This window comes from Polypterus senegalus, chromosome 4 (genome assembly GCF_016835505.1).
Source record: "Polypterus senegalus isolate Bchr_013 chromosome 4, ASM1683550v1, whole genome shotgun sequence".
NCBI classification, from domain to species: Eukaryota; Metazoa; Chordata; class Cladistia; order Polypteriformes; family Polypteridae; genus Polypterus; species Polypterus senegalus.
In genome coordinates this window covers 238,045,868-238,117,956 of record NC_053157.1, presented here as the reverse complement: position 1 = coordinate 238,117,956, position 72,089 = coordinate 238,045,868, and the positions used below count along the sequence as shown (strand labels likewise).

General features: G+C 42.4%; 3 protein-coding genes across 5 annotated transcripts in view; all 3 read left to right on the top strand.

Annotated features, from left to right (window-relative positions):
- Positions 1–7,884, top strand: part of LOC120528928 (zinc finger protein 850-like) — a 52,444-nt gene extending 44,560 nt beyond the window's left edge. Inside the window, 1 exon segment of the mRNA XM_039753005.1 lies at positions 4,703–7,884. Coding sequence (XP_039608939.1) covers positions 4,703–5,940 — 1,238 coding nt within the window. The 3' untranslated portion in view covers positions 5,941–7,884.
- A 5,901-nt stretch (positions 7,885–13,785) lies between these two features.
- On the top strand, positions 13,786–35,282 carry LOC120528240 (zona pellucida sperm-binding protein 4-like). Of its 3 annotated transcripts, none has more exons than XM_039752361.1 (12): positions 13,786–13,942; positions 14,031–14,152; positions 14,244–14,316; positions 14,388–14,546; positions 14,621–14,808; positions 33,694–33,791; positions 33,866–33,993; positions 34,127–34,316; positions 34,392–34,539; positions 34,672–34,747; positions 34,942–35,064; positions 35,145–35,282. In XM_039752361.1, exons 1-12 carry the CDS (start codon positions 13,792–13,794, stop codon positions 35,264–35,266), a joined length of 1,578 nt encoding a protein of 525 aa, XP_039608295.1. In that variant the 5' UTR covers positions 13,786–13,791; the 3' UTR covers positions 35,267–35,282. The 3 variants fall into 3 exon arrangements, with proteins under 3 accessions (XP_039608295.1, XP_039608294.1, XP_039608293.1); XM_039752360.1 differs by lacking the exons at positions 13,786–13,942; positions 14,031–14,152; positions 14,244–14,316; positions 14,388–14,546; positions 14,621–14,808 and adding exons at positions 32,399–32,592; positions 32,675–32,796; positions 32,887–32,950; positions 33,023–33,181; positions 33,254–33,441; XM_039752359.1 differs by lacking the exons at positions 13,786–13,942; positions 14,031–14,152; positions 14,244–14,316; positions 14,388–14,546; positions 14,621–14,808 and adding exons at positions 32,399–32,592; positions 32,675–32,796; positions 32,878–32,950; positions 33,023–33,181; positions 33,254–33,441.
- An 18,553-nt stretch (positions 35,283–53,835) lies between these two features.
- On the top strand, positions 53,836–56,758 carry LOC120528239 (zona pellucida sperm-binding protein 4-like). The gene is made up of 12 exons (XM_039752358.1): positions 53,836–54,026; positions 54,109–54,230; positions 54,312–54,384; positions 54,457–54,615; positions 54,687–54,874; positions 55,130–55,227; positions 55,302–55,429; positions 55,563–55,752; positions 55,828–55,975; positions 56,127–56,202; positions 56,410–56,532; positions 56,615–56,758. Exons 1-12 carry the CDS (start codon positions 53,846–53,848, stop codon positions 56,734–56,736), a joined length of 1,608 nt encoding a protein of 535 aa, XP_039608292.1. The 5' UTR covers positions 53,836–53,845; the 3' UTR covers positions 56,737–56,758.
- The last annotated feature ends 15,331 nt before the right edge of the window (positions 56,759–72,089 follow it).

The window sequence follows — 72,089 nt, the reverse complement described above, 5'->3', positions numbered from 1 at the left end:
CGCCTTTCTTTTTACAAGCTCTTATTGGGGATTAATCACCGTACCATTTTATCCATCTGTCCTTCCCTCTTTATCTTTTGTTATCTCCTCCTTTACTCCACCAGCAGGTGTCGCCTTCTTTCTCTGGATGCCGATCTGCAAAGTAAGGCACAGCGTGGCTTCTTCTATACTTGACCCGGGAGTTCCTCCAATACCAACAAATTACAACCGGGAAGCACTTCCAGGCCAGACGGAAGCTCCCTAAAGGAGTGAAATCCTTTTCCGGCAGCCCCCGAGGAACCCCACTGGGCTGCGTTTCTCAAATACACTCTGTGAACAAACGTATTGGGGATGCCTGAGCCTTACACCACACCGCGACTTTCATGGACATTGCCTTCAAATCCATAGACTTGAATATGGAGTTGGAAATCTGCAGCTATAAAAGCTTCCACTCTTCTTGGAAGACTTTTCCACAAGATCTTGGAGTGTTTCTGTGGGAAACTGCGCCCATTCATTCATTCTGTAGAGCATTTATGAGGTCAGGCACTGATGTTGATTGATAAGGCCTGCCTCGCAATCTCCATCCCAGTTCATCCTGAAGGTGTTTGATGGGCTCTGCGCCAGCCGGTCAAGTTCTTCCACATCAAACTCGTCCCACCAGGTCGTTCTGGGCCTTGCTTTGTGCACTGGAACAGACTAGATACTTTATTAATCCCAACTCCAGCAGCAGCATACTGATAAAAGACAATAATAAATTAAAGAGTGATAACAATGCAGGTATAACAGACAATAACTTTGTATAATGTTAACGTTCACCCCTGGGGTGGAATTGAAGAGTTGCATAGTGTGGGGTCTCCTCAGTCTGTCAGTGGAGCAGGATGGTGACAGCAGTCTGTTGCTGAAGCTGCTCCTCTGTCTGGAGATGATCCTGTTCAGTGGATGCAGTGGACTCTCCATGATTGACAGGAGTCTGCTCAGCGCCCGTCGCTCTGCCACAGATGTCAAACTGGCCAGCTCCATGCCCACAATAGAGCCTGCCTTCCTCACCAGTTTGTCCAGGCGTGAGACGTCCTCCTTCTTTATGCTGCCTCCCCAGCACACCACCGCGTAGAAGAGGGCGCTCGCCACAACCGTCTGATAGAACATCTGCAGCATCTCATTGCAGATGTTGAAGGACTCCAGCCTTCTAAGAAAAGGGCCTTCCCCAAACTCCATAAAGTTGGCAGCATAGCGTCATCCAAAATGTCCCAGTATGCTGAAGGATTGAGATTTTCCTTCAATAGAAGTAAGGGGCCACGGCACCCAAACCCTGACAAGCAGCCCTCCTACCCTCATCCCTCCTCCACCAAACTTCACAGTTGGCACAATGCAGTCAGGCAGTCACCTGCCAAACCCAGACTCCCCCATCTGACTGCCAAGCAGAGAAGCATCACTCCGTAGAAGACGTTTCCACCACTCTACAGTCCAGTGGCCGTGTGCTTCACACCACCCCATCTGACGCTTGGCATTGGGCTTGGTGATGTAAGGCTTGCATGCAGCTGTTTGACCCTGGCAACTGAATTCCATTGAACTCCCACCGCACATTTAATGCCAGTGCAAGTTTGGTGACCTTTATGCAGTCATTGACCCCCCCCCCTACGCTCTGTGACTTTACCTTGTTTTCCACTTTCATGGCTGAGTTGCGGTTGTTCCTGAACGCTTCCACTTTCCAATAATACCACTTAGGGCTGACCGTGGAATATTCAGCAGAGACGAGATTTCATGAACCATCTTATTGTAATCAGTGCCAAGATCTTCAGAACTCATGTCTGTAAATGGGGACTGTATGGCTAGCTGCTTTCATTTTATACCCCTGTGGCAATGAAACAGCCAAATTCAGTTATTAAGATTTCCCAATACGTTTGTCCATATAGTGTACGTGTTCCATTTAGCCCTGCATGTGTCCCGACTGGAGGCATCCCAAGAGAATCCCATCACCTGACGTATATTGGTGGGGACTAGATGTCCTTTACAGGTCATTTCACCCAATCCATCCATTGTTTCCTCACCCCAACTGGGAAAAGAAGCATGCAGGAGCCATTCTGACTAGGAAGCTCACCCAAGCCGCCTGTCCCCTCTGTGACGGCCTCTGTACTGATTAAAGACCTGCCATTGATCCCATCTCGAGATGCCAGTCCATGACTTTTGTTAGAAACATTTGCATTTCCTGAAGGAGAGACACAGATGTGTGTGTGTGTGTGTGTGTGTGTGTTGTGGCCACCAGGGGACACCCAAGCTCCCCAAACTCGACACAAACAGACACCATGTACAAGTCCAGAGAACAGTGTAACTGCAGAGAGTGCAGTACCTATGAGGTCACTCAGATAACACCCCAACATCACAAAACTCCCTCAACGTCATTCACGTAACACCCTTCACATTAGACTGTGGTTAACATTAGGGCCCCGTTACACTCCGGTTAAGATTAGGGTTGTGGGAGAGTCATCTGTGCATTGTCCATTGAGTCTAGATGTGAAAGGCACTGTATAATAGATAGACAGATACACACAAAAGGCATCATATGATAGATAGTGTGATATATGGCCGGCCAATACCCCCAGGCCGCCAGGTGGAGCCCTCCCTGTAGCATGGAGGTGCCTCGAATGCCAGCAGGGAATTATGGACAATGCAGTTTTTATCCACAGCCCTGCTGGATACCACGGGGGCCACTAGAAGGCACTGCAGGGATGAACAACAATTGTTTTCCCTACAACCCGGAAGTGCGTCCTGGTCAAATGGACAAAGGAAATGATCTGCTTCCGGGTTGAAGAAGAGGAGTTTTTATCTGACCTGGAAGTGTGACAAAGTCACATGGACTGAGGGACAGAAACAATTCCGGGTCAAGGACTATTAAAGACGGTTGAGCTGAGTCGGGTGGCAGGGTGACGGCGCGTCTGGGAGAGTGGAGGATTGATTATTGTTAGTGATTATTGATTTGTTACTGTATATGAATATAGTTGAGTGGAGGGTGCTTGGTGCATTTTTTAGTCCAAATAAAAATAATTATTGGACTTTTACCTGGTGTCTGGTTTGAGGGTTCAAGGGGATGACAGTGCCCCTTATCTGTCACAATGGATAGAAGGATGGAAATGAAAGGCACTATATAACAGACAGACAGAAAAATGTGAAAGGCACTATTATAGATAGAAGTGAAGGGCACTATATAATCGATAGATAAGTGAAAGGCACTATATAACAGATAGATATGTGAAAGGCACTACATATCTATTATAAAGTGTTTTTATTTATCCATCTATCTATCTATCTATAATATATTGCCTTTCATGTATCTATCTATCATATAGTGCCTTTCACTTATCCATCTATCTATCCATAGATAGATACATGATAGGCACTCTATAACTGGAATTGTCAGTGTAATTGATGGCACACATAGAGATCATTGCCCCAAATGTGAATCACAAGTAGTATCACAGTATGGTGGTCACTGATGCAAAGCTGTAAACGCAGTAGCCAGCACATCACCCTGAAGATAAGCGGCACTGGATAGGCGATTGACAGGCAAGTAACGCTGAGCTCTGCATTCCAGGGGTTCCCAGGAGTATCTGTGTTACACTTGACAAGCCTGGGAAGGTTCAGGAAGGCAGGCAGAGACTCCATGGCATTGGATAAATGGGGAAGCGGGGGTGAGGGGGGATGATGGAGAGAGTGACACCACACAAGGCACTGGGAGATGACTGGGAGCACTGGAAGAGCGAATGCAACTTTAGGAACAGTGCAAGGATAGTCATAGCAAGTTTTAGTAACTGTGACTTTACAAGGTATAACAGTGGGAAAAGGGATTGTTCTGAAAGTATTGCAGTGGGTCATTCATTGTTAAATAATAATCATTATTGATTATTGATTTGTCTTGGATCCCATTTTTGTAAAAATTGATCTATTTGTATGGAATGTTGTGTGATTTCAATAAAAATCAATAGAATTAAGAAAATAAGTAAATAATAATCATTTGGTGTGTGTGTGCCAGCCTTTCATTCCCAGTGCTTGTTACACTATTACTGTTGATGTTGTTGTCAAATGCCAAACATTACATGAAACTTAGCAAAATATCCTACCTAACTGTCTTTTTCCCCCTCTTCCAATTCTTTCTACTTTGATGATGAGAATGAGGATGATGATGATTATTACTATTATCATCTTTGGTGCTGAAAACTACAAAGCCTCATTTCCAGTTTACACCCTGTGACGTCACTCAGTCTCAGAGGTGAACTCCTTCCTCTCGCAGGGAGTGGGGTGTAGGAAGCTTCCTGACTTCTTCTCGTGTCCCTTTCTGAGGTCATATAAACTCTTACACTAGTCGGACTTTTAGAGGAATTCTCTGAAACTCCATCAATGCTAGCACTGGTAACATTTTTAACATGAGGCTCTAAATGCAGATTTGAATGTAAAGCAACACCCATGTTTGCTGACCTCTGAGGGAAGAGAGATGGGGAAGCCAATATTTTTCAGAATATTTCCTGGTGTATTTAGTCATTTTACCCAATAGAAACTACATTTTTGCATTGCACTTTTGGGTTGTGCCCCTGATTAGGTTTCCACTGTTCCTAGGTTCCATTACTGGATAGTGGTGTCCACACTCCCAAGACTTTTAGGGACACGGGTCATCAGTGCTCACATATCTTTATATTGATATATTAATAGATATTTGTTTGTGTTATTTCAGATTTACCCGAGAGTGACAGCCTCTCCATATCTTCGTTTGTTCAGATGTCCTCTCAATGCAGAGAGCAACACACTGAGAAAATCCAGAAATCAACAAGTGGATCCGAAAATTTGACAGGAGCCTCTGTCCAGTGCAATTCTGGAAACCAAACACAGACAGAAGCTATCAACGCTGATCAACAAGAAGTTTATGAACAGGTCCAAATTCACACGGGAGGAAAATGGCATTGTTTGAAATGTGACAAGCAGTTCTCAAACGGAAGGAATCTTAATATCCACATGAGTGTTCACACTGGAGAGAAACCCCACTGCTGCTCAGAGTGTGGTAAACGATTCTCTCAAACGTGTACTCTTCGGGTCCACCAAAGAATCCACACCGGAGAAAAGCCTTATGCTTGTTCTCAATGTGGCAAGAAGTTTTCTACCAGTAGCAGTTTTTGGAGTCACACAAAACTTCACACTACAGAAAACCCCTATTGCTGCTCTGAATGCGGTAAAAGCTTCTCCAGTGACAGCAATCTTTACAAACATGTACAACTTCACACTGGAGAGAAACCTTATGGTTGTACTGAATGTGGGCGACAGTTCTCACAAGCAAGTCATCTCCAGAGTCACATCAGAATTCACACTGGAGAGAAGCCACACTGTTGCCTGGAATGTGGCAAACGATTCTCGCATGTCAGTACTCTTTATAAACATAGGCAAATTCACACTGGCGAGAAACCTCATTGCTGTTCTGAATGTGGGAAAAGATTTTTCCAGAGAGGCCACCTACGAGAACACATCAGAGTTCATACTGGAGAGAAACCTTATCGGTGTTCAGAATGTGGTAAACAATTCTCAAGCAGCACTAGGCTCTGTAGTCATAAAATAATTCATACTGGTGAAAAGCCTCATCACTGTCCTGAATGTGGCAAGCATTTCTCAAAACTCAATAATCTTAATATTCACATGAGAGTTCACACTGGAGAGAAACCCCATTGTTGCTTAGAATGTGGCAAACGATTCTCATACCTCGGAAGTCTCCATCAACATCGAGGAATTCATACTGGAGAGAAGCCTTTTTGTTGTTCTGAATGTGGTAAGCGATTCAAAACCAGCACTGGTCTTCGTAGCCATAAGAAAAGTCACACTAATGAAAAAACACATCACTGTTCTGAATGTGGCAAACACTTCTCTGACATGAACAGTCTTGATATTCACAGGAGACTCCACACTAAATCCCATTGCCTGTTCTAAGTGTGGCAAACACTTTTCCTACTGGAAAGAGTGAAGGAAAGCCTTAGTGCTGTTTTGGATGACGTAGAGGATTCAAATCTTAATGAGTTCACAACTCTCTAAAAGTTCAGAGTGGGGAAAAGACTTATGGTACTGAATGTGGCAAATGCTTTTTAGACATCAAGCAACTTTAGATTCACATCTGAATTCACGGTTCAGAGAAACACAGAGTAATCTGAAAGATTTCAGACAGGAGGGAAACCTTGTTGTTGTCATTGATGTGGCAAACTGTAGCCATAAAACCATTCCTACAGGTGGCAAACCTCATTGCTATGGTGAATGTGGCAAGGCGTTCCTAGACAACAGTGACATTCATAACCATAAAATTATTTATACTGGTGATAAACTGCAAAGTCTTCTTAATGTGGTCAGCAATTCTCTTGTATCAGCCATTGTCAGAAACACATAAGAGCAGGAACGGAAGGAGCAACTATCTAAAATGTAGAGATATGCCACACATGGGACAAAACAATGAGCATTTTGGGATCCATGGGGCTATTGAAAAGGAACTTCCAGGCCCACCTTGGTATCCTCTCAATCTCCATTACCCCATACAAATTACAAAAGGAAACTTGACTAGGAACGATGCAGGTGCTACATGGAGCATCAACAGGAATGACATTCTCAAAAAAACAGGGCTGTAGTGTTGAAGCTAACGAGTGAAGTTCATGTCTGCATGCTTGTATGTGCTCCAAACCTCTCTGGAGAAAATAACCTCCACAAGAAACCATACTGTTGTTGTGAATGTGGCAAACGATTCTCATAAATATGCAGTTTTTCAGAGTTCCAGAAGAATATATCAGACTCGAGAAACACTTTGACGTATGTCATCCAAACAGGAGCTGGTCTTGGCATTAACGCTATGACATAACATACTAAATAGCGGAAAACAATATCTAGCAGCAGTACTGTAATAGGATGACAGCACCTTCTAAAGGAATAAAGCTGAAAGGTTTCAGTGAAATAAATTAAAGATACAGACGTACAATAAGATCGAGTTCACAGAGTGGTGCAAACTAACTAGAAGTACCGATAACAAGCTTGAAAGAACTCTTTGGTGGGGTTACAGCTGAATATGTTTGTTTAGTAGCTGAATATCTACAGGAAAGAGTGAACCAGTTCTGAGATGTTAATCTGGTAACTAAAGGGTGTTCTAGGTGAGTCGAGTCTGCAGTGGTCTTACTTACTGTATTCATAATCCTGGTGTGAAAGAAATCAACACATCAATTAAAGAAAGAAACATTTCCTCTACTAGGATGAGTTTAATAAAAAAAAAAGAAAAACTATTGGTGTGCAGGAATCAGGCAGGAGGAAACGTCGCCATTGCACCTTTAAGTTAGTCCTCAGCAAATGCTGAAGAGGGAGCATCCATTACAGTAGTCTCTTTCAGAATGACCAAAATAAATAGATAGTTTGGTTCCATATTCTGAGTGAAAGAAGCGCAATTTGATGTGTCAAGGCTTGATTATTTACCAATGTAGGATGTACTTCAAGATGGAGAAGGTGTATCTACTGTACAAATGAACAGTATTGATACACAAAGTAAGGTTTGGGGCTGCCTCCTGTATACTTGAAAGTCGGCTGCCAATGCAAAAGGTTGAGAAAAATGGTCTTTAGAGACATAAAGTCCACAACTGAACTGAAGTAATAGTACAGGTAAGTTGTTTTAAAGTCAATCAGTAGAGGAACCGGAAGCGATGTGCTGGGAGCTAGATGGAATTTCCCACATTTGTGTCTGCGGGGAGATGAGAGAAAGGATCAGTGCACTCTGCCACCCACTGGTCCAACTGGGAATGAGCTTCTTTTGAACGCTTTAGCTGCCTTCCACGCACATGTGTGTGACAATACATAGATAGATAGATAGATAGATAGATATGAAAAGCACTATATAATAGATAGATGGATAAAAATACGGACAGAAGTCTATCTATCTAATCCTGCCATCTACACTAAATTATCTATTTATTATATGGCGCTATTCATATCTATCTATCTCTAATCCTACCAAGTATGCTAAATGATCTATCTGTTATATAGTGCTTTTCATATCTATCTATCTAATCCTGCCAACTACGCTAAATTATCTATTATATAGTGCTTTTTATATCTATCTATCATATAGTGCCTTCTGCGGTGGGTTGGCACCCTGCCCAGGATTGGTTCCTGCCTTGTGCCCTGTGTTGGCTGGGATTGGCTCCAGCAGACCCCCGTGACCCTGTATTCGGATTCAGCGGGTTAGAAACTGGATGGATGGATATAGTGCCTTTCATATCTATCTATCCATTTTATAAACGGTTGTATTTACATAACAGCTCTGATTGGTTTGTTGACTTTCACCCAAGTAACTTACTGAAATAAAAGTCTGTTCTACCACACTCTTGTTCTTCTCATACCTCTTAGGTTCAACTCTTACCCTTGAAATATCTGTGTATGTGACAACCATCCAGGCTTGTTGTTTACAGGACATCAGCTGATCTCTAAATCATCTCTTATTATATTTTGTGTTTCTCCTGGTACATCCCTCTCTTGTACTTACTTGATCATTTCTGTAGCATACCTACATAACATTTCTAAACAAATGCTTACATAAATGACTCCAAGAAATGAAAGGCACCCTTTTGAATGAGAGTATAGCATCAAGTCAGTGACACTTGTGGGCTATTGATCTGCTCAGTTAAGTAGCAGAGGGGCTTGTTCATCAGTGTCAGCTGCTTTGGTGCACTAGAGGGGGGCAACAATAAGACGACCCCCAAAACAGGAGTGAATGGTTTAACAGGTGGAGGGAGGTCACTGACATTTTTCCCTCCTCATCTGTTTTGTCACTCATTTCACTTTGTCTACGGTCAGTGTCACTACTGGTAGCATGAGGCCATATCTGGACCCTACAGAGTTTGGTGGTACAGGTAGTCCAACGTCTCCAGGATGGCAGGCACATCAATACATGGTATTACCAGAAGGTATGCTGTGTCTCCCAGCACAGTCTTAAGGGCATGGAGGAGATTCCAGGAGACAGACAGGCAGTTCCTCTAGGAGAGCTGGACAGTGCCCCCTGTAGAAGGTCCTTAACCCATCAGAAGGACCCACCAGTATCTGCTCCTTTGGCCAAGGAGGAACAGGATGGGCACTGCCAGAGCCTACAAAACGACCAGTCAGGCAGGCCACTGGTGTGAATGTCTCTGAGCAAACAATCAGAAACAGACTTCATGAGGGTGGCCTGAGGGCCCGTGATGCTCGGTTGGCATTTGCCATAGAATACCAGAATTGGCAGGTCCACCACTGGCAGGCACCCTGTGCTTTTCACAGATGAGAGCAGGTTCACCCTGAGCACATGTGACGGACGTGAAAGGGTCTGGAGAAGCCGTGGAGAATATTGCGACATCGTTGAGCATGACCGGTGTGGTGGGGTTCAGTGATGGTCATATCCATGGGGGGGACGCACAGACCTCCACAGGCGAGACAACAGCACCTTGACTGCCATTAGGTATCGGGATGAAATCCTTAGACCCATTCCTGTAAATGGGGGGTGTGTCCTTATGCAAATACTGCAAGGTATGCGGTTCACCAGGAATAATACAGTAAAAGGGGCGTGTCCTTATGCAAATAGTAACGTCTAAGTTAGGATAGCACAGCGCTTTACGATTGATTACCGTCGTTATTTAACAGTTTTACAATGTCAAATTAACAGATTTTTTTTCAGTATAATTGTAAAGCAACAGTCAACGGTATTTGGCATATTTTGAAGGAAGAAAAATATACATTTTAGAGAACTTGGCTGTAAAAAAATAATGAAATGCATTGCTTTTAAGATACACAGGTAGTTTTCAATAGAACATTAGGTAACTTTCCTTTTTTTCAGGAAAGGCATTTTACTTTCACCATTTGCAGTATTTTTACCGTTAAATTTACTGACATTTTTAGAAATGCTTTGGTTTGCTTATTTTGAAAAGGACTTGCTTACCCAGGCGTCAGTGAAGACAGATGGCTGTGCAGATGCTCCCCTTTTAGAAGGGGCATCCGAGCGAGCTTTGTCGATGGCTTTGACATTTACATAACGGCCACCCGATTACTGCTGTGAGTTTTCCCGCTCGGATTGTAATGCACAACTGGCACAGTTCTTGGTTCCGCTGTTACAAGATAAGAAGAAGCCAACGATAGTAAAGGCCTTGTCCACCATTAGCAAAGTTAGTTTGTAAAGACACCGGCAACCAGGGTAACGGCGCTAATACTGCGGGGATGTGCTCTGATCTTCTGTTTCCGGCTAAGTTTCTTAGTGCTGCATTCTGAACGTTTACTAAAACTCATTGATGTCGTTCTTCGGTAGACCACACACACAGTTTCATTGCAAAAAAAGTGTGTTAGGGAGGAATATTGTATTTTACATCATTTCATCATTGAATTTCAATGAAAAAAAGCAAATGTAGATAATAAGAACATTTATTTTCAAAAAATCATAAAGATATTAGCATAGACAATGGATGTGTTTTATTATAAAGACCGTCAGCCAGGTCCCATACTTATATAATGGATCTCTCTCAAACCTGAACTTTTACAAAGCACCTCATTAGGTACGTCAGCATTTCTCAATCTTTAAGTATTTGCGACCCAAGTTTTCATAACAGTTTTAATCGCGCACCCCTAAAATTTTTTTTGAAATGTAGATGCATATTGTATTATACCTACCTAACTTTTGTCGACATTTATCTAACTGTATATTTATTGTTCTAGTATCAGAATGTAGTTTAAGTTCATTTGTTTTGGTTTCAACAGATGTTTTTTTTCATATTTTTGATTCTTGTTTTCTTTTTTCACATCTTCGCGCCCCCCTTTTTGTTACTTTGCACCCCCCTAGGATGGCCTGCCCCACAGGTTGAGAACCACTGAGGTAAGTGGTCATGTCTCTGGTCTCCTTTCCTTCCACAACGTGAATCTGATTGTAAGCTTAGGGGGTTAAAAATTTATTCCAAGATCGACCCAAAATTTGAGATAAATAAAGACAACATAACATTAAGATATTGCTACTATGGAAAAAAATAACTTGGAAGAGCAAGTCAGAGGCAAAAGGTATGACAAACATAGAGAAAAGCAAAAACAATAAACATATAAAAGGAAGAGCAAGCAGAGAATCAGAAAAAGTGAGTTTATATAAAAAGAAAACATTTACAAAAGATGTCATGATATGAATACTTTAGAGTAAGAATATGTGATAATGAAAAGATAGTTGAAGCAATTAGAAAAAGAAAAAACAATATAGATAGATAGATAGATAGATAGATAGATAGATAGATAGATAGATAGTGATGCTAAAGATTGATAGATAGATAGATAGATAGATAGATAGATAGATAGATAGATAGATAGATAGATAGATATAATTTAATTTTAGAAGAGTAGGCAGGATGTGAAAGGCACTATATAATAGAGTTTAACTTTTTTATAGTAGGCAGGATTAGATAGATAGATAGATAGATAGATAGATAGATAGATAGATAGATAGATAGATAGATATGAAAGGCACTATATTATAGATAGATAGATAGATAGATAGATAGATAGATAGATAGATAGATAGATAGATATTTGTCCCCTGGGGGAATTTTGGCCTTTGAAATAAAGTATATTATTATTATATTTTTATTATGAACACGCTAATAAGGCACAAAATAAAATCATTTTTAAAAGTGATAATACATCTATATAAAACCATATTTGTGTCAACAACATACATACATTGCAGAATCTTGGGTACAACAAAAGAGGTCTAAATTAGCACCACTTCAAATTATAGTATTTGAGTATTTGAGCGGCAGGTAAAACCAAAACAGACAGGAATATAAAGAGGGTTTAGAAGAAACTAAAAAAAAAAAAAAAATAGTTCCAGAGCTGCGGACATTTTATACAGAGGAATGTAACAAGGTTACAAGGAAAGGAGGGCAAAGGAAAAATGCCGAGGGGAACATCGGGAAGATGGAGAAGTTCAGACAAAAAGGCAGGGATGTCCTTTGAACAAATTCATATCCAGACAAAAGATCGAACGAAAAATGTAATCAAGTGCTCAACATTCAAACACCGTAAGGTATTAGGTGACAAAATTAGCTAAGCGAGCAAGCCACTACTTACATAACGGGTCATTCCCAAACTAATTTTTGAACAAACCCCCTAGTTAGAAATACTCGTCACGTTTCTTCTCTTCTTTTCTTCCTTGATGTTTAATGATTTTCTCTCATTAAAGAAACGTCGACCAGCACAGAGGTCACTTCTACACGGTCTTTGTGTGGACGTATCAGTCCGATGCCGTGACGTGCTGATTGCTCAATTAAGCTGCGCGAGCAGAAAGAGTACCGCCGATTTCCCGCGCTTCATTCTCGCGCCTTCTCACTAACGAGTCACCTGCGCGCGCCGCCGCCGTCGATGATTAAGGGCTCATTTATACTTCACGCTCAGAACGCGTACGCCGTCCGCATCATGGCTGCCACGCGTTCCCAGCGTTCATTTCACGCGTCCTCTGAGCAGGTCCTCAGAAATTAACGCGACGCGTGCGCGAGTTGCAGTACCAGCAAAAAGTCGGGGGGCGCAGTGTGCTAAAAGTCGGAACGTGACGTCAGAGTCTCTGTTTACTATCTACATGTGACAGCAAGCCTCTATGGAGATCCTTCGGGGATCGATGTGCGCGCTTTGCTGTGTGATGAATGGTTCAAAGTGTTGAAGCAAAATGCCGACATACAGATGCATTCATGGTGCTTTTATATTCAAGCGTCGCATATTCCCGATCGTAATGACACGATACATTTTAAAAGTCTCACATACCATCTTTTGTGTCGTCTTTTTAAATTTTTTTATTTTTGCAACTTAACAACAGCAACACAATGTATAGCGTTATATTTGAACCACTGAGAAAAAAATAAAGGACACGGTGAAAACGTGTATTTTGTGATTAAAGTGGAAATTTCGGCTTTAATCTCGAATTGTCCACTTTAACCTCGTAGTTTACTTTATCATTAAAGCAGACCGTCGTAAACGTCATCCCAGTTTTTAATCGCTACGAGCTTCTTTGACCTGACAGCTGCGGCAAGCAGCAAAAGATCACCACACAGAACAAATTAAATGTCTGATATTCCAACTCTCTGCACATTTAGAATCTTTAGATTCATACTTGATATCACTTTCATGATGAAATGCATTAAAGTGTGTATGTTACATTTTACATATAATTTCATTTAAATAATGAATACTGTTAATAAATACACACATGTGGGTGACACGGTGGCAGAGCAATAGCACTGCTGTCTCGCAGGGAGTTACGTTGCTGGTATTTCCTGCTTGTATTCCACACTGTGCTCCGGTTTCCTTCCAAAGATAAGCAGATTTGGGGATTTGGTGCCGCTAAAATGACGCTAGTGTATGTGTGTGTGCTTGTATTCACCTTGCGATGAACGGAGACCTCGTCCAGGGATTGTTTCTCAGTCGTGCCCAATGCTTGTTGGAATGGACACATCCCTGGATTGATGGATTTAATCAAAAAACATCCTTTTCACAGATATTGCGGTAAGGTGTTATCGGAATTTAATAGGTGTTTTAGGCAACTCACAACACAGAGAAGCCAAACATGTCCTCACCGTGATAATATCTCACACTGCCACCTGGTGGACTCCTCCAGATTTACGTAAAGTACGCGCGCAAGTATAAACACTTCAACGCTTGCGTAGCAGGAGCGTCTGCTGCAGCATGCGTCGCGTCGCGTGAAGTATAAATGAGCCCTAACCCGCGCGCGCGTTCTCTCTTTCATGTCGTATTCCTGTTTGCCGCATTCACAGCATGGCGCGTTTGGGTTGCTGGTGTCTTTTCTGGTTGGCAGTGTTGGACGCTCATTTTGTCTCTGCAGCTTTTGGGGATGTGACTAAGAAATGCGACGAGGACAAGGCGATGGCGCTGTCGTTTGAAGGTTCTCCAGCAGTTTTTCTCCAGAGTGAGTGCGACGTCTTCTCGACCACTGGACATAGTCTGCGCCTGCTTCTTCAAGTAAATGTCGCCCTACTTTTTTTCTAATTTTTCAGAGACGAGAGGCGGACTGACAAAGGTGACCAAAGATCTCCCGGGAGTCGTCCTTCGTGTAATGTCTGGCCGCACCACACTGACGGTCCCCTTTTCTTCATCATACGCTCACGTGTCTGAGCAGGTGAGTAGCGCCGACACTTTTTTGCAGTTTGCATTTTAAAATCGAGCTGTGCATTTTCTAGTTTAGGTTTTGTGAATCTCGTTTTCCTCAGGGCTCCCACCATGTCGTGACCATTGCTGTTGGATCTCGATCAAATGTGAAAACCTTCACATGCCCTAAGCCAGGTATGTTACTCTTCTGGGTTGGCACCCCGAGTGTCTCTCCCATCTTCTAAATGAACTTTCGACCATCGCAGCTCGCCGATCTGGGAGTGTTGCTGAGAGATGTGCAGTTACAGCTAGCGAGAAGCTCCCTTGTGGAGGGTCTTCATCCATCACTCAAGCTGACTGTGAAGCCAACAACTGTTGCTACGATTCCAGCAGCAGCACCAGTCCATGCTACTATGCCAATGATGGTGAGTTGTTGTGGGGTGTGAGTGAGGAAAGCGGGCTGCTGCTGGATATTCATGCTTGTGTTTGCTTTGTCCAGTGACTGTGCAGTGCACCCTGGATGGCCAGTTTGTGGTGGTGGTGTCTGAAAATGTGACCCTTCCTGCCCTGGATCTTGGGTCCATCCAGTTGGTGGACAGCAGTTCCCCCAGCTGCAGCCCTGTGACCAGCCTCTCCAGCTTTGTCATGTACCAGTTTCCAGTCAGTACCTGTGGCAGCACAGTTCAGGTGAGACTCCATTGGTGGATTTAGTAATGTTGGCTAAAAGTGGCTAAGATGTTTTGAGCTGTCCTATCTAGTTAAAGATTTAATGAAGGTTGACTTCTGGTTTAGAATTGTATCTTGCCCTCTTTCTTCTTTGGAAATTTTTTAAAGGCAAGGTGACTTTCCTAAACCACTAGCACAATTTAGGAACTAGAAGTGATTAATGTCCCATTTTCAGGTGTCTGGTGGCAATGTGACTTACCAGAACACCATGTCTGCTGCCATCACTGTGAGGACTGGTCCAGAAGGCTCCATCACCAGGGACAGTGTCTACAAGTAAGGCTTCTGAACCTCCTTCCTCTAACCCTAAATGTGCTCTACCTGCTATGATGTGGTGTTTCTCTCCTCAGGTTATTCTTCCAGTGCACCTACTCGGGAAGCCAGGATGTGCAAGTGGAGGCTGAGGTGTATACTGTGGCGCCACCTCTTCCAGTAGTACAGCAAGGGCCATTTGACCTGGAATTGGTCATTGCAACAGGTACTACAGTGGGTGGGGTAAATGTTGGCTTGATCTAATGAGAATCACTTGAAGATAATGACAACTTTTATAAATACTCGATCCTTTTTGAGATGAGGATAATGTTGTTGTAAGAGTGCAAGTTAACGTCCCCCTTCTCCCCTCCTTTCCATGGGCAGATTCCTCCTATGGCTCCTACTATGTGGATGCTGACTACCCAGTAACCAAAACTCTGAGGGATCCTGTGGCTGTGGAAGTGCACATCTTGAACAGGACTGACCCTAACCTTGTGCTGACTCTTGGGGACTGCTGGGTCACTCCAGGACCTTCTGCTTCCAGCCAGCCCCAGTGGAGCCTGCTGGTGAATGGGTAGGTGCATCTCTCTCTGTGAGGGTGGGGAGAGATTGATCTGTGCTAACTCGAAGTCTGCTTGTCACAGGTGCCCATACACAGGGGACAACTACTTGACCAGCTTGGTGACTGTGGACAGCACATCTGGAGTGGCCTACCCAAGTCATTACAAGAGATTTGTGTTTGAGATGTTTGCTTTTGTGGATCCTGTAGCTCAACAAGCCTTGGCTGAAAAGGTGGGTTTACTTGCCAAGTGTTTCATTTTGTTTCTCTGCTGCCTTTGAGGCTCTTGCCGTCACACGTGATATTCTTAGACTTCAGTTTGGTGTGGTAGAATCCATAGTCCTGACAAAGTGTCTTGTCTATGGCCCCTGTAGATCTTCATCTACTGTGTTGCTGCTGCCTGCTATCCCTCTGCCACAGACCCCTGTACTCAGAGCTGCTTTGAGAGAAGTGAGTAGCCTGAGGTGGTTTGCCTGTTGATCGTGGCTTTAATGTTTCAAATGCATTCTTGTCTCTTATGCTATTCGGACTGAGTGGTGTATGGAGAGCTTGTCTCTGACAGTGGGCAAAATCTGTTTGGCTTTTTTTTTTTTTATATAAATGTGTGTCTAAACCTTATTTTCCAAAACCCCTGCCATCAGGATCTGGCAGAGCTGTAGACAAGTTGGCACGAATTGCTTCATCCAGGAGGAATGTGCTCCTTCACAGTGGTCCTGTGGTCTTGGAGGCTGACCACGTGCAAACATCTAAGCTGCAGGATGAAGGTAATCCTTTTTGAATGGCAGTAAGCCAGTATATGTCTTTGTTAATGCAGATTGGAGAGTAAATTTCCTTGTGTCTTCCTCCCCCAGCCCCTCTTGCCACTGGATACCTGGTGCTGGGAGCTGCAGCGGCCATGTTGACAGTGGTCCTAGTTTTAGCTGTAGTTGCTGTGAGGCGGTTCAACTGGCAAAAAGTGAATCTGAGGATTTAATAAAATTTTATTGCTGCCTGACTTAGTTTTTGTGTCTCGTTTTTGGACAACTAAAGCAGGTGTTGGGGTTTTTTTTTAGGAGGGAGCTGCCCCATCGTCACTACTTCAGCCATTTAACTTGCCAATTCCTTTAGTAGTGGTTGGTACTACCTTGGCTCGCACAACTAACGGTTTCAGATGTAGGCTTTTGTACGAGAGACCATTGTGGAGTACTGGTTGGGTTCTACATTCTAATTCCGATCTTCTCAACTTCCTGTGGTTTCATGCGAGTTGTGGTTGGGGGTTCCACCCCCACCCCCACCCCACCCCACCATTCGTCTTGGTGTTTTAGTTTTGTGGCTTTGTTACTTTCTGTGTTCATGGCTGTCATTAACCATAAAGCCTGATTTTTCTCTCCGTAAGGAGACGGGCGTTTAACTGCACCCCGGAGCACTCGCTGAAGGTCCAAAATGCCTCCCTCGTTATGCCAAAGTTCACAGGGCGAGAGAACTGCTCCTGCGGACGCTACTTCTGCAAACGTTGTCAGGTTTATACATATACGTTATGCAAATCTGGACTATTTCACCAGGTGCCAGTGCGAGATCTTATCACGGTGAGAACATTTGGACTGTGTTTTAATTTTAATGAAACCTCCATTAAACGTCGAGGACCACTTGCCACTCTATCTGAAAAGGATGGCCGTTTAATAATTGCATCCGTCAACCTGAAGATGAGCCCATTCCAGCAAGGATCGGGAAGGAAACAATCCCTGGATTGGGCATCCGGTCACTGCAAGGTGAAGACGAGCACTCGCATACACTGGTTTCATTTTAGTGTCACACAACCAGCATGCCTTTGAAATGAAACCCTTGCCCACTGTAGAGACCCACCAGGAAACCTGCAGGCAGGTAACGACACAAGGGGCGCGACACCTTGCGGGACAGCAGCGCTACCGTGCCGCTGCCATGTGTATAATTAGCAGTATTCATTATTTGAACGAAGTTAACGATCTGTAAAATGTAACGGACTCTAATGCATTTCATCATGGACGTGATGTCCAGTATTCAGAATTCTAAACGTGCAGAGTTGGAAAATCAAATGTTTTGTGTGGCGATTGCTGCCGGGTCAAGGATTGAAGCCCTAGAAGCAGGTAATTAACCTCGTAGTTTTTCTTTTATCATTAAAAATACACCGTAAACGTATTTTTAAAACCGACCCACTTTTTAAAGAGTGTGCCGAGATTAAAGCCGATATTTCCATTTTAATCACAAAACAGAACTGTTCATGTGAAGGGTTTTTTTTTTTGTGTGTGTGTGTGCGTCTCAAATACGCTGCCATACCAAAAAAGACGGTATGTGAGACCTTTAAAATGTATCGTGTCCTCATTACGATCGGGAATATGCGACGCTTGAATATAAACGCACCAGGATTGCATTTGTATGGCGGCATTTTGCTTCACCACGTCAAGCCATTCATCAGACCTGGAAGTGCGCACATCAATACCGGAGGATCCACAAAGCGGCTTTCTGTCCCATGCAGATAGTAAACAAATTCTGACGACCAATTCCGACTTTCATCACGCTGCACCCCCCGACTTTTTTTTTTTTTTCTTGGACTGCAACTTGCGCGCACTTAGCGTTAATTTCTGAGGACGCATCAAATGAAGGCGTGGCAGCCATGATGCGTGCGCATTCTGAGCGTGAAGTATAAACGTAGAAGTTCAAACAAACGAGCAGAAATGTGCTTTAGTAAAAGTTGAAGCATCCCATTGAGCTTCCTACTTAAGTAATGTTTAAATGTCCATCCAAGCCCGCGTTTTGTGTCTTTGAGGTACGTGTCCATGTTGACTGGACTCCTTGACTCTACAGCAGCAGACGGCGTTAGGTGTGCCTGTTGAGTTAAATACACAAACGGCCCAGGATTTTCCATTTAAGATCAGAATGATGGAGGTTATGTTACTGATAAAGCCCCAGAGAGTTCAAACTTGAAAGCCCCTTCCCTCGTTATGGACATCACATGAGTTAATAACTCAGGTGCAGGCATTGAAGCAGAAAATAAAAATCCCAAACTTTACATTGGGTCTATTTAAAGTTCATTTTTTTGTTAATTACATAGTCGGTGCCCCAATAAATAGAGCTGGTGCGACATTGGATTCTCACAAGTGCTGATACGCGATTCCAGTACAAATAAAGCTCAGGGTGTTTAAAAACGCACATGAAGTAAATATGAGCATCCAGCAGAGGGCTGCTCTCGTTTATTAGGGAGACTGCAGCTTTTTACTTGTCTCAGATTCCAAAATGGGAGCAAGCATTTGCCAAACATGGGATTCATTCATTGAGACCCTTTGAACAGTACACAGTGGCGGCCCCCGGCCGTATGTTGACCAAACAGGGGCCACATCGGCACTTTATTAAAAAGGTTACTTGAGTTGCCTCCACTTGTCTCTTCTCATTTCCTTGTCTGGTTGCTTACACGGCCGTAATGCTTTGTCCCTGTCGGCTGGCGTGTATGGCTGTAGCTGTTATATATTGATGACCTCAGTTACTCATTTCTCTCTCTTTATACTAGCAAAATACCCACGCTTCGCAGCGGAGAAAAGGTGTGTTAAAGAAGTAAAGAAAAGGAAACATTTTGAAAATAACGTAACATGATTGTCAAAGTAATTGTTTTGTGTATTTGGCCGCAGCGTCACCAAGTTGATTTCGTCTAGCTGCATCAGTACCACGAAGTCTGACACACCTCCTTTTTAGTGTTTTCTCACAGCTTGGATTGCTGCTTTTATAATCGGTTTGAGTCTACACATTATATATATATATATTATATTTCTCTCTATATCTAAAATCCAACATCTATCTGTCTGTTCGCTTTTCACGAGAGAACTACTATCCATTATTTGCTTGAACATTCCGGTTGACTTCTCTCCTCGCACTAAGTATCACAGTTCACTTGCAGGAGCGACTTATTGAGGCGAATCTGAGACATCGGCTCAGAGGGGAGGGGCAAGTGGGCGGGGCCCTCCTCACTCACGCGCCAGTCTCCATTCGGGTCGCCACGTGTCGGAGTGTTCCTTGCCTCCGCTTAGCTAGCCATACCTGTTTGTTTATTGATATTTAACGATTGTCCTGTTTCATTACTGGGTGGGCATGAGCCACAGGGGAACGGCTAGTTCTAAATAAAATAGTCCATGGAATAAACCTCACACATCATGGTGGCACACTGCATGAGGTTTATCACTCGATTGAACAAGCTGGGTCATTTTGTCAAGTGGCAATTAGAGATATGTCTGCGATCATATAGTTTGAGACACACTTACAAGCAGAAGAGGCCGGCGGCATCACGCATTGATGCTTGTGAATCAATTTCCATGTCAACTTTCTTATTTTGAGATAGCAGAAAAATTTTGTTGATGGGAAGCTAAATTTAGAGTGTAACTGTCTTTAGGATGCAAATGCATTCTCTCTATACAGATCTCTAAATGATTTAATCCTTTTTTTTTCTTTTTCCAAAACATTAAAAACTGTTTAAGTTTGAGAGGATGGAAAAAGGTGGACTTCATGTAGTGTCACATAGACGCATAGGGAGGCAGCTAAATGGACCAAAAGAGAGGTCATTTCATGCCAGGCCAGTGGGGTTGCAGGGTGCACTAAACTTTCCTCTTTTATCTCTGCAGACTGGATATGGGACATTCTGTGTGATTCACGTCCAATGATGTCACTTCCAGTTCCAGCCCCAAGATCATCACTTCCGGTCCCAGGCCTCGATTACATTACTTCTGGTTCCGGCACCCGAGGACGTCACTTCCTTATAGTCCCCCCAAAGAAGGACATCCCTTACAGTTCCGGACCCCATTGATGTCACTTCCACCTGCCTGCATTAAATACAAGGCCACATCCTCTGTAACTTCAGTTCTGTTTTGGACTCAATTATGTACACATCTGTGCCTCTCATTTTGCAGCCAGGCTTCAAGTATATGGGTGGCTATGTGCTTGGCTGTGTGGCTGTGTGGATTTTTATTTTTTAACTGATTTGAATAAATAGAACTGGGGTGAAGGTGAACATCCAAAAGTGTGCGTGTGGGTTTTGAACTTTGTAGGAGTTGGTTAGCAGCATCCTCTGAGGAAGCAGTGATATTTCAGTTCTGATATTTAATCTTATTATTTTATTTAATTCTGTGTTTAAAATTGTACTAATATTATGTAAAAAAAAAAAAGTCAGAACTAAATAAATTTAGGTTTTTCCTGTTACAAGACCCCAAATGCTGGTCTACACATACAGGGAGTGCAGAATTATTAGGCAAGTTGTATTTTTGAGGATTAATTTTAATATGGAACAAACACAGTGCTATCAGTCAATCCAAAATGTTAATAAACCTGAAACCTGAATGTTTCACAACGGAAATGTGAGTGTGAACATCATCAGGGGAATACATATGTGCGCACAATTATTAGGCAACTATTAGTGTGCAGATTTATTATGCAACTAAAGGAAAAATGAAAATTTTCCCATCTCACTTGTTTATTTTCATCTGTTATAGTGAGAATAATAAACAAACACCTCAAAATTTACAAATAAACATCTCTGACATTTCAAAAAAAATCAATCAATCAATCAATGACCAATAGAGCCACCCTTCTTTCCAATAACAGTCATAAGCCTTTCCATTCATGGAGTCTGTCAGTTTCTTGATCTGTTGACGATCAGCTTTTGTGGAGCAGTGACTACAGCCTCCCAGACACTCTTCAGAGAGGTGTATTGTTTTTCTCCCCCGTAAATCTAGCGTTTAAGAAGTGCCCACAAGTTCTCGATAGGGTTTAGGTCAGATGAGGAAGGGGGGCCATGTCATTATTCCTTCATCTTTAAGGCCTTTACTGGCTGGCCACGCAGTGGAGAACTTCGATGCAAGTGATGGAGCATTGGCCTGCATAAAAATCATGGTCTTTTCCTGTATCACTGTTTGAAGAAAGTGTCTTGAAAAACTGGCAGTAGGTTTGGGAGTTGATTTTGAGTTCATCTTCAATGCAAAAGGTCCAACTAGCTCATCTTTAAAAATACCAGCTCATACCAGTACCCCACCTCCACGTTGGAGTGGAGCTCTGTGCCATTACTGATCCACAGGTCCATCCATCTGGTCCATCAAGAGTCACTCTCATCTCATCGGTCCATAAAACCTTTGAAAAAATCTGTCTTCAGATATTTCTTGGCCCAGTTTTGACGTTTCAACTTATGTTTCTTGTTCAGTGGTGGTTGGGTTTCAGCCCTCCTTACCTTGGCCATGTCTTTGAGCACTGAACACCTTGTACTTCTGGGCACTCCAGGTAGGTTGCAGCTCTGGAATATGAAAGTACTGGAGGATAATGGGTTCCTGGTAGCTTCACGTTTGATTCTTCTCAAATCTTTGGCAGCTAATTTGCGTCTTTTGTTCTCAACACGTTTCTTGCGACCCTGTTGACTATTTGCAACAAAATGTTTGATGGTTCTGTGATCACACACCAATATCTTAGCAATTCCAAAAGTGCTGCATGCCTCTGAAAGACTTTTTACAATTTTTGACTTTTCAGAGTCAGTTAAATCTCTTTTTTGGCCCATTTTGCCCGAAGAAAACTAGCTGCCTAATAATTCTGCACACCTTGATATAGGGTGTTGATCTCCTTAGGCCACACCCTCCCTCATTACACAAATACACATCACCTGACGTGCTTAAATCCAATAAGCATTCAAGTTAATACAGCTTGGAGTTGGAATATACGCATAAAAAATGATGATATGGTCAAAATACTCACTTGCCTAATAATTGTGCACACGGTGTATTTCAAAGCAAGTTACGTTTCAGTCAACAAAATACACTCACTGTTCATAATGCCCTTAAACACAGTTTGAATATCGATGATCAAAGAGATTAAATGGCCTAAGGAATACAGTCAGCAAGATCAAATGTTTCAACCCAACAAAGCAGTCGGTGCAGCGAGCACGTTACTGATAAGCTTATGACAAGCCCGCATTCCGAGAGATTTGTTCACGTTGTCACAGTGTCCATTGCACAGATAGCCACAGAGTGAAAATACCGTTTTTACTCGTGTGCAAGACGCGCACCCTCGTTTTTACAAAGAAAATCGTGATTGCATAGGAAGGGTTTAGGGCAGGGGTGGGCAGATTGAGTCCTGGAGGGCCGCAGTGGCTGCTGGTTTTCGTTCCAACCCAATTGAAGTAACACTTCTGCTTCACTTTAGTGGTCTCGCTCGTTAAGATTTTGAACCCTTATTGCGTATTTTAATCTTAAACAGCTGTAGTCTTGGTTTTTAATGGCTCCTTATTAGGAATAAGATGCAAATGACAAAAGAAAACAGCATTTCTCCATTTAGCTTGTTTAAATTTACACCTCTGTGTGTACTTATCATGCACTATTGGGTTTAATTAAATACTTGGAAGAAAAGTGAAGAGAAAAAAGTGAAGCACTAAGAATAAGTCATCTGTTTTAGACTTCAAATCATTTGGATGATATCCTTAGAAAAGAAAAAAAATCTACAGGGTGGGCCATTTATATGGATAAAAATTGGATCCAAAATGGCCGACTTCAAAATGGCCACCACCCATCTTGAAAAGTTTCCCCCCTCACATATACTAATGTGCCACAAACAGGAAGTTAATATCACCAACCATTCCCATTTTATTAAGGTGTATCCATATAAATGGCCCACCCTGTAGAATATGAGAATGACTTGACATGACAGGGTTAAAGCAACTAACAAGCCATGAAATTAAATAATTGACATGGATTGGTTATTAATTAAGCAACTGGGTTGGAACAAAAACCTGCAACCAGGAATGAATTTGCCCACCCTTGGTTTAGGGCACGTTTTCCGCGAAATGCCCTTCTGTTTTTGTTGCATGACGAAAGTTCTTCTTTCTTCTGTTACCAATCTCGAACACATGACTCTGGAACACCGTACTTGCGACCTGCTGCCCGATTTCTTATCTTCTCTGCTTCTAAAAATCATTTTTAGTTTCTGTCCTGCCGTGAAGGAGCGTAAACGCTTGCTACTATCCATGCTGAATGACGACGCCAAACTGATTTGAAAACGCGAGCGAGAGAGAGAGAGAGAGAGAGAACGAGAGAACGAGAGAGCACGTACGCGAGAGAGAGAGAGAGAACGAGAGAGTACGCACGCGAGAGAGAGAGAGAGAACGAGAGAGCACGCACGCGAGAGAGAGAGAACGAGAACGAGAGAGCACGACGAGAGAGAGAGAGAGAACGAGAGAGCACGCACGAGAGAGAGAGAGAGAGAACGAGAACGAGAGAGCACGCACGACGAGAGAGAGAGAGAGAGAACGAGAGAGTACGCACGCGAGAGAGAGAGAGAGATGAGAGAGCACGCACACGAGAGAGAGAGAGAACTAGAGAACGACCTGCTGCCCGATTTCTTATCTTCTCTGCTTCTAAAAATCACTTTTAGTTTCTGTCCTGCCATGAAGGAGCATAAACGCTTGCTACTATCCATGCTGAATGACGACGCCAAACTGATTTGAAAACGCGAGCGAGAGAGAGAGAGAGAACGAGAGAACGAGAGAGCACGTACGCGAGAGAGAGAGAACGAGAACGAGAGAGCACGCACGTGAGAGAGAGAGAGAGAACGAGAGAGTACGCACGCGAGAGAGAGAGAGAGAACGAGAGAGCACACACGCGAGAGAGAGAGAGAACGAGAGAGCACGCATGCGAGAGAGAGAGAGAGAGAGCACGACGAGAGAGAGAGAGAGAACGAGAGAGCACGCACGCGAGAGAGAGAGAACTAGAGAACGAGAGAGCACGTACGCGAGAGAGAGAGAGAGAGAACGAGAGGACCACGAGAGAGAGAGAGAGAGAGAGACGCAGAGAGAGAGAACGAGAGAGAGCACGCACGCGAAGAGAGAGAGAACGAGAACGAGAGAGCACGCACGCGAGAGAGAGAGAGAGAGAACGAGAGAGGACGCACGCGAGAGAGAGAGAGAGAGAGAGCCCAAGCAGAAGAAGTAAACATTATATTACATTTTCTCGTGTATGATGCACACCTGATTTTCTAATGCTAATTTTCGGGAAAAAATGTGCGCGTGATACACGAGGAAATACTTGACGGACGCCAGTGATGCAGCTGCACGGACGAGGTTCTCGGCCTCTTGCGCCAGCACACTGCATGGTGACGATTTGTACTGCCAGGACTCAAAGGCAATGACGTGCGGTGAGGTTCATGGCTGGTGACTCCTTCAGAGTGAGATTTACAAATACATGAACCCCAACGAGTCGCTTATTCACTGTTCAACTGGCAGCATGCACACGGACTACTGGTTATGTTTCATATCTCACACCCATAGACAGGTAAGGCGTATATTTTGCTAAGAAGGAACGGCGGTTCTGTAATGCTGGTCATTAAACCCGTTATTTAATTCCAGGGCTTGTTGCTGCTCATTCTGCCACAGCAGACATTTCCAAAAGCGATGATTTTCTGTTTCTTTCTAAGAACGCCGTCAAAATGTTTTGGTGACCTGAGAGATCAACCTTACCGAGACCTTCACCATTGTTCATTTTCAGGTATTGTGCGGTGGGCACAGGTGAGCTGATCACGTGGCGGCTCGTTTCGTGTCTCATTATTGTTTGGCTGCTAAGTAAGGAAGAAGAGACAACTAGGGGGCCTGAGTCACGTTAATTAACATTAAGGCAAAAGAAATTAATTAGCAGTAAAATCTGGTCAATAATTAAGAAGATGGTTAGAATGAAAACCTGCAGCCACTGCGGCCCTCCAGGACTGGAGTTCGCCCCCCGTGGTGTAGAAGAACATCAGCGACGAGCACCTGTTGGACTCACATGCGCCCCCTTAGAGACGGCACGGTCCTGTCAGCCTCACCTTGTGCCTTTTTAATGCGGTTTTATGTCGGATTAGCGAGACTAAGTATGTCACACACATTCATTAAAAGAAAGTAGCCAGACTGTGGACAGTCAGGGTGAATAATAAATGCGTCTGCTAACATTATATTGGCAACATACAGAGAGACAGCGACAGGCACGCGAATCAACCCCATGTGTGAGGAGAGCGCAGTCCGAGGTGAGGTGAGACTCGTTTCTCCCTTGTATTTGAAGAGGAAATGCGCCAATTCAGTGATTTTGACTATAAAAACGATCAAAACTATTGGAATCATACAGAAAACAAACTTATAGCACAAACCAGTGGACACATTTATTTTATGTTATCATTATTAGTTTTTTTTTTAATTTTTTACTTTTCATGATGACAGGCGAAGCTCCGCACGTCCCTGGGCGTGAGTGCCACTGGTCTGAAGTCATGAGGTGAAGAGCCGTCTGCTGTCTTTGGAACAATGCACGATGTTTTCCACAGCAGTGACACTTTCTGAAGCCTTAGGGACAGACTGAGCAGGTGACAGATGACACCACAAAGTTGGTCATTGCAGGCCTTAAGAACTCGAGGACTGACCCCCTCCGGTCCTGCGTGGTGCTCCCTCAGTCATCTACTTATACTCGATCATCAGTTATGGACTGTGCTCGCTGATGGTCAAAGGTGGGCTCATCATTTGCCATTCCAGCTGGCATGGTAGGACTTGTTGGGGTAATAGGGGAGGAGGACTGGTTATTGGAAGACAATGGCAGTGTTGAGGGCAAGTTTTTTAAGAAATGGCTTCAGGGTGTTAGCTTTGCCCACATCCCCTCCCAAAGACCCTGAGCCCTGGAATCCTGTAACAACGCCCTGACTACTTCGGACATCCTTCACGTGATTCTGTTTTCTAGTTTCGCTTAGTAAGCGTCCTTTCCTTCACTCCGCTTTTTCTTTCGCGCATGCCATGTGTCCTTCAGAGATCCTCCTTGTCACCAGATTTGAATGCTCTTCTCTTTTTATAGCTCATTTCAGTAGACCTTTTAGCTCCTCAGTAATTCAAAGTCTTGCTGTTTGTGGGTCCTACTGTGTCTACACAGAAGTTAACACAGTGTGTGACGCAGTGACAGAGTCCCTCTACATCGCCCCCATTTGACTCGCACATCATTTCCCAATGTGTGTAATTTGGAAACAGCCCTCCTCACTACTCTGGTGATGAAAGGTGTGACACCCCCCTGTCAAGTCCCCTCAAAATACAAGAAAGTGAGCGACGGAATCAAATCAAGCTCGATACACAAGAATGGTCAGTCAAGGATCACAACATCAAAATCGTTCAACTACCTTCTCTGTCCTTGTGGTGTTATGGGTCCACAGCTCGTGGAGAAAAGGCCATTGATTTTAAATAAATAATCACCGCACTGAGGCGGCCGTGAGGGCGTTGTTGTAGCGAGCCGCGGGGCAGTCGTCGATGTGGGCGTTTCTCACCGTGTGCACAGGTGAGGAACTGCCCACATTTGTGATTGTCCCGTGGCTAATGCTACAGCTGTGATGGCCCCTCACGTTTTAAAAAGAAGCGCGAGTTGGTTTTATGGGGGGAAGAAAGAAACGTTCGGAGGAAAAAAGAAATGGAGAGAGAAAGAAGGAAAGGAGAGGACGGAGGTTACCGGGAGCAGGAGAGGAAGCAGACGGTGCGTGAGTGTGGTGAGCGCGCGATCGAGCGCTCGTGGGCAGCTGCGAGGAAGCTGGGTGTTAGGCCGACACCCAGGTGTTTGTGTAGATGTCGCTCCCGCTGAGCGATCTGGTAGCGGGAGTGACAAGGTGAAAGCGACGGGCCGCAGAGAGGCCATGGAAAAGGCAGCGGAAGTCGGGAGACTTGGTGATGGAATCCCCAACGTGGGCGACCTGGCCGTTGAGGGTAATCAAGTCTCGGGACTGGGATGAGTGCCAGACCGAAGCCAGGGATCGGGAGGTCTCCAGTCTCGAGCGTGTGATGTAGGAGGGCAGCTGCAGAGAGCGTCTTGCCTGCTGCTAAGCCCGTACGGGATAAGCAGGTGAGACGCATACAGAAAAGAAGCACCAAGCTTATTTGTTGTTGTTTTTAAAGACAGCTTCCTGATCATTTTAACCTCCGATTTTAAGGATTGTTTTTTCCATTTATTGATTTTTAACCCCCACGTGTTCTTTTAATGGATTATTTATTTATTGAAGAACTTGAAGATCTGCACTATTTATGGAACACTGTTTTTGACTGTTTTTAATAAAAGCACTGTTGCACTTTTTGTATACCTTCCCCTTGCTGGAATCATTTGCCTCCATTGACTAGCTCACTCGGTTACATTATCGACGGTGTTGGGTTCGAGTGCTTCCAATAGCAATGGGAGTGTGGAGCCAGAACCCACATCGTCACAGTCCTACTGCAGACAGTCAAATGGCGACCCCTGCTGGACCAATCATTAATATTCAGTCAGCAACAAACACCGCTTGTGACCTTCCACAGTATTTATACTGGGTGTCTCGCAGTCATGTGGGTACGTGTCTGGTGGAAGTCACACACACACACACACACATCTCTGACTTCAGGCAGTTGAGTTCACTGTTATTTTTCGCTTTCTGTCAGATGTTTCATTCTTACAGCTATTCTGCACACACCTGCCTCCACTTTCAGCATGTTACCTCACTGAGACTTATGCAGCCAAACAGAAGCCCCCCCACCACCCCACAAATATATATATATATATATAAATATATATAAAGTAACTCTGGGACATCAGCGTTCTAATGCTCGTGAACTGAAGTAAGTGACAGTCCTTCTGTGCCCCCCTAGCACCCCCACAGCCGACTGCTGCCCAAGGCCTTCTCACCTCCCCTACAGGTAAGTGCACTGTTAGTCACTAAACGATACAAAGACTGATTTATTACAATGTCTCTCGAAGTCTCGCGATGCGACCTTTCACAACAGCTTACCATCGAATCACAGGCCTGCAGCCGGCAAGAAGATGGATCAGGTTGTGGTCAGATGTGCCCAAAGGAGTAAGAAGATTACACTTAAATACATCTTTAAGATTTGAATACGGCAGGCCCAGCTTGTTATGTCTGGTCACAAACTGATAGACATTTGTCCTTACTCCTCCTAAAGTGACAAGTCAGCAACAAATTATAACTGCAGTGAAAAATTGACCTGATCCAAAATAATTCAATGGATGCTTTCTGCCATTAATACAACTGTAAAATCCACTTAGAGCAATCAGGCACACAGAGACCCTTATCCTTTTACTATTTCTGTCTTTCCAACAGATTGGTGTGTAACAAGCATGTTTATTAATAAAATCCATCACATCATAAACATTAACTCTGCATTTAAAAAATCGCACACCAAAAGCCATACAGTAGAGGCTTATGCATTGCATATGGGATTCCAGCAGATGGCACATCACAAACATTAACACTGCTTTCAAAAATTTCACACACAATGGCATATTACAGAAACAAATGTGTTGCATATGCATTATATGTTGCTCTTCAATCATCAGTGTTGAGGTATTTAACCCATTTTAGACAGCTAACACTTCTTTTACAAATCCCACAGCCAAAGGCATATACTAGAAACATATGCACTGCATTTGTAATTCCAACAGATGGCGCAACTCAGACACTAACAATTCTTTACGAATACCACTCTTAATGGCATATAACAGAAACAAATGTTATGCATTTGTCATTCCAAAAGATGGTGCATCACAAACATTAACAAGGCTTTTACAAACCCCACTCCTAATGGCATATAACAAAGGCATATGCATTGCATTTGTAATTCGAACAGATGGCACATCTCAAATATTAACACTGCTTTACAAACTTCACTCCTACAGGCATAAAAGAAACAATTGCATTGCATTTGTCATTCCAACAGGTGGCACATCAGAAAGACTAACATAACTTTTACGGATCCCACTCCCAATGCCATATAACAGAAACAACTGTCTTGCATATGCATTAAACGGTGCACTGAAATCATCAGCACTGAGGTCTTTAACCCATTTTAGACAGCTAACAGTGCTTTTACAAATCCCATAACAAAAGACAGAGAGATATATGCATTGCATTTGTAATTCTAACAGATGGCGCATCACAAACACTAACAATTCTTTTGAATCTCACTCTTAATAGCTTATAACAGAAACAACTGCATTGCATTTTTCTTTCCAACAGATGGTGCATCACAAAATTAACACTACTCATACAAATCCCACTCCCAATGGCATATAAGAGAAGTATATACATTACATTTGTCATTCTAACAAATGACACATCACAAACATTAACACTGCTTTCACAAATCTCACACACAATGGCATATTACAGAAACAAATGTGTTGCATATGCATTATATGTTGCACTTCAATCATCAAAGCTGAGGTCTTTATCCCATTTTAGACAGCTAACACTGCTTTTACAAATCCCACAGCCAAAGGCATATACTAGAAACATATGCACTGCATTTGTAATTCCAACAGATGGCGCATCTCTTAACACTAACACTTCTTTATGAATCCCACCCTTAATGGCATATAACAGAAACAAATGTTTTGCATTCTTCATTCCAACAGATGGTGCATCACAAACATTAACAAGGCTTTTACAAATCCCACTCCTAATGGCATATAACAGAGGCATACGCATTGCAGTTGTAATTCAAACAGATGGCACATCTCAAACATTAACACTGCTTTCACGAATCCCACTCCCAAAAACATATAACAGAAACAATTACGTTGCATATGCAGTATATGGTGTGTAGCCGCTGTTGCGTCTTACCCGTGCCTGACTTCGCCTTATGCGTGTCAAAGAAATCTCTCAGTCCAAAAGTTTGTTTTAAAAATATTTAGTGAAAGTTAAAGGCAAATAATCCATACAAGAATAAAAAGAAAAATAGTTACAAAAAAAAAGAAAATGTATCTTCTATAAACTTAGCTTTTCTTAAGAAGCTTTGGTTATTTCTGTACTTAAACGTTCTTTCTTTCTATACTTAAAGGTTCTTAATTTCTTCTTCTGTATGCATACGGTTCAACTCTTAAATATTTTATTTTATGTGTTACTTCACACTCAATAGGCCCGTAGGCTGTTGGCACATAGACATGCATAAGCACGAACGCGAGCACAAACAAGAACACGGTTAAAAAACCGTATGCCTCTGTACCTTACACAAAGGCAAGGCTAGACACTAACTAACGAACATTGTTTACTCATAACTGTTAAGAAATGACAGGAAAATACCAACTTAATTCTATACACGGGGGTTATAGGAACCTCCCATATTTTATGCATTATCATCTAAAAAATATTCATATATTTTATAGAACTAGGAAAATGGCTCTTACATGGTGCACTGCAATCATTAGCACTGAGGTCTTTAACCCATTTTAGACAGCTAACAGTGCTTTAAAAGACATATAGTAGAGACATATGCATTGCATTTGTAATTTTAACAGATGGCACATCATAAACACTAACACTTCTTTATTAATATAACTCTTAGCTTATAACAGAAACAAATGCATTGCATTTTTCTTTCCAACATTCGGTGCATCATAAAATGAACACTACAGTACTTATGCCTCTATATGACACTGGGAGGGGGATTTGTATAAGCATTGCATATGTCATTCTAACAGATGACACATCTCAAACATTAACACTGTTTGGCGAATCCCACTCCCAATAGCATATAACAGAAGGAAATGTTTTGTATCTACATTATGTGATGTGCTGCAGTCATCAGCACTGAGGTTTTCTTAGACTTTAACCCATTTTAAATTGCTAGTTTAAGATTATACAGCTAGTAGCATATGAATCATTAAAGGGTCTTCTTTTCCAGCAGGTGCCCATCCAGCAGAAATGCATACAACAAATGACTACATTAAAATGCATTTCAAATAAACGTACAAATAACCAAGAACCATTTCACAGAGTATTGCAATTTCAAGTTGCCTATTCATCATTCTGAAATAATGTATTCACATGTCAGTACCTTACGCAAACATTTAATTTTTGACTTAGTAAAACTTACTTCAAAGAAACTGTTTATTTAATTAAGTTTGCCTTTATTTAATTAAAAATGTTCTTGAAGTCTTTATTATTCTTTTCCTGAATATTATATGGGGTCCCCATTATATATTCACGTCACTGGAAAGCAGCAGATGAAGTAGATTAATTATGTGTTGTCGTCTTTACTTTATCGGTACAATTGAGTAAACTTGTGACAAGTTTAAAAAGGGATAACACGTCATTTTAATTTAAAAATAAAATGGGAAATTAAAATAAGTCGCAAAGGATATTTTGTCCCCTTTAATAAATTTGCATTAGCTTTGGGGAAAAATCAATTCCTGCGCTGCACGGTGACGCATTGGTGCGCTGACGTATTCCTCACGTAGATGCAGCGTTAATTGAATTGTTATTTAAAAATAAATCTTGAAAGGTCTATAATAAGTTCATTTTGTCTTCATAATTTTATCAGTGAATGTCTCATAAGAATACACAATTTGTATTATTTACAGTATTTTTAAATAGTCATAATTATTATTACCATCTTTTGGATTTTTGTATAAAGACTCGTACTCAGAGCCCCCTATTCTTGATTAAACAGGTCTTTCCCAAATCGTCTTCTTTATAAAGCCCCTCCTTTCACATTCGTCACGTTTCTCCTCTTCCTTGATGTTTACCGATTTCCCTCACTAAATTAACAGACACATCGCCCCGCAGAGCGTTCACTTCTACACGATCTTCGTTTGGACATCTCAGTCCGATGCCGTGACGTGCTGATTGCTTAATAAAGCCGCACAGCATAGTGAGTGCCCCCGATTTCCCGCGCTCCATTCTCGCGCCTGCTCACTAACGAGTCACCTGCGCGCCGCCGATGAGGATTTAAACCTGAGCTCGCGCGCTTTCTTTTATGTCGGTTTGGCGTCTTAACAGCATGGCGCGTTTGGATTGTTGGTGTCTTTTCTGGATGGCCGTTTGTTGGACGGGTGTGCAGTTTGTTTTTGCAGTGTCCGGAGACGTGACTAAGAAATGCGACGGTGACAAGGCGATGACGTTGTCATTTGCAGGATCTCCGACCCTTTTTCTCCAAAGTAAGTGCGGCGTGTCCTCGAGCATTGGGACTTGTCAGCGCCTGCGTATTCCCGTAAATCTCATCAACTTCTATCTTTTCAGAGACGAGTGGTGGAGTCGTAAATGTGATCAACAATCTCCCAGGAATTGTCCTCCGTGTAATAGCTGGTCGCACCACATTAACGGTGCCCTTTAATTCCCCGTACGGTTATGCGTCCGACAAGGTGAGTAGCGCTAACGCTTCAGCCGTTGGTTGCCGTTTTTAATTAAGTTTTGTAGTTTTGAGCCCCTCCTGCTCACTTTAGGGCTTTCAGTACGTTGTGACCATTGCTGTCGGATCTCGATCAAATCTGAAAACCTTCACGTGCCTTAAACCAGGTATGTTTCTCTTCTGGGCTGGCACAGTGAGTGTCTCTCCCGTCTTTTAATTGGGCTTTTTGACCATGGCAGCTCGCCGATCTGTGAGTGTTGCTGAGAGATGTGCAGTTGCAGCCACTGAGAAGCTCCCGTGTGGAGGGTCTTCATCCATCACTCAACCTGACTGTGAAGCCAACAACTGTTGCTATGATTCGAGCAGCAGCACCAGTCCATGCTACTATGCCAATGATGGTGAGTGGTTGGGGGCTGTGAGTGAGGATAGGTGGCTGCTACTGGATATTCATGCTTGTTTGCTTTGGCCAGTGACTGTGCAGTGCACCCTGGATGGCCAGTTTGTGGTGGTGGTGTCTGAGAAGGTGACCCTTCCTCCCCTGGATCTTGGGTCCATCCAGTTGGTGGACAGCAGTTCTCCCAGCTGCAGCCCTGTGACCAGCCTGTCCAGCTTTGTCATGTACCAGTTTCCAGTCAGTGCCTGTGGCAGCACAGTCCAGGTGAGTCTTGGGGATGTCAACCAGCACTGGCCAGAGAGCCCACTGCTGCAAATTTTGTTCAATAAGATTTTAGGCTAAAAATAGAATTTGTATTGTGTAATCTAAAACTACTGCAAATAAGGGCTGCTCTACCCTTGAATGATCTATACCCCCTTTGGAATCCTTGCAACCAGGATTAGAAAGGCAATGCTACCACCTCCTACTAGATCACCTTTCTGGTCTATGGGTAAATATTTGATGTCCCTGTTTCAGCTGGCTGGTGGCAATGTGACCTACCAGAACACCATGTCTGCTGCCATCACTGTGAGGAGTGGTCCAGAGGGCTCCATCACCAGGGACAGTGTCTACAAGTAAGGCTTCTGCACCTGCTTCCTCTAACCATAAATGTGCTCTCCCTGCTATGATGTGGTGGTTCTCTCCTCAGGTTATTCTTCCAGTGCACCTACTCGGGAAGCCAGGATGTGCAAGTGGAGGCTGAGGTGTATACTGTGGCGCCACCTCTTCCAGTAGTAGAGCAAGGGCCATTTGACCTGGAATTGGTCATTGCAACAGGTACTTTAGGGTCCCAGATGGTTTGACATGCTAATCTTTCTCAGAAAGGCTTGAAGGTTAAAAGCGTTGTGGATTTGGAGCTCTGAGGATCATGTGGTTAGGGTCTGAAAGTTTGTATCCTTTCCATGGCCAGATCCTACTTATGGCTCCTACTATGTGGATGCTGACTACCCAGTGACCAAAACTCTGAGGGATCCTGTGGCTGTGGAAGTGCACATCGTGAACAGGACTGACCCTAACCTTGTTCTGACTCTTGGGGACTGCTGGGTCACCCCAGGACCTTCTGCTTCCAGCCAGCCCCAGTGGAGCCTTCTAGTAAATGGGTAGGTGCCTCCTGTGGGAGGGTGGGGAAGGTGAGGATGGCTGTTCAGTACTAACTGGAGGGTGTGCTTGCCCAGGTGCCCAAACACAGGGGACAATTATTTGACCAGCTTGGTGACTGTGGACAGCACATCTGGAGTGGCCTACCCAAGTCATTACAAGAGATTTGTTTTTGAGATGTTTGCTTTTGTGGATCCTGTAGCTCAGCAAGCTTTGGTTAAGAAGGTGGGTTTCCTTGCTGCTTTTTTTTTGTTTTGTGGTTAATATGGTTTTGCCTGAAATTCTCAACTGGCTTCTGAGACTCTCCATCCCAAGGAATGACGAATAGAAATGTTGGTCCTTGATCTTTCTCTGTAGATCTTCATCTACTGTGTGGCTGCTGCCTGCTATCCCTCTGCCACAGATCCCTGTACTCCGAGCTGCCCTGTAAGAAGTGAGTAGCTTGTCTTGGTTTTGGTTGTAGATCTCCTAGTAGAATGTGGCCTTACGGTTTCAAATGTGGCATCCTGTCACTCAATACAAACCTGAGTGGTGTATTGACCGCTCGACCCCGTGTGAAATCTGTCTAGGTACTTTAAGGGGGTTTTGTGAGACTAAACCTTATTTTCTGATTGCCCCTGCTTTCAGGATCTGGCAGAGCTGCAGACAAGTTGGCACAAATTGCTTTCTCCAGGAAGAATGTGCTCCTTCACAGTGGTCCAGTGGTCTTTGAGGCTGAGCAGGTGCAAACATCTAAGCTGCAGGATGAAGGTAATCCTTTTGAATTGCAGTAGGCCAGGATATGGTTTTTGGTTAATGTTGACTGGAGAGTAAATTTTTTGTTCCCACAGCTGCTTTTCCCATTGGATACCTGGTGCTGGGAGCTGCAGCTGCCATGTTGATTGTGGTCCTGGTTTTAGCTGTAGTTGCTGTGAGGAGGTTCAATGTTCAAAAAGTAAATCTAAAGTATTAATAAAATTGCTGCTTGACTTGTGCTTTTTGTCTGGTTTTTGGACCAACTACAGTAGCACCCAACAGATTGCAGGTGTGGGTGTTTTTTAGGAGGGAGTTGCCCCCTCCACTACTTCAGCCATTTAACTTACTAAATCCTCTTATAGTAATGGCTGGTATGACCTTGGTCTTCTCTGGGGTGGTGGCTGCTGGTCAAAATGGGGGTGGCACCTTCTCTCGCACAACTAATGGTTCCAGCTCCCTTTTTAGATGCTGTAAGCTTTTGTACGAGAGACATTTGTGGTGGGTTCTACATTCTATCTCGGATCTTCATGTGGTTTCATGTGAGTCGTGTGGTTTTTTTCCTCCTGTGTCAAATCCGCTGCTGTACTACCTGATACGGTTAAGGTGTGAAAAAAAAAAAAACACGGTATAAGACATTTAAAATGTGTCGTGTCATTACGATCGGGATTATGCATCATTTTAGTGTCGCCAAACGTTCATGTCTTGGGAAGGAAACTGGTACGCAGTGTGGAAACAAACCAGCACAAACTGCAGGGACGTGACTCTCGGCGGGACGCAGCGCTACCCCTCCGCCACCGGTTGTAATAACAGTATTCATTATTTACTAGAAGTTGAGTTTCAGTAAATTGTAATATACACACTTTAAAGAATTTATGCATGAAAGTGATATCCTATATCAAAGGATTCTAAATGTACAAAGTGCTGGAATATCAAGCACGTGTGGCGATTTGCTGCTATGGGGACAGGAGGAAGCCCCAGAAGAAGGGAGCGAATAACTGGGTCGGTTTTAAGATATTTGAGGGTCTGATTTAATGTACGAGATTTAAAGTGGACATCGTGAGATCAAAGCTACTTAAATCATAAAACAGCTTTTCCAAGTTTTTTTTGCTCTGTGGCTAAAATCTGCAGCCGTACAGTCCGCAAGGACCCCAAAAAATAGACGGTATAGAAAATGGTACGTGAGACCTTTTAAAATGTATCACTCTCTTACACTGGGGAGTATGCGACTCTTGAATAAAAAAGCACTACGACTGCATTAGTATAGTCCGTCGTGTTGCTTCACGACATCGAGCCATTCATTAAACATCGAAGTGCGCACACCGATCCTGGAGGATCCTCAAAGCAGTTTTCTGTCACATGTGAAACGTTACTTCAGAATTTGTTTACTATCTAACTTTAATCACGATACCCCGACTTATTTTATTTTTTTCTTGGACAGCAACTCTCCAGCATTTCTGAGGATGCGTCAAATGAATGCGTGGCAGCCGTGATGTGCGTGCGCATTCTGAGCGTGAAGTTTAAGCGTAAAAGTTCAAGCAAGCAGATATGTGCTTTAGTAAAAGTGGAAGCATCCCATTGAGCTTCCTAATTAAGTAATGTTGATGTGTCCATCCAAGCAGGCGTTTTCATTTAACGTACAGGTCCTTGAAGGGACTCCGTGACTCAACAGCAGCAGGCGTGTGTCTGTTCAGTTAAATGCACAAACGGCCCAGGATTTTTCCATTTTAGATGAGCAGGATGGAGGTTCTACTACTGACAAACCCCAGGGTGTCCAAACTTGAAAGCCCCTTCACTCATCCTTCTCCTCATCCCACTACCCTCGTTATGGACATCACATAGGTCAATAATTCAGGTATTGAAGCAGAAAATAAATACCAAACTTTACATTGGGTCAATTTTAAAGTTCATTTTTTTAATTGCAGGGTCGGTGGACCAATAAATGGCACGTGTGGGGAAAAATCCAATGTTGTACCTGCTCTGATACGTGATTCCAGTACAAATATAGCACACGTGTTTTAAAATTCACAGTAAATCGGAGCATCAGCAGGGGATGCCCACTCTCTGAGAATACATTAATCATTAAGACTGCCGCTTTATACTTGACTCGGGTTCCAAAACATGAACAAGCATTTACTAAAAGTGGGATTCATTTATTGAGACCCTTTAAACAGTACACAGTGGCGGCCCCTGGTTATATGTTATATGTTGGGCACATCGGCACTTTATTTAAAAGGTAACGAGTGGCTGCCACTTGTCTCTTCTCATCTCCCTGCCTGGTTGCCTACACGGCTGTAATGCTTTGTCCTTCGCTGCAGGTGTTATTTATTGATGGGCTCAGTTACTCATTTCTCTTTTTTTTTATATATATGTGTATATATACTAGCAAAATACCCGCGCTTTGCAGCGGAGAAGTAGTGTGTTAAAGAAAAGGAAACATTTTGAAAATAACGTAACATGATTGTCAAAGTAATTGTTTTGTGTATTTGGCCGCAGCGTGACAAAGTTGTTTCCATCTAGCTGCATCAGAAAATGTACCACGACGTCCGACACGTCTCCTTTTTAGTGTTTTCTCACAGCTTGGATTGCTGCTGTTTATAATCAGTTTGAGTCTACTCACACACACATATAGTGGTCCCCGGCCGGGACGCCCAGGAAGACCGGAGGAGGGCTTGTGCCTCCTCCAGACCACGAGGGGGCGTTCGTCCTGGTTATGTTGGGGGCCTCTGGTAAAGGGCTTGTAAGCCCAGCCCTTTTGGGACCCGTGGCCACCGCCAGGCGGCACCCTAGTGCCTGAATGTCCCGGGAGCCCAGCACTTCCGCCACACCAGGAAGTGCTGGGGGGAAGACGACAGGGGACACCCGGACGGCTTCTGGGTGCGCAGCCTGCACTTCCGCCACACTGGAGAGTGTCTGCGGAGGAGTGCAGGAAAGCAGCTGGAGCCCATCCGGGTTCCTATTTAAGGGGCCGCCTTCCTCCAGTCATTGGTGGATGTGGAGTGGAAGAGGACAGAGCTGGAGAGAGGACTAGAGGCAGCCAGGAAGGCATAAGGATTGTGAGGCCTGGACATTGGGGGAATCGGTGTAAGAGGCACTGGGGTGTGCACGGTAAACTGTAAATATATATTGTATATATAATGAGTAACTGAGCCCATCAGGTATACGTGTGTGTGTGTGTGTGTGTATATGTATATATATATATATATATATACACACAGTGGGATGCAAAAGTTTGGGCAACCTTGTTAATAGTCATTATTTTCCTGTATAAATCGTTGGTTGTTACGATAAAAAATGTCAGTTAAATATATCATATAGGAGACACACACAGTGATATTTGAGAAGTGAAATGAAGTTTATTGGATTTACAGAAAGTGTGCAATAATTGTTCAAACAAAATCAGGCAGGTGCATAAATTTGGGCACCGTTGTCATTTTATTGATTCCCAAACTTTTAGAACTAATTATTGGAACTCAATTGGCTTGGTAAGCTCAGTGACCCCTGACCTCAATACACAGGTGAATCCGAGTATTTAAGGGGGTCAATTGTAAGTTTCCCTCCTCCTTTAATTTTCTCTGAAGAGTAGCAACACGGGGGTCACAAAACAACTCTCAAATGACCTGAAGACAAAGATTGTTCACCATCATGGTTTAGGGAAGGATACAGAAAGCTGTCCCAGAGATTGAAGCTGTCTGTTTCCACAGTTAGGAACATATTGAGGAAATGGAAGACCACAGGCTCAGTTCAAGTTAAGGCTCGAAGTGGCAGACCAAGAAAGATTTCGGATAGACAGAAGCGACGAATGGTGAGAACAGTCAGAGTCAACCCACAGACCAGCACCAAAGACCTACAACATCATCTTGCAGCAGATGGAGTCACTGTGCATCGTTCAACCATTCGGCACACTTTACACAAGGAGATGCTGTATGCGAGAGTGATGAAGAGGAAGCACAAACAGAGCCGCTTGAGGTCTGCTCAAGCACATTTGGACAAGCCAGCTTCATTTTGGAATAAGGTGCTGTGGACTGATGAAACTAAAATGGAGTTATTTGGGCATAACAAGGGGCGTTATGCATGGAGGAAAAAGAACACAGCATTCCAAGAAAAACACCTGCTACCTACAGTCAAATATGGTGGTGGTTCCATCATGCTGTGGGGCTGTGTGGCCAGTGCAGGGACTGGGAATCTTGTCAAAGTTGAGGGACGATGGATTCCACTCAGTATCAGCAGATTCTGGAGACCAATGTCCAGGAATCAGTGACAAAGCTGAAGCTGCGCCGGGCTGGATCTTTCAACAAGACAACGACCCGAAACACTGCTCAAAATCCACTAAGGCATTCATGCAGAGGAACAAGTACAACGTTCTGGAATGGCCATCTCAGTCCCCAGACCTGAATAGAATTGAAAATCTGTGGTGTGAGTTAAAGAGAGCTGTCCATGCTCGGAAGCCATCAAACCTGAATGAACTAGAGATGTTTTGTAAAGAGGAATGGTCCAAAATACCTTCAACCACAATCCAGACTCTCATTGGAACCTACAGGAAGCGTTTAGAGGCTGGAATTTCTGCAAAAGGCGGATCTACTAAATATTGATTTCATTTCTTTTTTGTGGTGCCCAAATTTATGCACCTGCCTGATTTTGTTTGAACAATTATTGCACACTTTCTGTAAATCCAATAAACTTCATTTCACTTCTCAAATATCACTGTGTGTGTCTTCTATATGATATATTTAACTGACATTTTTTACTGTAACAAACAATGATTTATACAGGAAAATAATGACTATTAACAAGGTTGCCCAAACTTTTGCATCCCACTGTATATATATATATATATATATATATATATATATATTGCTCAAAAAAATTAAATTAACACTTTGAAAACACATCAGATCTCAATGGGAAAAGAAATCCTCCTGGATATCTATACTGATATAGACTGGGTAATGTGTTAGGAACGAAAGGATGCCACATCGTTTGATGGAAATGAAAATGATCAACCTACAGAGCCCTGAATTCAAAGACGCCCCAAAAATCAGAGTGAAAAATGATGTGGCAGGCTAGTCCATTTTGCCCAAATTTAATTGCAGCAACTCAAATTGTACGCAGCACTTTGTATGGCCCCTGTGTTCTTGTATACATGCCTGACAACATCGGTGCATGCTTCTAATGAGATGACAGATGGTGTTGTGGGGATCTCCTCCCAGATCTGGACCAGGGCATCACTGAGCTCCTGGACAGTCTGAGGTGCAACCTGGTGGCATTGGATGGACCAAAACATAATGTCCCAGAGGTGTTCTATTGGATTTAGGTCAGGAAAGTGTGGTGGCCAGTCAATGGTATCAATTCCTTCATCCTCCAGGAACTGCCTGCATACTCTCACCACATGAGGCCAGGAATTGTCGTGCACCAGGAGCCACTGTACCAGCATAGGGTCTGACAATGGGTCCAAGGATTTCATCCTGATACCTAATGGCAGCCAAGGTGCCTTTGTCAAGCCTTTAGCGGTCTGTGTGACCCTCCATGGATATGCCTCCCCAGACAATCATTAACCCACCACCAAACTGCTCATGCTGAATGATGTTACAGGCAGCATAATGTTCTCCATGGCTTCTCCAGACCCTTTCACTTCTGTCACATGCTCAGGGTGAACCTGCTCTCATCTGTAAAAGCACAGGGCACCAGTGGTGCATCTGCCAATTCTGGTATTCTATGGCGAATGCCAATCGAGCTGCATGCTGCTGGGCAGTGAGCTCAGGGCCCATTAGAGGACATGGGGCCCTTGGGTCACCCTCATGAAGTCTTTCTGGTTGTTTGGTCAGAGACATTCACACCAGTGGCCTGCTGGAGGTCATTTTGTAGGGCTCTGGCAGTGCTCATCCTGTTCCTCCTTGCCCAAAGGAGCAGATACTGGTCCTGCTGATGGGTTATGGACCTTCTATGGCCCTCTCCAGCTCTCCTAGAGTAACTGCTTGTCTCCTAGAATCTCCTCCATGCCCTTGAGACTGTGCAGGGAGACACAGCAAACCTTCTGGCAATGACACGTATTGATGTGCCATCCTGGAGAAGTTGGACTACCTGTGCAACCTCTGTAGGGTCCAGGTATCGCCTCATGCTACCAGTAGTGACACTGACTGTAGCCAAATGCAAAACTAGTGAAGAAACAGTCAGAAAAGATGAGGAGGGAAAAATGTCAGTGGCCTCCACCTGTTAAACCATTCCTGTTTTGGGGTCATCTCATTGTTGCCCCTCTAGTGCATCTGTTGTTAATTTCATTAACACCACAGCAGCTGAAACTGATTAACAACCCCTCTGCTACTTAACTGACCAGATTAATATCCCATAAGTTTCATTGACTTTATGCTATACTCTGAATAAAAGTGTTCCTTTAATTCTTTTGACCAGTATATATATATATATATATATATATATATATATATATATATATATATATATATATATATATATATACAGTATGTATGTGTCTATATGTGTGTGTACAGCTTTGGTCACTGAGTACAAGGTCAAAATAATAAAAATATAGTCTAAGTTATTAAACAGTAACATTAACGTTTTAAGAAGTACAGCTACATTGAGCACTACTCAAGTGGTTGCGGGTAAACTACATTTTAAAAGACGGTATAACACAACAGGTAAGTAGTACTAACAGCAGCTAAAATATATACGGATCATCTCTCGGTAGTTGATCCCCTTTGAAAGGCGCTACACGACGGCTGTGGTATAGAAATTAGATTTTCTAAGTGAACGTCCAAATTTCTGCCTCTGGTAATGTGCCTTACCGGTATTACCAGCAATTAAAGAAAATCATTTTTGTCTTCTGCAGTGTTAAGAGAGAAAGGCTTTGGTTTGGGATAAAAGGAAAAAAGGTGTAAAAAAGGAAACTTGCCTTTTTCTTTTATATAGTGTAGAGAGAGGTCTTCACTGACGATATGAGCGTCGCGGTGGGTTTCGTGTAGACTGGTGAGACGGCCCTGCCATTAACTGTCCGGGATGGCACTGTCGGTCCTCCACTCCTGTGTGTGTCTTCATAATCCGACCTGATGACCTCATAATTGTATATGTGTAAAAGAAAGTGCAAAGCACCTTAATATTAGTTTGCCGCGGTCTAGAAATGGGATCCCGTGTTTGCAGTTGTCTGGGCTATAGCTCATGGGAAGGGGGAAAAAATGAAAGGTGTTTACTTTCACTTAAGGCAGAAGCACAGTCAGCGTCTCAAAGGCTGGCTGCCCGACTTTTGTAGTATTTTTGCAGTGCAGGAAACGCCAAGTTTTGCAGACATGTTGGCATGAGCAAAATTCTTCGCGCTCTTTAGAGGTCTTGCTTTCTCTGCGTACTGCGTTCATAGTCAGTTGACGTGAACCGCTCGGAGTACATGCATTGAAGCTTTTGAGCTGGGCCTGTGCCATCTCGTGTGATCTTGTGATGTCCACGGCATTATTTAATGTTAGCTAAGACCCGGCACTTAAAAGTTTCTCGCTACAGCAATTTGAACTCCGTTACAAAGTGATCCAAATTCTCGTTTATAACTTGTGTCTTCTCATTAAACTTGTATCTCGGGCATAAAGTATTCAGCGTTTTTCTTCAGCGCTCTTTGGGGGCTCTACCTTTTTTTCTATGTACTGCGGTCCTAGTCAGTTCACGTGATTACGTGGGAGGCGTGATGGTCACATGCAGCTCCGCCCCCCACGGCCATCGGGCTAACGTCCATTACAATATATGGAGAAAAATAGGTTCCAATTAAGATCATTACGCGTAGAATTTCGAAATGAAACCTGCCCAACTTTGTAAGTAAGCTGTATGGAATGAGCCTGACAAATTTCAGCCTTCTACCTACACGGGAACTTGGAGAATTAGTGATGAGTCAGTGAGTGAGTGAGGGCTTTGCCTTTTATTTGTGTGTGTGTGTGTGTATGTGTGTATATATATATATATATATATATATATATATATATATATATATATATATATATATATATATATATATATATATAAACATACATACAGGTGCTGGTCATAAAATTAGAATAACATGAAAAAGTTGATTTATTTCAGTAATTCAATTCAAAAAGTGAAACTTGTATATTAGATTCATTCATTACACACAGACTGATGTATTTCAAATGTTTATTTCTTTTAATTTTGATGATTATAACTGACAACTAATGAAAGTCCCAAATTCAGTACCTCTGAAAATTAGAATATTGTGAGAAGGTTCAATATTGAAGACACCTGGTGCCGCACTCACTCTAATCAGCTAATGAACTCCAAACACCTGTAGAAGCCTTTCAAAGGTCTCTCAGTCGAGTTCTGTAGGCTACACAATCACGTGGAGGACTGCTGACTTGACAGTTGTCCAAAAGACGACCATTGACACCTCGCACAAGGAGGACAAGACACAGAAGGTCATTGCTAAAGAGGCTGGCTGTTCACAGAGCTCTGTGTCCAAGCACATTAATAGAGAGAGGTGAAGGGAAGGACAAGATGTGGTAGAAAAAAGTGTACAAGCAATAGGGATAACCGCTTGTACCCTGGAGAGGATTGTGAAACAAAACTGTGGGGGAGATTCACAAAGAGTGGACTGCAGCTGGAGTCAGTGCTTCAAGAACCTCCACGCACAGACGTATGCAAGACATGGGCTTCAGCTGTCACAGTCCTTGTGTCAAGCCACTCTTGAACAAGAGACAGCGTCAGAAGCGTCTCAACTGGACTGCTGCCGAGTGGTCCAAAGTTATGTTCTCTGATGAAAGTAAATTTTGCATTTCCTTTGGAAATCAAGGTCCCAGAGTCTGGAGGAAGAGAGGAGAGGCACAGAATTCACGTTGCTTGAGGTCCAGTGTAAAGTTTCCACAGTCAGTGATGGTTTGGGGTGCCATGTCATCTGCTGGTGTTGGTCCATTGTGTTTTCTGAGGTCCAAGGTCAACGCAGCCATCTACCAGGAAGTTTTAGAGCACTTCATGCTTCCTGCTGCGGACGAACTTTACGAAGATGCCGATTTCATTTTCCAACAGGACCTGACACCTGCACACAGTGCCATAACTACCAGTACCTGGTTTGATGACCATGGTATCACTGTTCTTGATTGGCCAGCAAACTCGCCTGACCTCAACCCCATAGAAAATCTGTGAGGTATTGTGAAGAGAAAGATGCAATACGCCAGAGCCAACAATTCAGAAGAGCTGAAGGCCACTATCAGAGCAACATGGGCTCTCCTAACACCTGAGCAGTGCCACAGACTGACCGACTCCATGCCACGCCGCATTGCTGCAGTAATCCAGGCCAACTAAATATTGAGTGCTGTACCCGCTCAGACATTTCATGTTCATACCTTTCAGTTGGCCAACATTTCTAAAAATCCTTTTTTTTACATTGGTCTTAATTGATATTCTAATTTACGAGATACTGAATTTGGGACTTTCATTAGTTGTCAATTATAATCATCAAAATTAACAGAAATAAACATCTGAAATACATCAGTCTGTGTGTAATGAATGAATCGAATATACAAGTTTCACTTTTTTAAATAAATCAACTTTTGTCATGATATTCTAATTTTATGACCAGCACCTGTATATAAATATATCTCATATACACACAATCCAACGTTTGTATGTCTGTCTGCTTTTCATAAGAGAACAGCTTGACAGATTTAGATTGAGTTTTTACATATAATTTGCTTGAACATTCCGGTTGTTTTTGTGACTTCTCTCATCGCACTAAGTATCAGAGTGCACTTGCAGGAGCGACTTATTCATGAAAATCTGAGACAGAGGGGAGGGGCAAGTGGGCGGGGCCTTCATTCACGCGCCAGTCTCTATTCAAGCCACTCTGCCTCTCGCCATGTGTTGGAGTGTTCCTTGTCTCCGCTTAGCTAGCGATACCTGTTTGTTTACTGATATTTAAAGTTTGTCCTGTTTCATTTACTAGGTGGGTATGAGCCACATGGGAAAAGCTAGTTTTAAATAAAATAGTATATGGAATAAAACTCCCACATCACATTGGCACACTGTATGAGGTTTATCACTCGATTGGACAAGCTGGTTCACTTTGTCAAGTGGCGACCCATCATAGACGCGTCCACGATCACATAGTTTAATACAGAATACAAGCGGAAGAGGCCGGCGGCATCACGCATGCGTTCTACGTCCTCGTGTGACACTCATTGGTGCTCATGAATCAATTCCCATGTCAAGTTTCTAATTTGGAGACATTGTAAAAATTGTGTTTATGGAAGTTAAATTTAGAGTGTAATTGTCTTTAGGATGGCAAGGCTTATCTATTTATAGATTTCTAAATAATTTAATCCCGTAGGTTTTCCAAAACATTAAAAACTCTCTAAGTTTGAGAGGATGGAAAAAAAAAATGGATATCATTTAGTGTCACACACACGTGCTCATGGGAGGCAGATAAATGGACCAAAAGAGAGGTAATTAAGGTTATGGTTGAATATCAAATAGAATGGGGGTAGAGGTGAACATCCAAAAGTGTGTGTGCGTGTTTTTAACTTTGTAGGCGTTGGCCAGGACCCTCCATTGAGGAAGCAGTGATATTTCAGTTCAGATATTAATTTTAGTTTTTTTTTATTTTATTTAATTCTGTTTTTAAAATAATACTAATATTATGTAAAAAAAAGTCAAAAATAAAATCCTTTTTATTTCCCCCTGTTACAAGACCCCCAAATGCTGGCGTATAAAATTAATTTTTATTTCGTTCTACTCTTCAGTAAAGTCAACACTTTATATTTTTATTTAGTTCTGTGTTTAAAATTGTACTAATATTATGTAAAAAAAAAAGCCAGAACAATAGAAAATATAAACAAACATTTTAGTTTGTTTTCTGTTACAAGACCCCAAATGCTGGCCTACACATATTTCAATGCAAGTTACGTTTCAGTCAACAAAATACACTCACAGTTCATAATGCCGTTAAACACAGTTTGAATATCGACGATCAGACAGATGACGTGGCCTAATGAGTGTCGTCAGCAGGATCAAATGTTTCAACCCCAGAAACCAGTCGGTGCGGCGAGCACGTTACTGATAAGCTTATAACAAGCATGCACTCCGAGGGATTTGTTCACGTTGTAGCGACGTCCAGTGCACAGATAGCCACACAGTGGAAATATTCACTTGACGGACGCCAGTGATGCAGTGGCACAGATGAGGTCCTCAGCCACTTGCGCCAGCACACTGCATGGTTACGATGTGTGCTGCCAGTACTGAAGGGCAGGGACGTGCGGTGAGGTTCACGGCTGGTGACTCCTTCAGAGTGCACGGAAAAAAAGGGAAATGGCAGCTTGTTACATTTACAAGAATGTATTTACTTTATATTGCATGTATTGTTTATGTTCCACTTTCGAACATAACTCAATCATATTTAATTTATTGAATCCTGTGGGATGTGCAATATACTAATTTCAGTCATTTAGGTAGAAGTCAAATTATTTATATTTAGTCCTCACTGGAAATTGAATATGCACCAATCGGATTAATCATCAGCAGAGGCGGAAAAGTCATGCGACTTCAAAAAACCAACAGGTTTGAGTTATTGTCGATGGTTAAGAGCAAAAGGTTAGTGAAATAAAAGTTAAAAAAACAAAAACACACACAACAAGAAATATTCAGATATTCATTTCAAATACTTAATCACACAGACTAACGTTACTCCGTTTTGCGTTTTTTCTTGTATTCTCCGTGTTTTGTCAAGGTGGCACGGTGGCGCAGTGGTAGCGCTGCTGCCTCGCAGTAAGGCAGCGTTTCTCAACCTTTAAGTATTTGCGACCCGAGTTTTCATAACAGTTTTTATCGCCCCCCCCCAAACATTTGTTTGAAATGTACAGTAAATGCATATTTTATTATACCTACTTAACTTTTAGCGACATTTATCTAACTCTATATTTATTGTTCTAGTATCAGAATGTAGTTTAAGTTAATTTGTTTTGGTTTCAACAGACGTTTTTTTCATATTTTTGATTCTTGTTTTCTTTTTTCCACATCTTCGCCCCCTTTTTTGTTACTTTGCGCCCTACAGGTTGAGAGCCACTGCAGTAAGGAGACCCGGGTTCTCTTGTTCTCCCTGCGTGGAGTTGCATTATTGACATGAGCCATGTTTATTTAACATAACAATTAATTTAACAGAGAATGAAGAAGTTTCATTCATTTTATATACAAATAGCATGTTTCGAAATATAATAATTTAGTGCATTAAGCATAATAAAAGTATTTTTGATAAAAACAACTATGTGCAACAGATGTACATATATATATGTATATATATATGTATATATATATATATATATATATATATATATATATATATATTTTTTATTTTAATCTGACATGCCATTTTTTCAGTGTGAGATTTACGAATATATGAACCCCAAAGAGTCGCTTATTCACTATTCAACTGGCAGCATACACACTGTCTACTGGTGATGTTTCATATCTCATCAGCATTCTTTACACACACATTGACAGGTAAGGCATATTTGGCTGATAAAGAACAGCGAGAGAGACAGCGAGAGCGCGCATTTGCTCTTCACCCTGCATGTGTTCAAAATTCGCCGTTGCGATTCCACAATTCAAACTCATTCAGTACAAATGAAAGTGTAGACTGGTGTACAAAAAAAACGGATTTCAGTTGTGACATTAATTTAAATATTTAGCTGTTTTTAAAATGTTTTAATTCTGATGCTTTCATCGATTTTAATACAGACTGTTCAACAAAAGGATAACAAGAAAAACAAAAGAATATTTTATTTAAGGTCTAAATTTAGTTTTGTAAATATTGGATAGTTATTTTTTTAGTCTGATCCCACTTTTTATAAAATTGAAAACCGTTTGTGGTCTTACCTTTATTTGTAAATGAAGTCCATGCGCCTATCCGTCTCCACGGGAATCTCCGCCGCTTTCTTGTAAAAGTCCTTAATTTCCTTTTGTTTTAAAATTCTTAATCTTCCGTTTGGCAGTCAATCGGAACAAAATAATAATAATAATAATAATAATAATAATAATAATAATAATAGGCCCGCTGCTATGCCCTTGATTTTCTGATATTGCTGACTTGCTGGCGTCTCTGTGTCAGCAGCAACCAGCACCTGTTGAGCTCACATGCGCCCCCTTCAGGCCGGCACGGTATTGTCAGCCTCACCTGGTTTTCCACTGCGGTTTTGTGTCCGATATGTCACACACATTCATTAAAGATATTAGCCAGACTGTGGAAAGTCAGGGTGTGTAATAAACGTGTCTGCACACCTTATATTGGCAACATGCAGAGAGACAGCAACAGGCATGCGTATCATCCCCGCGTGTGAGGAGAGCGCAGTCCGACCTGAGGCGAGTCTCGTCGCTGACGCATCTTGCGTTTCGCCCTTCTATTTAAACAGGAAATGCACCAATTCAGCGATTTTGACTATAAAAAAAATCAAAACTACTGGAATCATACAGAAAACAGTTATAGCACAAACCGTTGGACACATGTATTATTATTATTTTTTTTTTTTTACTTTTCATGATGACAGGTGAAGCTCCGCAAGTCCCTGGGCGTGAGTGCCACTGGTCTGAAGTCATGAGGTGAAGAGGCGCCTGCTGTCTTTGGAACAGGAAAAATGCACGATATTTCCCACAGCAGTGACACTTTCTGAAACCTTAGGGACAGACTGAGCAGGTGACAGAGGACACCACAAAGTTGGTCATCGCAGGCCTTAAGAACTCGGGGACTGACCCCCTCCTGTCCTGCTTTATACTTGATCATCAGTTATGGGCTGTGCACGCTGATGGTCAGTGGTGGGCTCATCATTTGCCATTCCAGCTGGCATGGTAGGAGTTGTTGGTGTAATAGGGGAGGAGGACTGGTCATTGGAAGACGGTGGCAGTGTTGAGGGAAAACCTATTAAGAAATGGCTTCTGGGTCTTAGCTTTGCCCACATCCCTTTCCAAGACTCTGAGCCCTGGAATCCGGTAACAATGCCCAGTCCACTTCAACATCCTTCACGTGATTTTGTTTTCTAGTTTCACTTAGTAAGCGTCCTTTCCTTCACTCCGCTTTTTCTTTCGCGCATGGCATCTGTCCTTCAGAGATCCTCCTTGTCACCAGATTTGAATGCTCTTCTCCTTTTAACTCAATTCGGTAGACCTTTTAGCACCTCAGTAATTCAAAGTCTTGCTGTTTCTGGGTCCTACTGTGTCTACACAGAAGTTAACACAGTGTGTGACGCAGTGACAGAGTCCCTCTACATCGCCCCCATTTGACTCGCACATCATTTCCCAATGTGTGTCATTTGGAAACAGCCCTCCTCACTACTCTGGTGATGAAAGGTGTGACACCCCCCTGTCATGTCCCCTCAGAATACAAGGAAGTGAGCGATGGAATCAAATCAAGCTCGATATACAAGAATGATCAGTCAAGTATCACAATATCAAAATCAAACAGAAGCCCCCCACCACCCCACCAATATGGCACAACTCTGGGACATCAGCGTTCTAATGTTCGTGAACTGAAGTAAGTGACAGTCCTTCTGTGCCCCCCTAGCACCCCCACAGCCGACTGCTGCCCAAGGCCTTCTTACCTCCCCTACAGGTAAGTACACTGTTTGTAATAAATCGGTCTTTGTATCGTTTAGTGACTATGTCTCTCGAAGTCTCGCGATTCGACCTTTCACAACAGCTTGCCATCGAATCACAGGCCTGCAGCCGGCAAGAAGATGGATCAGGTTGTGGTCAGATGTGCCCAAAGGAGTAAGAAGATTACACTTAAATACATCTTTAAGATTTGAATACGGCAGGCCCAGCTTGTTATGTCTGGTCACAAACTGATAGACATTTGTCCTTACACCTCCTAAAATGACAAGGCAGCAACAAATTATAACTGCAGTGAAAAATTGACCTGATCCAAAATAATTCAATGGATGCTTTCTGCCATTAAAAACAACTGTAAAATCCACTTAGAAATAGAGCAACCAGACACACAGAGACCCTTATCCTTTTACTGTCTTTCCAACAGATTGATGCATAACAAGCATGTTTATCAATAAAATCCATCACATGAGAAACATTAACACTGCATTTAAAAATCGCACACCAAAAGCCATACAGTAGAGGCTTATGCATTTCATATGGGATTCCAGCAGATGGCACATCACAAACATTAACACTGCTTTCACGAATCTCACACACAATGGCATATTACAGAAACAAATGTGTTGCATATGCATTATATGTTGCACTTCAATCATCAGTGTTGAGGTCTTTAACCCATTTTAGACAGCTAACACTGCTTTTACAAATCTCACAGCCAAAGGCATATACTAGAAACATATGCATTGCATTTGTAATTCCAACAGATGGCGCATCTCAGACACTAACAATTCTTTACGAATACCACTCTTAATGGCATATAACAGAAACAAATGCTTTGCATTCGTCATTCCAACAGATGGTGCATCACAAACATTAACAATGCTTTTACAAACCCCACTCCTAATGGCACATATCTGAGGCTTATGCATTGCATTTGTAATTCAAACAGATGGCACATCTCAGATATTAACACTGCTTTACAAACTTCACTCCTACAGGCATAAAACAAACAATTGCATTACATTTGTCATTGCAACAGGTGGCACATCAGAAAGACTAACACAACTTTTACGGATCCAACTCCCAATGCCATATAACAGAAACAACTGTGTTGCATATGCATTAAACGGTGCACTGCAATCATCAGCACTGAGGTCTTTAACCCATTTTAGACAGCTAACAGTGCTTTTACAAATCCCATAACAAAAGACATAGAGACATATGCATTGCATTTGTAATTCTAACAGATGGCGCATCACAAACACTAACAATTCTTTATGAATCTCACTCTTAATAGCTTGTAACAGAAACAACTGCATTGCATTTTTCTTTCCAACAGATGGTGCATCACAAAATTAACACTACTCATACAAATCCCATTCCCAATGGCATATAAGAGAAGTATATACATTACATTTGTCATTCTAACAGATGACACATCACAAACATTAGCACTGCTTTCACAAATCTCACACACAATGGCATATTACAGAAACAAATGTGTTGCATATGCATTATATGTTGCACTTCAATCATCAGTGTTGAGGTCTTTAACCCATTTTAGACAGCTAACACTGCTTTTACAAATCCCACAGCCAAAGGCATATACTAGAAACATATGCACTGCATTTGTAATTCCAACAGATGGCGCATCTCTTAACATTAACACTTCTTTATGAATCCCACCCTTAATGGCATATAACAGAAACAAATGTTTTGCATTCTTCATTCCAACAGATGGTGCATCACAAACATTAACAAGGCTTTTACAAATCCCACTCCTAATGGCATATAATAGAGGCAAACGCATTGCATTTGTAATTCCAACAGATGGCACATCTCAAACATTAACACTGCTTTCACGAATCCCACTCCCAAAAACATATAACAGAAACAATTACGTTGCATATGCAGTATATGGTGTGTAGCCGCCGTTGCATAAGGTGAAGTCAGGCACGGGTAAGACGCGTGTCAAAGAAATCTCTCAGTCCAAAAGTTCCTTTTAAAAATATTTAGTGAAAGTTAAAGGCAAATAATCCATACAAGAATAAAAAGAAAAATCGTTACACACACACAAAAAAAAAAAGAAAATGTATCTTTTATAAACTTAGCTTTTCTTAAGAAGCTTTGGTTATTTCTGTACTTAAACTTTCTTTCTTTCTATACTTAAAGGTTCTTAATTTCGTCTTCTGTATGCCTTAAAATAAAATATTTAAGAGTTGAACCGTATGTTTATGTGTTATTTCACACTCAATAGGCCCGTAGGCCGTTGGCACATAGACATGCATAAGCACGAACGCGAGCACAAACAAGAACACGGTTAAAAAACCGTATGCCTCTGTACCTTACACAAAGGCAAGGCTGGACACTAACTAACGAACATTGTTTACTCATAACTGTTAAGAAATGACAGGAAAATACCAACTTAATTCTATACACGGGGGTTATAGGAACCTCCCATATTTTATGCATTATCATCTAATAAATATTCATATATTTTATAGAACTAGGAAAATGCATCTTACATGGGGCACTGCAATCATTAGCACAGAGGTCTATAACCCATTTTAGACAGCTAACAGTGCTTTAAAAGACATATAGTAGAGACATATGCATTGCATTTGTAATTTTAACAGATGGCACATCATAAACACTAACACTTCTTTATTAATATAACTCTTAGCTTATAACAGAAACAAATGCATTGCATTTTTCTTTCCAACATTCGGTGCATCATAAAATGAACACTACAGTACTTATACAAATCCCACTCCCAGTGTCATATAGAGGCATAAGCATTGCATATGTCATTCTAACAGATGACACATCTCAAACATTAACACTTTGGCGAATCCCACTCCCAATAGCATATAACAGAAGCAAACGTTTTGTATCTACATTATGTGATGTGCTGCAGTCATCAGCACTAAGGTTTTTCTTAGACTTTAACCCATTTTAAATTGCTAATCTAATGATTCCTATGCTACTAGCTGTATAACCTTAAAGGGTCTTCTTTTCCAGCAGGTGCCCATCCAGCAGAAATGCATACAACAAATGACTACATTAAAATGCATTTGAAATAAACGTACAAATAACCAAGAAACATTTCACAGAGTATTGCAATTTCAAGTTGCCTATTCATGATTCTGAAATAATGTATTCACATGTCAGTACCTTATGCAAACATTTAATTTTTGACTTAGTAAAACTTACTTCAAAGAAACTTTTGATTTAATTAAGTTTGCCTTTTTTTAAATTAAAAATTTTCTTGAAGTCTTTATTATTCTTTTCCTGAATATTATATGGGGTCCCCATTATATATTCACGTCACTGGAAAGCAGCAGATGAAGTAGATTAATTATGTGTTGTCGTCTTTACTTTATCGGTACAATTGAGTAAACTTGTGACAAGTTTAAAAAGGGATAACACGTCATTTTAATTTAAAAATAAAATGGTAAATTAAAATAAGTCGCAAAGGATATTTTGCCCCCTTTAATATATTTGCATTAGCTTTGGGGAAAAAAATCAATTGTTGCGCTGCACGGTGACGCATTGGTGCGCTGACGCATTCCTCACGTAGATGCAGCGTTAAGATTTCTCCTTTGCGGGAAGCTCACTCTAATACTATAATTTTACTGCTAAACAAATGAAAAAAAGCGGATAAAGGAAGTATTTAAAACTGATGATAAAGAGAGAGAATTGTTATTTTAAAATATATCTTGAAAGGTGCTATAATAAGTTAATTTTGTCTTCATAATTTTATCAGTGAATGTCTCTTAAGAATATACAATTTGTATTATTTACAGTATTTTTAAATAGTCATAATTATTATTACCATCTTTTGGATTTTTGTATAAAGACTCGTACTCGGAGCCCCCTTTTCTTGGTTAAACAGGTCTTTCCCAAACCGTCTTCTTTATAAAGCCCCTCCTTTCACATTCGTCACGTTTCTCCTCTTCCTTGATGTTTACCGATTTCCCTCACTAAATTAACAGACACATCGCCCCGCAGAGCTTTCACTTCTACACGATCTTCGTTTGGACATCTCAGTCCGATGCCGTGACGTGCTGATTGCTTAATAAAGCCGCACAGCATAGTGAGTGCCCCCGATTTCCCGCGCTCCATTCTCGCGCCTGCTCACTAACGAGTCACCTGCGCGCCGCCGATGAGGATTTAAACCTGAGCTCGCGCGCTTTCTTTTATGTCGGTTTGGCGTCTTAACAGCATGGCGCGTTTGGATTGTTGGTGTCTTTTCTGGATGGCCGTTTGTTGGACGGGTGTGCAGTTTGTTTTTGCAGCGTCCGGAGACGTGACTAAGAAATGCGACGGTGACAAGACGATGACGTTGTCATTTGCAGGATCTCCGACCCTTTTTCTCCAGAGTAAGTGCTGCGTGTACTCGAGCATTGGGACTTGTCAGCGCCTGCGTATTCCAGTAAATCTCATCAACTTCTATCTTTTCAGAGACGAGTGGTGGAGTCGTAAATGTGATCAACAATCTCCCAGGAATTGTCCTCCGTGTAATAGCTGGTCGCACCACATTAACGGTGCCCTTTAATTCCCCGTACGGTTATGCGTCCGAGAAGGTGAGTAGCGCTAACGCTTCAGCCGTTGGTTGCCGTTTTTAATTAAGTTTTGTAGTTTTGAGCCCCTCCTGTTCACTTTAGGGCTCTCAGTACGTTGTGACCATTGCTGTCGGATCTCGATCAAATCTGAAAACCTTCACGTGCCTTAAACCAGGTATGTTTCTCTTCTGGGCTGGCACAGTGAGTGTCTCTCCCGTCTTTTAATTGGGCTTTTTGACCAACGCAGCTCGCCGATCTGGGAGTGTTGCTGAGAGATGTGCAGTTGCAGCCAGCGAAAAGCTCCCTTGTGGAGGGTCTTCATCCATCACTCAAGCTGACTGTGAAGCCAACAACTGTTGCTACGATTCAAGCAGCAGCACCAGTCCATGCTACTATGCCAATGATGGTGAGTGGTTGGGTGTGAGTGAGCAAAGATGGCTGCTGCTGGATATTCATATTTGTGTTTGCTTTGGCCAGTGACTGTGCAGTGCACCCTGGATGGCCAGTTTGTGGTGGTGGTGTCTGAGAAGGTGACCCTTCCTCCCCTGGATCTTGGGACCATCCAGTTGGTGGACAGCAGTTCTCCCAGCTGCAGCCCTGTGACCAGCCAGTCCAGCTTTGTCATGTATCAGTTTCCAGTCAGTGCCTGTGGCAGCACAGTTCAGGTTAGTCTTGGGGATGTCAACCAGCACTGGCCAGATAGCCCACTGCTGCTAATTTTGTTCAATAAGATTTTAGGCTAAAAATAGAATTTGTATTGTGTAATCTAAAACTACTGCAAGTAAGGGCTGCTCTACACTTGGTTGCAAGGATTCCAAAGGGGTATAGATCATTCAAGATTAGAAAGACAATGCTACCACCTCCTACTAGATCGCCTTTCTGGTCTATGTGGGTAAATACTTGAAATGTCCCTGTTTCAGCTGGCTGGTGGCAATGTGACCTACCAGAACACCATGTCTGCTGCCATCACTGTGAGGACTGGTCCAGAGGGCTCCATCACCAGGGACAGTGTCTACAAGTAAGGCTTCTGAACCACCTTCCTCTAACCCTAAATGTGCTCTCCCTGCTATGATGTGGTGTTTCTCTCCTCAGGTTATTCTTCCAGTGCACCTACTCGGGAAGCCAGGATGTGCAAGTGGAGGCTGAGGTGTATACTGTGGCGCCACCTCTTCCAGTAGTAGAGCAAGGGCCATTTGACCTGGAATTGGTCATTGCAACAGGTACTTTAGGGTCCCAGATGGTATGACTTGCTCATCTTTCTCAGAAAGGCTTGATGGTTAAAAGCTTGATGGATTTGGAGCTCTGAGGATCATGTTGTTAGGGTGTGAAAGTTTGTCTCCTTTCCATGGCCAGATCCTTCCTATGGCTCCTACTATCTGGATGCTGACTACCCAGTGACCAAAACTCTGAGGGATCCTGTGGCTGTGGAAGTGCACATCGTGAACAGGACTGACCCTAACCTTGTGCTGACTCTAGGGGACTGCTGGGTCACCCCAGGACCTTCTGCTTCCAGCCAGCCCCAGTGGAGCCTTCTAGTAAATGGGTAGGTGCCCCCTGTGGGAGGGTGGGGAAGGTGAGGATGGCTGTTCAGTGCTAACTGGAGGGTGTGCTTGGCCAGGTGCCCAAACACGGGGGACAACTATTTGACCAGCTTGGTGACTGTGGACAGCACATCTCGAGTGGCCTACCCAAGTCATTACAAGAGATTTGTTTTTGAGATGTTTGCTTTTGTGGATCCTGTAGTTCGGCAAGCTTTGGCAGAGAAGGTGGGTTTCCTTGCTGATTTTTGTTTTGTGCTCAATATGGTTTTGCCTGAAATTCTCAACTGGCTTCTGAGATGCTCCATCCCAAGGAATGCCGAATATATCTGGCTACTAGAAATGTTGGTCCATGACTGTCCTTGATCTTTCTCTGTAGATCTTCATCTACTGTGTGGCAGCTGCCTGCTATCCCTCTGCCACAGACCCCTGTACTCAGAGCTGCCCTGTAAGAAGTGAGTAGCTTGTCATGGTTTTGGTTGTAGATCTCCTAGTAGAATGTGGCATTACGGTTTCAAATGTGGCATCTTGTCAGTCACTCAATACAAACCTGAGTGGTGTATTGACCGCTAGACTCCGTGTGAAATCTGTCTGGGTACTTTAAGGGGGATTAGTGTGTTTTGTGAGACTAAACCTTATTGTCTGATTGCCCCTGCTTTCAGGATTTGGCAGAGCTGCGGACAAGTTGGCACAAATTGCTTTCTCCAGGAAGAATGTGCTCCTTCACAGTGGTCCAGTGGTCTTTGAGGCTGAGCAGGTGCAAACATCTAAGCTGCAGGATGAAGGTAATCATTTTTAATTACAGTAGGCCAGGATATGGTTTTTGGTTAACGTTGACTGGAGAGTAAATTTTGTTTCTTCCCACAGTTGCCTTTCCCCCTGGATACCTGGTGCTGGGATCTGCAGCTGCCATGTTGATTGTGGTCCTGGTTTTAGCTGTAGTTGCTGTGAGGAGGTTCAATGTTCAAAAAGTAAATCTGAAGTATTAATAAAATTGCTGCTTGACTTGTGCTTTTTGTCTGGTTTTTGGACCAACTACAGCAGCACCCAACAGATGGCAGGTATGGGTGTTTTTACGAGGGAGTTGCCCCCTCCACTACTTCAGCCATTTAACTTTCTAAATCCTCATTAGTAGTGGCCGGTATGACCTTGGTGTTCTCTGGGGTGGTTGCTGCTGGTCACAATGCTGGGGGGTGGCACCTTCGCTCGCACAACTAATGGTTCCAGCTCCCTTTTTAGATGCTGTAAGCTTTTGTACGAGAGACATTTGTGGTGGGTTCTACATTCTATCTCGGATCTTCATGTGGTTTTATGTGAGTTGGTTTTCTTTCGTATTGGTGTTTGTGTGGGGTTTTTTTCCCTCTCCGTAAGGATGGGGTTTTAACTGCACCCCAAAGTACTTGGTGAAGGTCCAATAGGCATCCCTCGTTAGGCCGGGTTTAAACTTCACGGGGGGAGACAACTGCGCACGCGGACTCTACCCCCTACGCAAGTGTTGACCAGTTTATGCTTGCGTGTGCATTTAATGTAAATCTGGAAGATTCCACCAGGTGGCAGTGCGAGATCTCATCACGGTGAGAGAACGTTGAGCTTCGCGGTGTTGTCCTTAGAATTTAATGGCTGTTTCACTAAATTCACGACTGGCCGCCATCTGAAAAGGATGGATGTTTTTAATGATTGCATCCATCAATCTGGAGATGAGCCCATTCCAGCAAGCACGAGGCAGAAACAATTCCTGGATTGGGCATCCGGTCACTTCAAGTTGAGGACGAGCTCTTGCATACACTGGTGTCATTTTTAGTGTTAACCAAAATCTGCATGTCTTTGGAATGAAACCAGAGCCCATTGTAGAAACCCACCACTAAAACAAACTCTAGACAGGTAACACCAAGGACGTGACTCCCTGCGAGACGGCAGCGCTGCTGTGCCGCCGCCATGCGTGTAATTAACAGCATTTATTTATATTTAACAATTTGTAAAAATGTTAGACTTTAATGCATTTATCGACGTGATGTCCAGTATTTAATCTAAGGATTCTAAGCGTGCAGAGTTGGAAAATATATTTTGTGTGGTGATTGCTGCTATCGGGTCAGGAAGAAGTCCCAGAGGCAGGTAATTAACTGGGTAGTTCTTAAAAATGCGTTTACGCTCTATTTTAACTCTTTTAGGGCTAATTTTTTTTTTTTTTTTTCTCCCAGGGCTGAATATTTTTCTAAAAACCTTTGTTTTGTGTTTCTTTTGTAAAAAAAAAAAAAAAAAAAAAATTGTTTAACTTATCAAAGAAACAAAATATTTATTTTTGAACAACATAACTGTTTTGCATTTTGTATGAGCCTGCATACTATATAATTTAACATATTATTATTTCACATATTGTAAACTTCACAAAGCAAAGTCCTGCAAAGTGTGGTAACGCTCAAAGCATCCAATTGCGTGCATTGCCACGTTGCACTGCTTGCAATATGTGTTGCACTGGTGCCTCTTTTTCAATAGTCTGTTGCTGCACACAACACAGTCAGGCTTATACTTTTTATCCTCATAAGTTGCAGGAAAGTGGCGCTCGGTCAACCTGTCTGGCACTGCTCTTTGTAATGGCCTTCCTCGCTTTGCCAAAGGCACTCCAACATATTCTGCCAGCAAGTTGTCCACCACCTTCTTGCGGAAATCTGCCGCAGTCATAGTACTGTCACTGTTTGCCTGCTTGAATAATATAAAAATCCATTTGTGAGTGCAATCTCACGGATGCGATGGTACACAGTGTGGTACCACTTGGTGGACTTATGGCCATAAGCATATGACCCCAGCATCTGATCCAGTCGATCAACTCCAGCCATTTTGCAGTTGTACTCTTCAAGTGCAACAGGCTTGTCCAGCTTTCTACCTTCTGGGTTTCCCTTAGAACAAATTACCTTCTCACACAAATTGTTGGTGTGAACTGTAGTAATACAAGTCACCTGTTTGACATCATGCCATGTCAATGCCACCAAGTTATCCGCCCGCATAAAAACAGGATTGTCACCTTTTCATTTTCAGCCTCTCTGGCTTCAACTGTAAAGGCATGTGTCTCCTGCTCACCCTCACTGTGCCACAAGCTCCAATTCCCCTGCTCTGTAGCTCTATGAACAATTCTGGTGAACTATAAAAATTGTCCATGTACACAACATGTCCAAAATGTTCATAGCCCTGAAGCAGCTCCAGCACAACCTGAGTTGTCAAAGGACAGTTCTCCCTCTGAAAAGAATGCTTACCAGTGTAAGTAATTACTTTTAGGCAGAAACCAGTGCTTGCTTCAGCCAATACAAAATCCTTGATGCCATACTTGGTGGGCTTATCTGGCATATATTGACGGAAAAAAAGCCGTCCCTTATATTTTATCATGGACTCATCCACAGACAAATCACGGCCAGGCTGATAAAATTGTTTATAAGTTGGCTCCACTATGTCAAGCAGGGGCTGAACTTTATACATCGGGTTATAGCCCTGCTCACCCCTTGGGATTTGCTTCTTGTTATCACAAAAGTGAATGAAGCTTTGCAGCAGCACGTACCGATCACGGGGCATAACCTGTCCAAAGCCACCAGGTGACAAAGTACGTTTGGACCAGTGCTCCCTGAAATTATATCGCCAGTCCAGTCCCATCTCTATCTGCAATGCCACAAAGCTCTTGATCTCGTCTTTGGTTGTGGGTTTCCACTTCGAAAAACGAGAATGCGGAGCAAGCGCCTCCCGCGATTCAAAAAATTGCTCTGCGTACCTGTTCGTCTCATCCGCTATCAGTTGAAAAACTGCCTCGGGAAAAAACAGCCTGAAATAGTCCAGCGGCAAGCCGTGCCTTTTTGTAAAGTCCGGTAGCCAGTTCGGCTCCCAAGGATCAATGTCTGGGTATTCCTCCCAAGCGAACCTTGCCGTAGGTGCACCGACAGCGCGAATGCGCTCAGCTGCCAGCCGAGCAGCTGCGGTGGTATCCGCTGGTCTCCGATCGGCTGATGCCTGCTCCGCAATTTCTTCCTCGATCTCCTGATCACTATCAAAGAAATCGGAATCTGACAGAGTCCGACTCCGCGATAATGCGCAAAGTTTCTTCGGCCGAGTATTTTCTTTTTTGAACTCGCTTCGCTCCCGCATGAGATGTTGATGCCATCTTGCCTTTGTTTCTATTTGTTTACATATCGCAACTCGCGCACACGCAAGGATTAGTTGCTGAGCCAACGAGATTAACAGTCCTCCAAGCAGAGAGGGAATGCCTGTGACGTGACAATGGGTTTTGTCGCCATTAACAGCTGATTGTCGCCCTCTATCCCTGGATGTCGACTTTTGTCGACATCCTCAGCCCCTCCTGTCGACAAAAGTCGACACCCGCCCTAAAAGAGTTAATAAGAGAACTACGAGGTTAAAGTGAACGTTTCAAGAAGCATTTTTTTTTCCCTCGGTCTCAAATACTCTGCCGTACTTCCTGATACGGTTAAGGTGGGTTTTTTTTTTAAAAAAAGAAAAACACGGTATGAGACCATTTAAAACGTATCATGTCATTACGATCGGGATTAGGCATCATTTTGGTGCCGCCAAACGTTCATGTCTTAGGAAGGAAACTGGAACGCACTGTGGAAACAAACGGCAGCTACGCAACACCAGGGACGTGACTCTCGGCTGGACGCAGCGCTACCGCTCCGCCACCGGATGTAATAACCAGTATTCATTATTTACTTGAAGTTTAAATTTATCAGTAAATTGTAATATACACACTTTAAAGAATTTATGCATGAAAGTGATATCCTATATCAATCAAAGGATTCTAAATGTACAAAGTGCTGGAATATCAAGCATGTGTGGCGATTTGCTGCTATGGGAAGCCCCAGAAGCAGGGAGCGAATAACTGGGTCGGTTAAGATATTTGAGGGTCTGATTTAATAATGTACGAGATTAAAGTGGACATTGTGAGATCAAAGCTACTTAAATCCTAAAATACAACTTTTACTTTTTTTTTTTTTTTGCTCTGTGGCTAAAATATGCAGCCGTACAGTCCGCTAAGGACACCAAAAAATAAAGACGGTATAGAAGACGGTACTTGAGACCTTTAAAATTTATCATGCACTTACATTGGGTGTATGCGACTCGTCAATATTAAAGCACCACAACTGCAGTAGTATGTCGGTGTGTTGCTTCACGACATCGAGCCATTCATCAAACATCGAAGTGCGCACACCGATCCTGGAGGATGCTCAAAGCAGTTTTCTGTCACATGTGAAACGTTACTTCAGAATTTGTTTACTATCTAACTTATATCACGATACCCCGACTTATTATTATTTTTTTTTTTTTTCTTGGACAGCAACTCTCCCGCATTTCTGAGGATGCGTCAAATGAATACGTGGCAGCCGGGATGTGCGTGCGCATTCTGAGCGTGAAGTTTAAGCGTAAAAGTTCAAACAAGCAAGCAGATATGTGCTTTAGTAAAAGTTGAAGCATCCCATTGAGCTTCCTAATTAAGTAATGTTGAAGTGTCCATCCAAGCAGGCGTTTTCATTTAACGTACAGGTCCTTGAACGGACTCCGTGACTCAACAGTAGCAGGCGTGTGTCTGTTCAGTTAAATGCACAAACGGCCCAGGATTTTCCATTTTAGATGAACAGGATGGAGGTTCTACTACTGACAAACCCCAGGGTGTCCAAACTTGAAAGCCCCTTCAATCATCCTTCTCCTCTCCTCGTTATGGACATCACATAGGTCAATAACTCGGGTATAGGAGCAGAAAATAAAAATACCAAACTTTACATTGGGTCAATTTTAAAATTCATTTTTTAATTGCAGGGTCGGTGGACCAATAAATGGCAGCTGTGGGAAAAATCCAGTGTCGTACCTGCTCTGATACGTGATTCCAGTACAAATAAAGCACACGTGTTTTAAAATTCACAGTAAATCTGAGCATCAGCAGGGGATGCCCGCTGTCTGGGAATACATTAATCATTGAGACTGCCGCTTTATACTTGACTCGGGTTCCAAAACATGAACAAGCATTTACTAAACGTGGGCTTCATTTATTGAGACCCTTTGAACAGTACACAGTGGCGGCCCCTGGTTATATGTTATATGTTGGGCACATCGGCACTTTATTTAAAAGGTAACGAGTGGCTGCCACTTGTCTCTTCTCATCTCCCTGCCTGGTTGCCTACACGGCTGTAATGCTTTGTCCTTCGCTGCAGGTGTTATTTATTGATGGGCTCAGTTACTCATTTCTCTCTCTTTTTTATATATATATGTGCATATATACTAGCAAAATATTCGTGCTTCGCAGCGGAGAAGTAGTGTATTAAAGAAGAAAAGGAAACATTTTGAAAATAACGTAACATGATTGTCAAAGTAATTGTTTTCTGTATTTGGCCGCAGCGTCACGAAGTTGTTTCCATCTAGCTGCATCAGAAAATGTACTACGACTCCGACACGTCTCCTTTTTAGTGTTTTCTCACAGCTTGGATTGCTGCTGTTATAATCGGTTTGTGTCTACACACACACACACACACACACACACACACACACACATATATATATATATATATATATATATATTTTGTGGTCCCCGGGACAACCAGGAGGAGAGGCGGCCAGGAAGGCATAAGGACTGTGAGGCCTGGACATTTGGGGGAACGGTGCTGGAGGGACTGGGGTGTGCACGGTAAACTGTAAATATATATTGTAAATAAAGAGTGTGTGGTGAGAAACAACGATGTCCGGGTTCAAGTTCACTATATATATATATATATATGTGTGTGTGTGTGTGTACAAAAAGTATTCCAAAAAAGTTGGAACACTAAACAAATTGTGAATAAAAACTGAATGCAATGATGTGGAGATGGCAAATGTCAATATTTTATTTGTAATAGAACGTAGATGACAGATCAAACGTTTAATCTGACTAAATGTATCATTTGAAAGGAAAAATATGTTGATTTAAAATTTCACGGTGTTAACAAATCCCCAAAAAGTTGGGACAAGTAGCAATAAGAGGCTGGAAAAAGTAAATTTGAGCATAACGAAGAGCTGGAAGACCAATTAACACTAATTAGGTCAATTGGCAACATGATTGGATGTAAAAAGAGCTTCTCAGAGTGGCAGTGTCTCTCAGAAGCCAAGATGGGTAGAGGATCACCAATTCCCACAATGTTGTGCAGAAAGATAGTGGAGCAATATCAGAAAAGTGTTACCCAGCGAAAAATTGCAAAGACTTTACATCTATCATCATCAACTGTGCATCACATCATCCGAAGTTTCAGAGAATCTGGAACAATCTCTGTGCGTGAGGGTCAAGGCCGTAAAACTATACTGGATGGCCGTGATCTCCGGGCCCTTAAACGACACTGCACCACAAACAGGAATGCTACTGTAAAGGAAATCACAGAATGGGCTCAGGAATACTTCCAGAAACCATTGTCAGTGAACACAATCCACTGTGCCATCCGCCGTTGCCAGCTGAAACTCTACAGTGCAAAGAAGAAGCCATTTCTAAGCAAGATCCACAAGCTCAGGCATTGTCACTGGGCCAATGATTGAACAGTTAAAGGCCTGTATTAGACAAGAATGGGAGAGCATTCCTATTTCTAAACTTGAGAAACTGGTCTCCTCGGTCCCCAGACGTCTGTTGAGTGTTGTAAGAAGAAGGGGAGATGCCACACAGTGCTGAAAATGGCCTTGTCCCAAATTTTTGGGGATTTGTTGACACCATGAAATTCTGAATCAACATATTTTTCCCTTAAAATGATACATTTTCTTAGTTTAAACTTTTGTTCCGTGATTTATGTTCGATTCTGAATAAAATATTAGAAGTTGGCACCTCCACATCATTGCATTCAATTTTTATTCACGATTTGTATAGTGTCCCAACTTTTTTGGAATCCGGTTTGTATAAAGAGAGAGAAATGAGTAACTGAGCCCATTAGGTATACATGTGTGTGTGTGTGTGTAGATATATATATATATATATATACACAGTGGGATGCAAAAGTTTGGGCAACCTTGTTAATAGTCATCATTTTCCTGTATAAATTGTTGGTTGTTACGATAAAAAATGTCAGTTAAATATATCATATAGGAGAAACACACAGTGATATTTGAGAAGTGAAATGAAGTTTATTGGATTTACAGAAAGTTTTGCAATAATTGTTAAAACAAAATCAGGCAGCTGCATAAATTTGGGCCTCCTGTAGACTGGAGAGACGGCCCTGCCATTAACTGTCTGGAAAGGCACTGTCGGTCCTCCACTCCTGTGCGTGTCTTCATAATCCGACCTGACGACCTTGGGGGCTCTTCCTTTTTTTCTATGTACTGCGGTCGTAGTCAGTTCACGTGAAATGTGGGAGGCGTGATGGTCACACGCAGATCCGCCCCCCACGGCCATCGGGCTAACGTCCATTACAATATATGGAGAAAAATAGGTTCCAGTTATGACCATTAGGCGTAGAATTTCGAAATGAAATCTGCCCAACTTTTGTAAGTAAGCTGTAAGGGATGAGCCTGACAAATTTCAGTCTTCTACCTACACGGGAAGTTGGAGAATTAGTGATGAGTGAGTGAGTGAGTGAGTGAGTGAGTGAGTGAGTGAGGGGTTTGCCTTTTACTTTTACAGGTGCTGGTCATAAAATTAGAATAACATGAAAAAGTTGATTTATTTCAGTAATTCCATTCAAAAAGTGAAACTTGTATATAAGATTCATTCATTACACAAAGACTGATGTATTTCAAATGTTTATTTCTTTTAATTTTGAGGATTATAACTGACGACTAATGAAAGTCTCAAATTCAGTATCTCGTAAATTAGAATATTGTGAGAAGGTTCGATATTGAAGACACCTGATGCCACTCTAATCAGCTAATGAACTCCAAACACCTGCAGAAGCCTTTAAATGGTGTCTCAGTCGAGTTCTGTAGGCTACACAATCATGATGAAGACTGCTGACTTGACAGTTGTCCAAAAGACGACCATTGACACCTCGCACAAGGAGGGCAAGACACAGAAGGTCATTGCTAAAGAGGCTGGCTGTTCACAGAGCTCTGTGTCCAAGCACATTCATAGAGAGGCGAAGGGAAGGACAAGATGTGGTAGAAAAAAGTGTACAAGCAATAGGGATAACCGCTTGTACCCTGGAGAGGATTGTGAAACAAAACTGTGGGGGAGATTCACAAAGAGTGGACTGCAGCTGGAGTCAGAGCTTCATGAACCTCCACGCACAGACGTATGCAAGACATGGGCTTCAGCTGTCATATTCCTTGTGTCAAGCCACTCTTGAACAACAGACAGCGTCTGAAGCGTCTCGACTGGACTGCTGCTGAGTGCTCCAAAGTTATGTTCTCTGATGGAAGTAGATTTTGCATTTCCTTTGAAAATCAAGGTCCCAGAGTCTGGAGGAAGAGAGGAGAGGCACAGAATCCACGTTGCTTGAGGTCCAGTGTAAAGTTTCCACAGTCAGTGATGGTTTGGGGTGCCATGTCATCTGCTGGTGTTGGTCCATTGTGTTTTCTGAGGTCCACGGTCAACGCAGCCGTCTACCAGGAAGTTTTAGAGCACTTCATGCTTCCTGCTACTGACGAAGTTTATGGAGATGCAGATTTCATTTTCCAACAGGACCTGACACCTGAACACAGTGGTAAAGCTACCAGTACCTGGTTTAAGGACCATGGTATCCCTGTTCTCGCCTCACCTCAACCCCATAGAAAATCTACGGGGTATTGTGAAGAGGAAGATGAAATACGCCAGAGCCAACAATTCAGAAGAGCTGAAGGCCACCATCAGAGCAACATGGACTCTCCAAACACCTGAGCAGTGCCACAGACTGACCGACTCCATGCCACGCCGCATTGCTGCAGTAATCCAGGCCAACTAAATATTGAGTGCTGTACAGGCTCATACATTTCATGTTCATACCTTTCAGTTGACAACATTTCTAAAAATCCTTTTTTTTACATTGGTCTTAATTGATATTCTAATTTACGAGATACTGAATTTGGGACTTTCATTAGTTGTCAGTTATAATCCTCAAAATTAAAAGAAATAAACATTTGAAATAAATCAGTCTGTGTGTAATGAATGAATCGAATATACAAGTTTCACTTTTTGAAATAAATCAACTTTTGTCATGATATTCTAATTTTATGACCAGCACCTGTATATAAATATATCTCATATACACACAATCCAACGTTTGTATGTCTGTCTGCTTTTCATAAGAGAACAGCTTGACAGATTTAGATCGAGTTTTTACATATAATTTGCTTGAACATTCCGGTTGTTTTTGTGACTTCTCTCATCGCACTAAGTATCAGAGTTCACTTGCAGGAGCGACTTATTCATGAAAATCTGAGACAGAGGGGAGGGGCAAGTGGGCGGGGCCTTCATTCACGCGCCAGTCTCTATTCAAGCCACTCTGCCTCTCGCCACGTGTTGGAGTGTTCCTTGTCTCCGCTTAGCTAGCGATACCTGTTTGTTTACTGATATTTAAAGTTTGTCCTGTTTCATTTACTAGGTGGGTATGAGCCACATGGGAAAAGCTAGTTTTAAATAAAATAGTATATGGAATAAAACTCCCACATCACATTGGCACACTGTATGAGGTTTATCACTCGATTGGACAAGCTGGTTCACTTTGTCAAGTGGCGACCCATCATAGACGCGTCCACGATCACGTAGTTTAATACAGAATACAAGCGGAAGAGGCCGGCGCCATCACGCATGCGTTCTACGTCCTCGTGTGACACTCATTAACATTAAAAACTCTCTAAGTTTGAGAGGATGGAAAAAAAATGGATATCATTTAGTGTCACACACACGTGCTCATGGGAGGCAGATAAATGGACCAAAAGAGAGGTAATTCCAACAAGGTTATGGTTGAATCTAATTTCTTAAAAAATTAATGTGTTAATGTACAGTATATGGGGATGCATTGGAATTGAAAAAGATGCTTAGGAAGGATATTGACCTTGGCAGTGAATCTGAGGTTTTAAATAACATTTCTTAGCTATGTCACTGTGTGGATTTTCTTCTGATTTGAGTATCAAATAGAATGGGGGTAGAGGTGAACATCCAAAAGTGTGTGTGCGTGTTTTCAACTTTATAGGCGTTGGCCAGGACCCCCCATTGAGGAAGCAGTGATATTTCAGTTCTGATATTACTAATTTTAGTTTTTTTATTTTATTTAATTCTGTGTTTAAAATAATACTAATATTATGTTAAAAAGTCAGAAATAAAATCCTTTTTATTTCCCACTGTTACAAGACCCCCAAATGCTGGCGTATAAAATTAATTTTTATTTCGTTCTACTCTTCAGTAAAGTCAACACTTTATATTTTTATTTAGTTCTATGTTTAAAATTGTACTAATATTATGTAAAAAAAGCTACAACAGTAGAAAATATAAACAAACATTTTAGTTTGTTTTCTGTTACAAGACCCCAAATGCTGGCCTACACATATTTCAATGCAAGTTACGTTTCAGTCAACAAAATACACTCACAGTTCATAATGCCGTTAAACACAGTTTGAATATCGACGATCAGACAGATGACGTGGCCTAATGAGTGTCGTCAGCAGGATCAAATGTTTCAACCCCAGAAACCAGTCGGTGCGGCGAGCACGTTACTGATAAGCTTATAACAAGCATGCACTCCGAGGGATTTGTTCACGTTGTAGCGACGTCCATTGCACAGATAGCCACACAGTGGAAATATTCACTTGACAGACGCCAGTGATGCAGTGGCACAGATGAGGTCCTCAGCCACTTGCGCCAGCACACTGCATGGTTACGATGTGTGCTGCCAGTACTGAAGGGCAGGGACGTGCGGTGAGGTTCACGGCTGGTGACTCCTTCAGAGTGCACGGAAAAAAAAGGGAAATGGCAGCTTGTTACATTTACAAGAATGTATTTACTTTATATTGCATGTATTGTTTATGTTCCACTTTCGAACATAACTCAATCATATTTAATTTATTGAATCCTGTGGGATGTGCAATATACTAATTTCAGTCATTTAGGTAGAAGTCAAATTATTTATATTTAGTCCTCACTGGAAATTGAATATGCACCAATCGGATTAATCATCAGCAGAGGCGGAAAAGTCATGCGACTTCAAAAAACCAACAGGTTTGAGTTATTGTCGATGGTTAAGAGCAAAAGGTTAGTGAAATAAAAGTTAAAAACAAAAACACACACAACAAGAAATATTCAGATATTCATTTCAAATACTTAATCACACAGACTAACGTTACTCCGTTTTGCGTTTTTTCTTGTATTCTCCGTGTTTTGTCAAGGTGGCACGGTGGCGCAGTGGTAGCGCTGCTGCCTCGCAGTAAGGCAGCGTTTCTCAACCTTTAAGTATTTGCGACCCGAGTTTTCATAACAGTTTTTATCGCCCCCCCCCCCAAATATTTGTTTGAAATGTACAGTAAATGCATATTTTATTATACCTACTTAACTTTTAGCGACATTTATCTAACTCTATATTTATTGTTCTAGTATCAGAATGTAGTTTAAGTTCATTTGTTTTGGTTTCAACAGATTTTTTTCATATTTTTGATTCTTGTTTTCTTTTTTTCACATCTTCGCGCCCCCCTTTTTGTTACTTTGCGCCCCACAGGTTGAGAACCACTGCAGTAAGGAGACCCGGGTTCTCTTGTTCTCCCTGCGTGGAGTTGCTTTATTGACATGAGCCATGTTTATTTATCATAACAATTAATTTAACAGAGAATGAAGAAGTTTCATTCATTTTATATACAAATAGCATGTTTCAAAATATAATAATTTAGTGCATTAAGCATAATAAAAGTATTTTTGATAAAAACAATTATGTGCAACAGATGTACATATATATATATTATTTATTTTAATCTGACATGCCATTTTTTCAGTGTGAGATTTACGAATATATGAACCCCAAAGAGTCGCTTATTCACTATTCAACTGGCAGCATACACACTGTCTACTGGTGATGTTTCATATCTCATCAGCATTCTTTACACACACATTGACAGGTAAGGCGCATATTTGGCTGATAAAGAACGGCGAGAGAGACAGCGGAGAGCGCGCATTTGCTCTTCACCCTGCATGTGTTCAAAATTCGCCGTTGCGATTCCACAATTCAAACTCATTCAGTAAAATGAAAGTGTAGACTGGTGTACAAAAAACGGATTTCAGTTGTGACATTAATTTAAATATTTAGCTGTTTTTAAAATGTTTTAATTCTGATGCTTTCATCGATTTTAATACAGACTGTTCAACAAAAGGATAACAAGAAAAACAAAAGAATATTTTATTTAAGGTCTAAATTTAGTTTTTGTAAATATTGGATAGTTATTTTTTTTTAGTCTGATCCCACTTTTTATAAAATTGAAAACCGTTTGTGGTCTTACCTTTATTTGTAAATGAAGTCCATGCGCCTATCCGTCTCCACGGGAATCTCCGTCGCTTTCTTGTAAAAGTCCTTAATTTCCTTTTGTTTTAAAATTCTTAATCTTCCGTTTTGGCAGTCAATCGGAACAAAATAATAATAATAATAATAATAATAGGCCCGCTGCTATGCACTTGACTTTCTGATATTGCTGACTTGCTGGCGTCTCTGTGTCAGCAGCAACCAGCACCTGTTGAGCTCACATGCGCCCCCTTCAGGCCGGCACGGTATTGTCAGCCTCACCTGGTTTTCCACTGCGGTTTTGTGTCCGATATGTCACACACATTCATTAAAGATATTAGCCAGACTGTGGAAAGTCAGGGTGTGTAATAAACGTGTCTGCACACCTTATATTGGCAACATGCAGAGAGACAGCAACAGGCACGCGTATCATCCCCGCGTGTGAGGAGAGCGCAGTCCGACCTGAGGTGAGTCTCGTCGCTGACGCATCTTGCGTTTCGCCCTTCTATTTAAACAGGAAATGCACCAATTCAGCGATTTTGACTATAAAAAAAATCAAAACTACTGGAATCATACAGAAAACAGTTATAGCACAAACCGTTGGACACATGTATTATTATTATTTTTTTTTTACTTTTCATGATGACAGGTGAAGCTCCGCAAGTCCCTGGACGTGAGTGCCACTGGTCTGAAGTCATGAGGTGAAGAGGCGCCTGCTGTCTTTGGAACAGGAAAAATGCACGATATTTCCCACAGCAGTGACACTTTCTGAAACCTTAGGGACAGACTGAGCAGGTGACAGAGGACACCACAAAGTTGGTCATCGCAGGCCTTAAGAACTCGAGGACTGACCCCCTCCTGTCCTGCTTTATTCTTGATCATCAGTTATGGGCTGTGCACGCTGATGGTCAGTGGTGGGCTCATCATTGGCCATTCCAGCTGGCATGGTAGGAGTTGTTGGTGTAATAGGGGAGGAGGACTGGTCATTGGAAGACGGTGGCAGTGTTGAGGGAAAACCTATTAAGAAATGGCTTCTGGGTCTTAGCTTTGCCCACATCCCTTTCCAAGACTCTGAGCCCTGGAATCCGGTAACAATGCCCAGTCCACTTCGAACATCCTTCACGTGATTTTGTTTTCTAGTTTCACTTAGTAAGCGTCCTTTCCTTCACTCCGCTTTTTCTTTCGCGCATGCCGTGTGTCCTTCAGAGATCCTCCTTGTCACCAGATTTGAATGCTCTTCTCTTTTTATAGCTCATTTCGGTAGACCTTTTAGCTCCTCAGTAATTCAAAGTCTTGCTGTTTGTGGGTCCTACTGTGTCTACACAGAAGTTAACACAGTGTGTGACGCAGTGACAGAGTCCCTCTACATCGCCCCCATTTGACTCGCACATCATTTCCCAATGTGTGTCATTTGGAAACAGCCCTCCTCACTACTCTGGTGATGAAAGGTGTGACACCCCCCTGTCATGTCCCCTCAGAATACAAGGAAGTGAGCGATGGAATCAAATCAAGCTCGATATACAAGAATGATCAGTCAAGTATCACAATATCAAAATCAAACAGAAGCCCCCCACCACCCCACCAATATGGCACAACTCTGGGACATCAGCGTTCTAATGTTCGTGAACTGAAGTAAGTGACAGTCCTTCTGTGCCCCCCTAGCACCCCCACAGCCGACTGCTGCCCAAGGCCTTCTTATCTCCCCTACAGGTAAGTACACTGTTTGTAATAAATCGGTCTTTGTATCGTTTAGTGACTATGTCTCTCGAAGTCTCGTGATGCGACCTTTCACAACAGCTTGCCATCGAATCACAGTCCTGCAGCCGGCAAGAAGATGGATCAGGTTGTGGTCAGATGTGCCCAAAGGAGTAAGAAGATTACACTTAAATACATCTTTAAGATTTGAATACGGCAGGCCCAGCTTGTTATATCTGGTCACAAACTGATAGACATTTGTCCTTACACCTCCTAAAGTGACAAGTCAGCAACAAATTATAACTGCAGTGAAAAATTGACCTGATCCAAAATAATTCAATGGATGCCTTCTGCCATTAAAAACAACTGTAAAATCCACTTAGAAATAGAGCAACCAGACACACAGAGACCCTTATCCTTTTACTGTCTTTCCAACAGATTGATGCATAACAAGCATGTTTATCAATAAAATCCATCACATCAGAAACATTAACACTGCATTTAAAAATCGCACACCAAAAGCCATACAGTAGAGGCTTATGCATTTCATATGGGATTCCAGCAGATGGCACATCACAAACATTAACACTGCTTTCACGAATCTCACACACAATGGCATATTACAGAAACAAATGTGTTGCATATGCATTATATGTTGCACTTCAATCATCAGTGTTGAGGTCTTTAACCCATTTTAGACAGCTAACACTGCTTTTACAAATCTCACAGCCAAAGGCATATACTAGAAACATATGCATTGCATTTGTAATTCCAACAGATGGCGCATCTCAGACACTAACAATTCTTTACGAATACCACTCTTAATGGCATATAACAGAAACAAATGCTTTGCATTCGTCATTCCAACAGATGGTGCATCACAAACATTAACAATGCTTTTACAAACCCCACTCCTAATGGCACATATCTGAGGCTTATGCATTGCATTTGTAATTCAAACAGATGGCACATCTCAGATATTAACACTGCTTTACAAACTTCACTCCTACAGGCATAAAACAAACAATTGCATTGCATTTGTCATTGCAACAGGTGGCACATCAGAAAGACTAACACAACTTTTACGGATCCCACTCCCAATGCCATATAACAGAAACACCTGTCTTGCATATGCATTAAACGGTGCACTGCAATCATCAGCACTGAGGTCTTTAACCCATTTTAGACAGCTAACAGTGCTTTTACAAATCCCATAACAAAAGACAGAGAGACATATGCATTGCATTTGTAATTCTAAC

What these genes read in the sequence shown, in the direction of transcription:
- LOC120528239 (XM_039752358.1), top strand. Translation starts at nt 53,846, where the DNA reads ATGTCGGTTTGGCGTCTTAACAGCATGGCGCGTTTGGATTGTTGGTGT. An exon ending in CCTGTGGCAGCACAGTTCAG is followed by an intron (nt 54,875 to 55,129) that starts GTTAGTCTTGGG and finishes TCCCTGTTTCAG; the next exon opens with CTGGCTGGTGGCAATGTGAC. An exon ending in GGAATTGGTCATTGCAACAG is followed by an intron (nt 55,430 to 55,562) that starts GTACTTTAGGGT and finishes TTCCATGGCCAG; the next exon opens with ATCCTTCCTATGGCTCCTAC.
- LOC120528240 (XM_039752359.1), top strand. Translation starts at nt 32,412, where the DNA reads ATGTCGGTTTGGCGTCTTAACAGCATGGCGCGTTTGGATTGTTGGTGT. An exon ending in TCCGACCCTTTTTCTCCAAA is followed by an intron (nt 32,593 to 32,674) that starts GTAAGTGCGGCG and finishes CTATCTTTTCAG; the next exon opens with AGACGAGTGGTGGAGTCGTA. An exon ending in CCTGTGGCAGCACAGTCCAG is followed by an intron (nt 33,442 to 33,693) that starts GTGAGTCTTGGG and finishes TCCCTGTTTCAG; the next exon opens with CTGGCTGGTGGCAATGTGAC.